The sequence below is a fragment of the Bufo gargarizans genome, chromosome 9 (assembly GCF_014858855.1).
Source record: "Bufo gargarizans isolate SCDJY-AF-19 chromosome 9, ASM1485885v1, whole genome shotgun sequence".
NCBI lineage: Eukaryota > Metazoa > Chordata > Amphibia > Anura > Bufonidae > Bufo > Bufo gargarizans.
The window spans coordinates 173,174,468-173,242,050 of record NC_058088.1 but is presented as its reverse complement, the minus strand read 5'-3'; the positions used below and the strand labels follow the sequence as shown (position 1 = coordinate 173,242,050).

Here is a 67,583-nt window from a genome sequence, read left to right as displayed (position 1 = left end):
CATGTACGTTGTGAACCTAGGAGTTCGTCCTATATAGTCAGTATCATTAATTATTTAAATAAACACCAACTGAAGTAGTTCAAGCCTTTTATTGTTTTAATATTGATGATTTTGGCATACAGCTCATGAAAACCCAAAATTCCTATCAAAAAAAATTAGCATATCATGAAAAGGTTCTCTAAACGAGCTATTAACCTAATCATCTGAATCAACTAATTAACTCTAAACACCTGCAAAAGATTCCTGAGGCTTTTAAAAACTCCCAGCCTTGTTCATTACTCAAAACCGCAATCATGGGTAAGACTGCCGACCTGACTGCTGTCCAGAAGGCCATCATTGACACCCTCAAGCAAGAGGGTAAGACACAGAAAGAAATTTCTGAACGAATAGGCTGTTCCCAGAGTGCTGTATCAAGGCACCTCAGTGGGAAGTCTGTGGGAAGGAAAAAGTGTGGCAGAAAACGCTGCACAACCAGAAGAGGTGACCGGACCCTGAGGAAGATTGTGGACAAGGACCGATTCCAGACCTTGGGGGACCTGCGGAAGCAGTGGACTGAGTCTGGAGTAGAAACATCCAGAGCCACCGTGTACAGGCGTGTGCAGGAAATGGGCTACAGGTGCCGCATTCCCCAGGTCAAGCCAATTTTGAACCAGAAACAGCGGCAGAAGCGCCTGACCTGGGCTACAGAGAAGCAGCACTGGACTGTTGCTCAGTGGTCCAAAGTACTTTTTTCGGATGAAAGCAAATTTTGCATGTCATTCGGAAATCAAGGTGCCAGAGTCTGGAGGAAGACTGGGGAGAGGGAAGTGCCAAAATGCCTAAAGTCCAGTGTCAAGTACCCACAGTCAGTGATGGTCTGGGGTGCCATGTCAGCTGCTGGTGTTGGTCCACTGTGTTTTATCAAGGGCAGGGTCAATGCAGCTAGCTATCAGGAGATTTTGGAGCACTTCATGCTTCCATCTGCTGAAAAGCTTTATGGAGATGAAGATTTCATTTTTCAGCACGACCTGGCACCTGCTCACAGTGCCAAAACCACTGGTAAATGGTTTACTGACCATGGTATTACTGTGCTCAATTGGCCTGCCAACTCTCCTGACCTGAACCCCATAGAGAATCTGTGGGATATTGGGAAGAGAAAGTTGAGAGACGTAAGACCCAACACTCTGGATGAGCTTAAGGCCGCTATCGAAGCATCCTGGGCCTCCATAACACCTCAGCAGTGCCACAGGCTGATTGCCTCCATGCCACGTCGCATTGAAGCAGTCATTTCTGCAAAAGGATTCCCGACCAAGTATTGAGTGCATAACTGAACATAATTATTTGAAGGTTGACTTTTTTAGTATTAAAAACACTTTTCTTTTATTGGTCGGATGAAATATGCTAATTTTTTTAGATAGGAAATTTGGGTTTTCATGAGCTGTATGCCAAAAGCATCAATATTAACCGCTTGCCGCCACGCTAACGCCGAAAGGCGTCATCGCGGCGGCTCTCCCAGGTCACACTAACGCCAATAGGCGTCATCTCGCGAGACGCGAGATTTCCTGTGAACGCGCGTACACAGGCGCGCGCCCTCACAGGAACGGAAGGTAAGCGAGTGGATCTCCAGCCTGCCAGCGGCGATCGCTCGCTGGCAGGCTGGAGATGTGATTTTTTTAACCCCTAACAGGTATATTAGACGCTGTTTTGATAACAGCGTCTAATATACCTGCAACCTGGTCCTCTGGTGGTCCCTTTTGTTTGGATCGACCACCAGAGGACACAGGTAGGTCAGTAAAGTAGCACCAAACACCACTACACTACACTACACCCCCCCCCCTGTCACTTATTAACCCTTTATGAACCACTGATCACCCCATATAGACTCCCTGATCACCCCCCTGTCATTGATCACCCCCCTGTCATTGATCACCCCCCTGTAAGGCTCCATTCAGAGGTCCGTATGATTTTTACGGATCCACAGATACATGGATCGGATCCGCAAAACACATGCGGACGTCTGAATGGAGCCTTACAGGGGGGTGATCAATGACAGAGGAGTGATCACCCATATAGACTCCCTGATCACCTCCGTCATTGATCACCCCCCTGAAAGGCTCCATTCAGACGTCCGTATGATTTTTACGGATCCACGGATACATGGATCGGATCCGCAAAACGCATACGGACGTCTGAATGGAGCCTTACAGGGGGGTGATCAATGACAATGGGGTGATCACGCATATAGACTTCCTGATCACTTCCCTGTCATTGATCACCCCCTTGTCATTGATCACCCCCCTGTAAGGCTCCATTCAGACGTCCGTATGATTTTTACGGATCCACTGATACATGGATCGGATCCGCAAAACACATGCGGACGTCTGAATGGAGCCTTACAGGGGGGTGATCAATGACAGAGGAGTGATCACCCATATAGACTCCCTGATCACCTCCGTCATTGATCACCCCCCTGTAAGGCTTCATTCAGACGTCCGTATGATTTTCACGGATACATGGATCGGATCCGCAAAACACATACGGACGTCTGAATAGAGCCTTACAGGGGGGTGATCAATGACTGGGGGGTGATCACCCATATAGACTTCCTGATCACCCCCTGTCATTGATCACCCCCCTGTCATTGATCACCCCCCTGTAAGGCTCCATTCAGACGTCCGTATGTGCTTTGCGGATCCGATCCATAGATGCGTGGATCCGTAAAACACATACAGACGTCTGAATGGAGCCTTACAGGGGGGTGATCAGGGAGTCTATATGGGATGATCACCCCCCTGTAAGGCTCCATTCAGACGTCTGTATGTGTTTTACGGATCCACGCATCTATGGATTGGATCCGCAAAACACATACGGACGTCTGAATGGAGCCTTACAGGGGGGGGATCACCCCATATACACTCCCTGATCACCCCCTGTCATTGATCACCCCCCTGTCATTGATCACCCCCCTGTAAGGCTCCATTCAGACGCCCATATGTGTTTTACGGATCCACGCATCCATGGATCGGATCCGCAAAACGCATACGGACGTCTGAATGGAGCCTTACAGGGGGGTGATCAATGACAGGGGGGTGATCACCCCATATACACTCCCTGATCACCCCCCTGTCATTGATCACCCCCATGTAAGGCTCCATTCAGACGCCCATATGTGTTTTACGGATCCATGCATCCATGGATCGGATCCGCAAAACGCATACGGACGTCTGAATGGAGCCTTACAGGGGGGTGATCAATGACAGGGGGGTGATCACCCCATATACACTCCCTGATCACCCCCCTGTCATTGATCACCCCCATGTAAGGCTCCATTCAGACGCCCATATGTGTTTTACGGATCCACGCATCCATGGATCGGATCCGCAAAACGCATACGGACGTCTGAATGGAGCCTTACAGGGGGGTGATCAATGACAGGGGGGGTGATCACCCCATATACACTCCCTGATCACCCCCCTGTCATTGATCACCCCCATGTAAGGCTCCATTCAGACGTCCGTATGTGTTTTGCGGTTCCGATCCATGTATCCGTGGATCCGTAAAAAACATATAGACGTCTGAATGGAGCCTTTCAGAGGGGTGGTCAATGACAGAGGGGTGGTCAATGACAGAGGGGTGATCAGTGACAGGGGGGTGATCACCCCATATACACTCCCTGATCACCCCCTGTCATTGATCGCCCCCCTGTCATTGATCACCCCCTGTAAGGCTCCATTCAGAATTTTTTTTGGCCCAAGTTAGCGGAAATATTTTTTATTTTATTTTTTCTTACAAAGTCTCATATTCCACTAACTTGTGTCAAAAAATAAAATCTCACATGAACTCGCCATACCCCTCACGGAATCCAAATGCGTAACATTTTTTAGACATTTATATTCCAGACTTCTTCTCACGCTTTAGGGCCCCTAAAAAGCCAGGGCAGTATAAATACCCCACATGTGACCCCATTTCGGAAAGAAGACACCCCAAGGTATTCCGTGAGGGGCATATTGAGTCCATGAAAGATTTACATTTTTGTCCCAAGTTAGCGGAAAGTGAGACTTTGTGAGAAAAAAAAATTAAAATAAAAAATTTCCGCTAACTTGTGCCCAAAAAAAAAAATTCTATGAACTCGCCATGCCCCTCATTGAATACCTTGGGGTGTCTTCTTTCCAAAATGGGGTCACATGTGGGGTATTTATACTGCCCTGGCATTTTAGGGGCCCGAAACCGTGAGAAGAAGTCTGGGATCCAAACGTCTAAAAATGCCCCCCTAAAAGGAATTTGGGCCCCTTTGCGCATCTAGGCTGCAAAAAAGTGTCACATATCTGGTATCGCCGTACTCAGGAGAAGTTGGGCAATGTGTTTTGGGGTGTCATTTTACATATACCCATGCTGGGTGAGATAAATATCTTGGTCAAATGCCAACTTTGTATAAAAAAATGGGAAAAGTTGTCTTTTGCAGAGATATTTCTCTCACCCAGCATGGGTATATGTAAAATGACACCCCAAAACACATTCCCCAACTTCTCCTGAGTACGGCGATACCAGATGTGTGACACTTTTTTGCAGCCTAGGTGGGCAAAGGGGCCCACATTCCAAAGAGCACCTTTAGGATTTCACCGGCCATTTTTTACAGATTTTGATTTCAAACTACTTCGCACACATTAGGGCCCCTAAATTGCCAGGGCAGTATAACTACCCCACAAGTGACCCCATTTTGGAAAGAAGACACCCCAAGGTATTCCGTGAGGGGCATGGCGAGTTCCTAGAATTTTTTATTTTTTGTCACAAGTTAGCGGAAAATTATGATTTTTCTTTTTTTCTTTTTTTTTCTTACAAAGTCTCAGATTCCACTAACTTGTGACAAAAAATAAAAAAATCCAGGAACTCGCCATGCCCCTCACGGAATACCTTGGGGTGTCTTCTTTCCAAAATGGGGTCACTTGTGGGGTAGTTATACTGCCCTGGCAATTTAGGGGCCCTAATGTGTGCGAAGTAGTTTGAAATCAAAATCTGTAAAAAATGGCCGGTGAAATCCTAAAGGTGCTCTTTGGAATGTGGGCCCCTTTGCCCACCTAGGCTGCAAAAAAGTGTCACACATCTGGTATCGCCGTACTCAGGAGAAGTTGGGCAATGTGTTTTGGGGTGTCATTTTACATATACCCATGCTGGGTGATATAAATATCTTGGTCAAATGCCAACTTTGTATAAAAAAAATGGGAATTGTTGTCTTTTGCCAAGATATTTCTCTCACCCAGCATGGGTATATGTAAAATGACACCCCAAAACACATTCCCGAACTTCTCCCGAGTACGGCGATACCAGATGTGTGTCACTTTTTTGCCGCATAGGTGGGCAAAGGGGCACACATTCCAAAGAGCACCTTTCGGATTTCACAGGCCATTTTTTACACATTTTGATTTCAAACTACTAACCACACATTAGGGCCCCTAAATTGCCAGGGCAGTATAACTACCCCACAAGTGACCCCATTTTGGAAAGAAGACACCCCAAGGTATTTCGTGATGGGCATAGTGAGTTCATGGAAGTTTTTATTTTTTGTCACAAGTTAGTGGAATATGAGACTTTGTAAGAAAAAAATAAATAAATAAATAAATCATCATTTTCCGCTAACTTGTGACAAAAAATAAAAAGTTCTATGAACTCACTATGCCCATCAGCGAATACCTTAGGGTGTCTACTTTCCGAAATGGGGTCATTTGTGGGGTGTTTGTACTGTCTGGGCATTGTAGAACCTCAGGAAACATGACAGGTGCTCAGAAAGTCAGAGCTGCTTCAAAAAGCGGAAATTCACATTTTTGTACCATAGTTTGTAAACGCTATAACTTTTACCCAAACCATTTTTTTTTTTTACCCAAACATTTTTTTTTTATCAAAGACATGTAGAACAATAAATTTAGCGAAAAATTTATATATGGATGTTGTTTTTTTTGCAATATTTTACAACTGAAAGTGAAAAATGTCATTTTTTTGCAAAAAAATCGTTAAATTTCGATTAATAACAAAAAAAGTTAAAATGTCAGCAGCAATGAAATACCACCAAATGAAAGCTCTATTAGTGAGAAGAAAAGGAGGTAAAATTAATTTGAGTGGTAAGTTGCATGACCGAGCAATAAACCGCTAAAGTTGTGGAGTGCCGATTTGTAAAAAAGGGCCTGGTCACTAGGGGGGGTATAAACCTGTGGTCCTTAAGTGGTTAAAACAATAAAAGGCTTGAACTACTTCAGTTGTGTGTAATGAATCTAAAATATATGAAAGTCTAATGTTTATCAGTACATTACAGAAAATAATGAACTTTATCACAATATGCTAATTTTTGGAGAAGGACCTGTATACTCTGTCCCTACGGGGTAAAAAGGGGTTAAATACCACAATATGGCAGAAAGGGTTAACCCAGGGTTGGTGGGTTAACACCGGGTCAGGAGTAATTAGGGCAATGCAGTGCAGGGGTGAGCTGGGGTGCAGGGATTGCAGGGGTTAATCTGCAGGGGTACAGGGATCAGGGGTACAATACAAGGGAATATGGTGGTTCAGGGGTAATAGGGTTATGCTTGGGTATTTAGGGCAGTGGGGGGTATAGGGGTACTAAAGGGGTTAATGCTGGGGTAATAATGTTGGTGGTATAGGGGTTAATGATACTTAGGCATCTAGGGGTTAATGCTGCTTGTCTCCAGGGGAAGATCCTCGCTTTGGTCGTAATCCAGAGGTTAATTCTCCCTTTGCTGAGCTGCTCAATGGGACATCTTCCTTTTGGGGCTGCTTGAGTTAACTGTCTCCTTCCATGGAAAGGGTAGGGGGGTGGTGAGGCGCTCTCTTCCGTGAGCGCAGCACTGCCTGCGCTCTTCCTCTTCTAGGGGTGCTTGGGTTCCTTCCCTTGAGTGCAGCGCTGCTGGGTTATTCCCGCGTTTCAGGCGTGGACACGTGGGCTGGTGTGGCGATATGACATCACCGCACCAGCCCGCGCGTCCCTGCCGCGCGCATCTCTGTGACTGCACATATCCAGAGGTACGTGTTTATACTTTCGGAGATGTTATCAAAAGACAGGGGATCATTATTGAACCTCTGTCTTTTGAAGTAGCCCCACCTGGACATAATTGTCCAGCTATCTAGGCAGCATCGCCCTTGTGCAGGCACACTTGTATGCGCCTGCAGGTGAATTAGGCTGGGGAGGGGGCACCCGAGACTGGGGTCATATATTGGCCAGCATTTAGATATAGGTATATACAGTATATACATACATATAGATAATTGGGGAATATATACAGTGGGATGCAAAAGTTTGGGCAACCTTGTTAATCGTCATGATTTTCCTGTATAAATCGTTGGTTGTTACGATAAAAAATGTCAGTTAAATATATCATATAGGAGACACACACAGTGATATTTGAGAAGTGAAATGAAGTTTATTGGATTTACAGAAAGTGTGCTATAATTGTTTAAACAAAATTAGGCAGGTGCATAAATTTGGGCACCACAAAAAAGAAATGAAATCAATATTTAGTAGATCCTTCTTTTGCAGAAATTACAGCCTCTAAACGCTTCCTGTAGGTTCCAATGAGAGTCTGGATTCTGGTTGAAGGTATTTTGGACCATTCCGCTTTACAAAACATCTTTAGTTCATTCAGGTTTGATGGCTTCCGAGCATGGACAGCTCTCTTTAAGTCACACCACAGATTTTCAATTATATTCAGGTCTGGGGACTGAGATGGCCATTCCAGAACGTTGTACTTGTTCCTCTGCATAAATGCCTTAGTGGATTTTGAGCAGTGTTTAGGGTCGTTGTCTTGTTGAAAGATCCAGCGCCGGCGCAGCTTCAGCTTTGTCACTGATTCCTGGACATTGGTCTCCAGAATCTGCTGATACTGAGTGGAATCCATGCGTCCCTCAACCTTGACAAGATTCCCAGTCCCTGCACTGGCCACAGCCCCACAGCATGATGGAACCACCACCATATTTTACTGTAGGTAGCAGGTGTTTTTCTTGGAATGCTGTGTTCTTTTTCCTCCATGCATAACGCCCCTTGTTATGGCCAAATAACTCAATTTTATTTTCTTCAGTCCACAGCACCTTATTCCAAAATGAAGCTGGCTTGTCCAAATGTGCTTTAGCCCACCTCAAGCGGCACTTTTTGTACTGTGGGCGGAGAAAAGGCTTCCTCTGCATCACTCTCGCATACAGCATCTCCTTGTGTAAAGTGCGCCGAATGGTTGAACGATGCACAGTGACTCCATCTGCAGCAAGATGATGTTGTAGGTCTTTGGTGCTGGTCTGTGGGTTGACTCTGACTGTTCTCACCATTCGTCGCTTCTGTCTATCCGAGATTTTTCTTGGTCTGCCACTTCGAGCCTTAACTTGAACTGAGCCTGTGGTCTTCCATTTCCTCAATATGTCCCTAACTGTGGAAACAGACGGCTGACATCTCTGAGACAGCTTTCTGTATCCTTCCCCTAAACCATGATGGTGAACAATCTTTGTCTTCAGGTCATTTGAGAGTTGTTTTGAGACCCCCATGTTGCTACTCTTCAGAGAAAATTAAAAGAGGAGGGAAACTTACAATTGACCCCCTTAAATACTCTTTCTCATAATTGGATTCACCTGTGTATGAAGGTCAGGGGTCACTGAGCTTACCAAGCCAACTTGAGTTCCAATAATTAGTTCTAAAGGTTTTGGAATCAATAAAATGACAACAACAGTGCCCAAATTTATGAACCTGCCTAATTTTGTTCAAACAATTATAGCACACTTTCTGTAAATCCAATAAACTTCATTTCACTTCTCAAATATCACTGTGTGTGTCTCCTATATGATATATTTAACTGACATTTTTTATCCCACTGTATATATATATATATATATAGTTGTTCTCTAAAAAAAGAGGCAGCACTCCAATGTAAAAAGTGAAAAGACCCGCTTTATTCCCCTCTGCAATGCAACGTTTCAACTGCTCATTGCAGTCTTTATCAAGCATGATAAAGACTGCAATGAGCAGTTGAAACGTTGCAGAGGGGAATAAAGCGGGTCTTTTCACTTTTTACATTGGAGTGCTGCCTCTTTTTTTGAGAACTACTACCATTGATGACTACTTTGCCCGTGGTCGGAGGAATTTGCACCAGGATTCACTATATAGTGCTGCAGTTTTTCTTTGTTGGATATATATATATAATACATCTGTATACAACCTGGGGGAGCATTAACCCCTTAACCTCTTACGGACACAGGGCGTACAGGTACGCCCTGATGTCCCGGTACTTAAGGACACAGGGCATACCTCTGTATTTCCGATCACCGTCGCGTGGCAGGCGGTGATCGGAACTTGGTGCCTGCTGAAATCAATCAGCAGGCACCCTGGGTCAATGCCAAGGGGGGTCCTGTGGCTACCGCGGCATAGAAGGGGTTTGTGTTTGAGGGAGCCCATCGTGTCTCCTTACATCACAAAAAGTGCAACACCAAGTGATCAAAAAGGCGTATGCACCCTAAAATAGTAGCAATCTAACCGTCCCCTCATCCCGCAAAAAATGAGCCCCTACCTAAGCCAATCTCCCAAAAAATACAAAAACTGTGGCTCAGAATATGGAGACACTAAAACATAATTTTTTTTTGTTTCAAAAATCCTGGTATTGTGTAAAACTTAAGTAAATAAAAAAAAGTATACATATTAGGTATCGCCGCGTCCGTAAGAAACTTCTCTATAAAAATATCACATGACCTAACCCCTCAGCTGAACACCGTAAAAAAATAAAAACGGTGTAAAAAAGCTATTTTTTGTCACCTTACATCACAATAAGTGATTTTCTACATGACCTAACCCCTAGGGTACATACCATAAAAAATAAAAAAAATTGTCACCTTACATCACAAAAAGTGTAATAGCAAGCGATCAAGAAGTCATATGCACCCCAAAATAGTGCCAATCAAACCGTCATCTCATCCTGCAAAAATGGTACCCTACCCAGTGGCGGATCCAGAGCCTGGTCTCGGGAGGGGCACTTCCAGATTATTTTCTGTCCGCCTCCACAAAACAATGGTGCTTATAGAACAGACTACACAGTGTAGAGCTATACTGTATATTATGTGGCACAGTGTAGAGGTTTATTGTATATTGTGGGGCACAGTGTAGAGGTATACTGTGGGGCACAGTGTATGCTATATGTGTATAACAAACATATTTCACATGAAATCTTACAATTACTTGGCTTGACCCTTGGGGATCTCGGACGCCACTTCAACACTTTGGCCGGGGGCTCAGTGGCGCTGATGTTGTGTTTTATCCTAATGAGAAAGATTTCATAATAAGGATTTGGAGAAGAGGCAGAGGGATAGCAGAGCAGAGAGAGGATGGTGCTGCTACTAGGGGGTCATACCATGGGGGAGTAATAAAGCCCACCATAATGCCCCCCCAGTAGAAATAATTCTCCTTATAATGTGACAGTGCAAAAAATACCCCCTTGTAATGCCCCCAGTTGAGCTAATGTCCCCATAGTGCCCCCATAATGTGCCAGTATAAAATACCCCTATATAGTGCCCCCAGTAAATGCCTCCATAGTGCTCCTCTTCCCCCTTCCTCCTAGTGCCCCCATAATGTACCAGTATAAAATGCCCCAGTAGATGCCCTCAGTGTCCCCCATAATTTGCAAGTATAAAATACCCCTTCTTAGTGCCCCTGTAGATGACCCCATAGTACTCCTCTCCCCCCTTCCCCATAGTACCCACCATAATGTGTCCCAGTTGAAAATTCTACTGTACAGAGCCCCCCCATATAAAACACCCCTTCTTTGTGGCCTCAGTAGATGCCCCTATAGTGCCCCCAATAATGTGCCAGTAATAACAGCCCCCCATCATGTGCCAGTAATAACAGCCCCCCATCATGTGCCAGTAATAACAGCCCCCCCATCATGTGCCAGTAATAACATCCCCCCATCATGTGCCAGTAATGACAGCCCCCCATATGTGCCAGTAATGACAGCCCCCCCATATGTGCCAGTAATGACAGCCCCCATATGTGCCAGTAATGACAGCCCCCCATTATGTGCCAGTAATGACAGCCCCCCCATTATGTGCCAGTCACTATACGTTCTATATTTGGGCTCAACTCATTGTAAGATGACACAAAAGGTAACCTTTCACTAGCCTGTTTTGGTTTAGTAACTAGCAACCCATCTCTGGACATACCTCTCACTTTATCCGCATGTCCTTTCACCAGATTTCTGGGGTATCCCCTATTCACAAAAGATTGCTCCATATTTCTTAATGCCTGATTCATATTATCATCCTTATCCACTATTCTCCTTACTCTAAGCATTAGACTAAATGGTAAAGAATTTACCATCCTTCTTGGGTGTCCACTTGCAAAATGCAGCAATGTGTTCTTATCAGTGGGTTTTATGTTCAAATCCATGTGTATTTGTTCATTCTCTATATAAACCTGAGTATCTAGATACTGCACCCGTTGCACCGATGCCGTTAATGTAAACTGGATCTCCTTATCTAAGGAGTTCAAATATACATGAAAGTCTATCAGTGCATCCATGGTGCCAGTCCAAATGAGGAAAATGTCATCTATGTATCTCCACCACGTCAAAACTTGATTGAAGTGGGGAGATACATAGACAAGACGTTCCTCAAATGACCGTACAAATATATTTGCATAGGTGGGCGCGGCATTGGACCCCATCGCCGCGCCCACCATCTGCAAATAGAACTGTCCCTGGAACACAAAATAATTGTTCCGCAGCGACAGCTCCAGTAGTCTCAAAATGAACTGGCGAGTATGTGCAGGATATTGCGAACCTCGCAACATCTCTGCAACAGCCAGCAAGCCCTTTTCATGATTAATCGAAGTGTATAATGATACAATATCAAAAGACGCTAGTATAGCCCCCTTCGGGGTCCGTATCCCTCTTATTTTGGTGATGAAGTCTCCAGTATCCCTAATGTATGATTTTGCACCCATGGCATATTCTCTCAATATTTTGTCAAGGAAGACATTAATATTCGAGAAAATAGAGTTCCTGCCAGAAATTATCGGCCGTCCCGGAGGATCTATTAGCCTCTTATGTATTTTGGGTAATACATATGTAGTTGGGGTAGCTGGAGACTTCACCACCAAAAACTCCTTGAGTTGTTTATTAATGATGCCCTTTTCCTCTGCCAAACTTAACTGTACCTCTATTTTTTTGACAATCTCAAACCTGGGGTCCTTGCCCAATGGTTTGTACACACCAGGTTCTGCTAATTGTCTGTGTATCTCCTTTACATATTGAGAGGTGTCCATGACCACGATCCCACCACCCTTATCGGCGGGTTTTATGGTGAGATCGGGGTTCATGGACAAACTCTCTAAGGCAGACATTTCTTGCGCAGTAATATTTGGTTTCACAAATGCATCCGATTTAGTTTTTCGTCTCAATAAAGCTATGTCTCTTTTCACTGCCTCGATAAAACATTCCAGGGCATGTGAATTCACAATAGGAAAAAAATCACTTTTTAAATGCAAACCAAATTGTCTCAATGTTAGCCCCATATCTGATGAAACAGCCTCATCTGCAATCAAAGTATCAGTGGAACCAAAGTCGAACCACACCTTCAGTCTAAGATTCCTGAAGAGGCGGTTCAAGTCCAGTTCCAACTGAAACCAATCAGGCTTAGCCTGTGGACAGAAGGACAGTCCTTTGTTCAATACTTTCAATTCATGTTCAGTCAATGTATGTGAAGAAATGTTTACCACTACATTCCTCTCTATTTCTTCTTGGCATTCATCTGTCTGGAGTTGTTGGTCCTCCTCAATCTTTGCACTCTGGTTTTTCCAAGCTCTTCTGTGTCTTCGACCTCCCCTTCTTGTGGGGGTCTCCCATATTGTAATGTGCTCCTAAAAAAGTCCCAGAAGTAATAGTGTTGCTGTCATCATTTGTTATATCTTTATTGCTCACCCATTTCTTCATATCCTTATTCCGTCTGGGTATCTTTCTTGGCATCGTGTTCCTATCAGCATGCCAGGGTTGTTCCCAAGTATAGACATGTCCAGATTCGTAATCACTTTGATCCCTGTGCCATTTAGACCTTTTGATCTCTTCAAGGTCTTTTCGTATCTTATCCAGAAACGCCTGTTGTTTTGCCAAAAACGTTTCAACGTCATTGGTGGTCAAGATAGATTTAAGCTGATGTTCAGCCTCCTGTAACTTGCCTTTCAATGTCGCCATTTCTTTCTGCGAAAATTCAATATTTAATAACATGACATCCATTGAATATTTATTTGCAATGGCTTCAAATCGTGCTCTAAAATCATTATCCTGTGAAAACATGTTAGGTGTTAAACGGGATCGCATTCCCCTTGGTATGCGCTTATTTTTGTAATATTGCGCTAATGTTAGCGAGTGTAGCTCAATGGATACCAACTTCTTCGTAATGCTTTCATAATCCCTCTTGATATTGATGACCGAGGAAACATTGAGGAAGGCAGCGTCCCCCTCCACATTGCCCATAATCCACTGTATATCCATATTGCTGTATGAAAAGACATGTGCGTCAATGTCTCTTTGTTGAAATGTACTACCTTGTATGATGGTAGGGTTGGGTGCAGAGCCTTCAATCGCAAGTAGATCCATAAGAAAACTGTGGCAGCACTCCCTTGAAAGCTGTATAGGATGTAGGGTGCCCACGATGGTCCCTCGATTCAGGACGGAAGACAGCAAAAAAAGGTTCGCAGCACTCCTTGAAAGATAAAATGTGCTCTTTTATTCACACATATCAAGTGACAACGTTTCGGTTCTCTCACAGAACCTTTCTCAAGTCAGGTGAAACATAAAGTGCAATAGTGCCAGTATAAATACATAATAAGGTTGTTACCAATCAGTTCATCAACCAATGCGAAAATAGTGCACTCCCCTTTTGTGGACATATTACAATTCATTCATTTATCACTCATATCAATGTAAGCAGGCTAACAAGCATCTTCTATATATACTATAGTGTTCTAACCATACTATCCTTTTACCATTTGCATGATCATAGTGCATATATAAAGTGCCAATAACAAAGTGCATGGTGCAATTAAAACTTCTTAACTTCTATACCTTGCTGGGGGTATATACAATGAACTGAATGGATGGCGTCTTAACTTGTGTGGATGCACGGTGATTCTCCACGTCTCGTCCTCGCCACTGCGCATGTGTCAGCCCCTCACCTGTTGTTAGGCGGCACATAACCGCTATGCGTCACCAACGGGCAGGTTCCAAGCGCCGTGACGTCTGGCGTACTGCGTCAGCACGTAGCGCGTGCATCACGTGCCCGCGAGTCTGCCGCCGCATTCGCCAGCGTCACTTCACTTGTCTTTTCCGCCATTTTACAACAGGGCAATCTTTCGGGCAATAACTCCTCCCTTTTTCCTATTACTTCCTACAACCCTAATTACCAACCCAGCAAGATAAGTTAACAATGATCCTATGTAATGATCAAACAACATGACCAGTCGTATTGTGATATAATTAAAAAACATAATTTCCACTGGGTTCACCCAATACAGCATTATAATATTTAATTATATCACAATACGACTGGTCATGTTGTTTGATCATTACATAGGATCATTGTTAACTTATCTTGCTGAGTTGGTAATTAGGGTTGTAGGAAGTAATAGGAAAAAGGGAGGATTTCAGATAGAGTTATTGCCCGAAAGATTGCCCTGTTGTAAAATGGCGGAAAAGACAAGTGAAGTGACGCTGGCGAATGCGGCGGCAGACTCGCGGGCACGTGATGCACGCGCTACGTGCTGACGCAGTACGCCAGACGTCACGGCGCTTGGACCCTGCCCGTTGGTGCACATAGCGGTTATGTGCCGCCTAACAACAGGTGAGGGGCTGACACATGCGCAGTGGCGAGGACGAGACGCCGAGAATCACCGTGCATCCACACGAGTTAAGACGCCATCCACTCAGTTCATTGTATATACCCCCAGCAAGGTATAGAAGTTAAGAAGTTTTAATTGCACCATGCACTTTATTATTGGCACTTTATATATGCACTATGATCATGCAAATGGTAAAAGGATAGTATGGTTAGAACACTATAGTATATATAGAAGATGCTTGTTAGCCTGCTTACATTGATCTGAGTGATAAATGAATGAATTGTAATATGTCCACAAAAGGGGAGTGCACTATTTTCGCATTGGTTGATGAACTGATTGGTAACAACCTTATTATGTATTTATACTGGCACTATTGCACTTTATGTTTCACCTGACTTGAGAAAGGTTCTGTGAGAGAACTGAAACGTTGTCACTTGATATGTGTGAATAAAAGAGCAAATTTTATCTTTCAAGGAGTGCTGCGAACCTTTTTTTGCTATATATATACATATATATATATATATATATATATATATATATTTATATATACCTACCTGACAATCCCCCTGTTGTCGAGAACACGACAATAAAGTTTTTGAGGGAAGTGTTGGGATGTATTTGCCCCTTCAACCCCACTTACTGTTGGTAACAGTTCAGGAAGGACTGAAGTATAATTTGGCCCTTAGGCACTTAGACATTGCCCATCGCGACCGACACCTCCGACCTGCACTTCACCGTAAACAAATGTCTCCATCCACAGAATACACAGTCTTCTCTCCAGGTCTTGCTCTGGAAATTTCTTGATCTGCGGTCTGTCAATGTCGATCTTCAGGTATCTGTTCAGTAGGCACTAGGCATGATGGGTGCATCACTTCATCTGCCTTTCTGCTTACCCTGATGCACCCATCAGTCTGGAACAGGGTAAATCTGGATTCATCAGAACACATGACCTTCTTCCATTGCTCCAGAGTCCAATCTTTATGCTCCCTAGCAAATTGAAGCCTTTTTTCTGGTTTGACTCATTGATTAGTGGTTTTCTTATGGCTACACAGCTGTTCGGTCCCAATCCCTTGAGTTCCCTTCACATTGTGCGTGTAGAAATGCTCTTACTTTCACTATTAAACATAGCCCTAAGTTCTACCGTTTTTTTCTTCGATTTGATTTCCCTAAACGCTTAAGTGATCGTCGATCACGATCATTTCTTCCTCGAATACGATGGGTCCCGACTATCCTTCCAGTTTTTAATAATCCGTTGGACAGTTCTTAACCCAATTTTAGTAGTTTCTACAATCTCCTTACTGAATTATTAATGTGAATGAGAATTATTAAAATTGAACGTTTACTAAGTCCTTTAAAATTACGTATGGGTGAAAAACAATGATAATTACAACAATGATTAAGAAGAACCGCCACAGACAAACAAGATTTACAAATACCTCTACGGATAATGTCTCACGTTGAGATAAAAAATTGGTTTGATCTTACCACATCTAGTGGATGCCTCGGCCTGTGGGGGGTGGTTCAGGTATTCGTTGGTTACCCGAATCTGGGTGACCTGGGTGCTGATGTCTCAGGCAGTGTGAGTACTCCTGTATTACCCTATTGTGTCTTTTCTACCTAAAAGTGGGCTGGGAGCTAGATACACACCTGCCTAGCACACATGGAGCACCCGCCCCGACAGGGGCGACCCCATACCGAACCTTGCCCTCAGTAAGGGCCTAATCCTATTAATACCCTAATTGGCTCACCCAGATGACCATTTTGGGTGAGACAGACAGCTTACATGGGACACTTCCCATGTTCTGGCGTGGATATGACCCATTGAATATCCAGAGTGGAAGTACGAGGCTAAACAATACCTTCTTCTTTCATTACCCTTGAAAACATCGTTGAAGTCCCCTGATGAGGTCTGGACATTGAGACCGAAACATGGCGTGTAGGGCTGCGCAATTAGGGTATTAATAGGATTAAAGTGGTTGTGCAGCGTCGTGATATTGATGATCTACCCTCAGTAGATTTCCGTGGGTCGAACTGCCAGAATCCCCACCAATCAGCTGTTTGAGAAGGGGCGTACATAGAAATCACTGGGCCCCTGTCATGGTCTTACCTTCTTACTGTTCTCCTTCGTTTGACATGTGCTGGCGGCCATCTTGGTTTCTGGGTTTCTTGTAGCCTCCCACCCTGCGGCTTCTCCTTCCCACTGGGAGGAGCTGGATGCCTAGCTCATATATATAGGAGGTCTGTGGCTTCAGTTCCTTGCTTGGTCCTCCTGTGTTCACATGCTTCTAAGACTGCTGCTGCTTCTGGTTCCTGATCCTGGCCTCGTATGACTACCCCGTTGGTTCCTGATCCTGGCTTCGTCTGACTACCCTGCTGGTTCCTGATCCAGGCTTCGTCTGACTACCCCGTTGGTTCCTGATCCTGGCTTCGTCTGACTACCCTGCTGGTTCCTGATCCAGGCTTCGTCTGACTACCCTTCTGGTTCCTGACCTCTGTCTACGCAAGACCCTGCTTCGGTTTAGCCATCCGTTTGGACTTTTGCTTACAGCTTGTTTTCAATAAAGCCTTCTTATTTCCACTTATCTCTTGTTGTACGTCTGGTTCATGGTTCCATGACATTAGGACTAAGCCATGAATTTTGACGGTACAGGGCCATCCTCGCTACCTACGCTGGTTGCCAGACTTGATCAGCAGGATCACCTGTTGGGTCGGTTCGCTGTGGCGTTGCAAACCCTGCTTGAACGCACGGCTCATTTCGCTTCCGTTGCCGATGGGTCGGTTGTCGCTCCTGGGCCCGCTCCTACTGCCGCTCCGGTTGTTGCGCCAGAGTCTACCCCGACACCTGTTGCTGCGCCTGCGGTGTCTCGGGGTATGACCGGTTCTGCCCCCCTTCCACAGCGCTTTGGGGGAGAGCCAACTCAGTGCCGAGGTTTCCTTAACCAGGTGGGCATTTATTTCGAGTTGCTGCCACATGCCTTTCCTACTGAGAGATCAAAGGTGGGCTTCTTGATCTCGCTGCTCTCGGACAAGGCCTTGGCCTGGGCCAGCCCTTTATGGGAGAACAACAATCCGGTGGTTGCCGAGTTTTCCGGTTTTGTTGCTTCTCTTCGGAAGGTATTCGATGTGCCGGCTCGTGCTGCCTCTGCTGCGAAGCTCCTTATGTCCATCAGACAGGGTTCACGATCCGTAGCTGAATACGCCATTGAGTTTCGTACCCTGGCAGCAGAGGTGGGCTGGAATAATGAGGCTCTGGTCGCTGCTTTCTCTCATGGTCTCTCGGATGCCTTGAAGGATGAGGTTGCAGCTAAGGACCTACCAGGTGGAGCTCGAGTCTCTTATTTCTTTCCTGATTTTGATTGACACCAGACTCAGGGAGAGACCTTCCTTTAAGGAGAGCCTGCGGAGGTCTTCTAACAGATTGGCGCCTACGTTTGCTGTCCCACCCGTGCCTCCCTCTCCTCCCACGCCTCCTGGGGATGACTTGTCTGGGGGTGAACCCATGCAGCTGGGGTTTGCTCGCCTGTCCGAGGGGGAGAGGGTACTCCGGAGACGCGAGGGCCGATGCATGTACTGTGGTCTCGGTGGGCATTTTCGGTTGGCATGTCCGAACCGTCCGGGAAACGCTCGCACCTGAGATCCTGTCGGGGGCAGATCTTGGGTGGAGTCTCCTCGTCCCCGGTTTCCCGTGTTGACAAACCACTGATCACTGTTGTCCTCTCCTGGGTCGGGGGCTCGGTGACGACCCAGGCGTTGGTGGACTCTGGTGCTGGTGGTTTGTTCATTGATAGTGTGTTCGCTGCCGCCAATTCCATTCCTCTGCAGCCTCGAGGTTCCCCACTGGCTCTTGAGGCGATAGACGGCAGACCCCTTCTGCCGCCACACGTGACTCATGAGACCCTTCCAGTGGGGATAGCCATTGGTGCCGTTCACAGAGAGTCGGTCTGTTTCCAGGTGATTTCGTCTCCACACTACTCGGTGGTCTTGGGGTACCCCTGGCTCCAGAAGCATAATCCGACTTTCGATTGGAGATCGGCCGAGATCCTCTCGTGGTCACCGCAGTGTGGGGCTAGTTGCATCCATGGGCCTGTCAAGTTGCTGTGTACTTCCTCGGACTCTCTGTTGCCTCCTGAATACGAAGAGTACCGGGATGTATTCGATAAGGTGCGCGCGGTTGCCCTACCTCCGCACCGCCCATACGATTGTGCCATAGAGTTACAATCTGGTGCCGTTCCTCCTCGTGGCAAAGTCTATCCACTGTCGGTAGCGGAGAATGAGGCCATGGAGGAGTACGTGAGGGAGGCGCTTTCACGCGGACACATTCGCAAATCCTCGTCCCCGGCAGGGGCTGGATTTTTCTTTGTGAAAAAGAAGGGCGGTGAGTTGAGGCCTTGTATCGATTACAGGGGTCTCAATCGCATCACGATCAAGAACGCTTACCCGATACCCTTGATTTCCGAGCTGTTCGATCGCCTCAAAGGGGCCACGGTCTTTACCAAACTCGACCTGAGGGCGGCATATAACCTGGTAAGGATCAAGGCGGGCGATGAGTGGAAGACCGCGTTTAACACCAGGACCGGTCATTATGAATCCTTGGTTATGCCCTTTGGGTTGTGCAATGCGCCCGCAGTCTTCCAGGAATTCATCAACGATGTTTTCCGTGACCTGTTGCAGCAGTGTGTGGTGGTCTATTTGGATGACATCTTGGTATATTCTGAATCCATGGAGGCCCACATTATGGATGTCAGACGAGTGTTGCAACGGTTACGAGAGAACAGGCTGTTCGGTAAGCTTGAGAAATGCGAATTTCACCGATCCCAGGTAACCTTCTTAGGTTACATCATTTCCGCTGAGGGGTTCTCCATGGATCCTGAGAAGGTTTCGGCTGTCTTACAGTGGCCCCAGCCCAGTGGTCTCCGTGCCCTGCAGCGCTTTTTGGGCTTCGCCAATTATTATCGGAAGTTCATCAGGGACTTTTCTATGCTAGCCAAGCCTCTCACGGATCTGACCAGGAAGGGCAGTAATTTCCAGGTCTGGCCGCTCGAGGCCATCCGAGCTTTTGAGGCTCTAAAGTCCGCCTTTGTGTCGGCTCCGATTCTGTCGCATCCCAACCCTGGGTTGCCCTTTGTCCTCGAGGTGGACGCGTCTGAGACGGGAGTAGGCGCCCTTCTGTCTCAGCGTAGAACACCCGAGGGTCCTCTGCTTCCTTGTGGGTTTTACTCCCGGAAACTGTCTTCCGCGGAGTGCAACTATCAGATTGGTGACAGGGAGTTATTGGCCATCGTGCAGGCCCTTAAAGAATGGAGGCACTTGCTCGAGGGTTCGGTGGTTCCGGTTCTCATCCTGACGGACCACAAGAATCTGACCTACCTTTCTGAGGCCAAGAGATTGACACCACATCAGGCCAGATGGGCTCTGTTCTTGTCACGTTTTAATTACGTGGTCTCCTACCTACCCGGTTCCAAGAACATCAGAGCGGATGCCTTATCACGGCAGTACTCCGAGCTGTCCGGGCAGGAGTCGATTCCGACTTCGGTCATACCTCCGAATCAGATCCTGGCCGCCATTCGCACCAGCCTGACCTCTACCCTGGGTGAGCAGATTTTGGCGGCTCAATCTGGTGCTCCCTCTGGGAGACCCAACGGCAGGTGTTTTGTGCCTGAGGAGTTGCGCACTCGGTTGTTGCGAACCTACCATAACTCCAAGGCCGCGGGGCATCCTGGAAAGAATCAGCTGTCCTGGGCTGTTTCACGTCTGTTCTGGTGGCCTTCTCTACGTTCCGACATCGCCGCATATGTAGCGGCATGCTCCGTTTGTGCCCAGAGTAAGTCCCCTCGGCACCTTCCGTTGGGCCTTTTGCAACCCATAGCCACCGGGGAGCGCCCATGGTCATACCTGGGGATGGATTTCATTGTGGACCTCCCTGCATCCCGAGGCCATACGGTCATTCTCATGATTGTGGATCGGTTTTCCAAAATGTGCCACTGTGTTCCTCTCAAGAAGTTACCCTCTGCACAAGAGTTGGCCACGATTTTCGCCAGGGAGGTCTTCCGGTTGCACGGTTTGCCCAAGGAGATTGTGTCGGATCGGGGGAGTCAGTTTGTGTCCAGGTTCTGGCGCGCCTTTTGCTCCCAGTTGGGGATTCATCTCTCTTTCTCCTCGGCCTACCACCCTCAGTCCAATGGGGCCGCAGAACGATCCAATCAGGCCTTGGAGCAATTCCTTCGTTGCTATGTCTCCGATCACCAAGACAATTGGGTTGACCTCCTGCCTTGGGCTGAGTTTGCCAGGAACACGGCGGTGAACTCTTCCTCTGGGACGTCTCCCTTCATGGCCAATTATGGGTTCCAACCTGCCGTGTTACCGGAGGTATTCTCTCCCCAGGATATTCCGGCTGTGGAGGATCACCTTTCCGTCCTACGTGCTTCTTGGGTACAGATCCAGAGGTCCCTTGAGGTCTCTGCGCAGCGCCAGAGACTCCAGGCTGATCGCAGACGAGCGCCCGCTCCTTCCTACCAGGTCGGAGACCGTGTATGGTTGTCCACCCGCAACCTCAACCTTCGAGTGCCCACTCCCAAGCTGGCGCCTCGCTTTGTTGGTCCCTTCCGAGTGCTTCGCAGGGTAAACCCGGTAGCCTATGCCCTTGCGCTTCCTCCTGGCATGCGGATCTCCAACGTGTTTCATGTCTCCCTGTTGAAGCCATTGGTGTGTAATCGTTTCACTTCCTCGGTTCCTCGGCCCCGTCCGGTCCAAGTGGGCAATCGTGAGGAATATGAGGTGAGCAATATCCTGGACTCACGCCTGGTCCGCGGTCGGTTGCAGTTTTTGGTCCATTGGCGTGGTTATGGTCCAGAGGAGCGTTCCTGGGTTCCCTCCGCAGATGTCCATGCTCCTGCTTTGCTCCGAGCCTTCCACGCACGCTTCCCTCAGAAACCGTTCCTTACTCCGCGGAGGAGGGGCCCTTGAGGGGGAGGTACTGTCATGGTCTTACCTTCTTACTGTTCTCCTTCGTTTGACATGTGCTGGCGGCCATCTTGGTTTCTGGGTTTCTTGTAGCCTCCCACCCTGCGGCTTCTCCTTCCCACTGGGAGGAGCTGGATGCCTAGCTCATATATATAGGAGGTCTGTGGCTTCAGTTCCTTGCTTGGTCCTCCTGTGTTCACATGCTTCTAAGACTGCTGCTGCTTCTGGTTCCTGATCCTGGCCTCGTCTGACTACCCCGTTGGTTCCTGATCCTGGCTTCGTCTGACTACCCTGCTGGTTCCTGATCCAGGCTTCGTCTGACTACCCCGTTGGTTCCTGATCCAGGCTTCGTCTGACTACCCTGCTGGTTCCTGATCCAGGCTTCGTCTGACTAGCCTTCTGGTTCCTGACCTCTGTCTACGCAAGACCCTGCTTCGGTTTAGCCATCCGTTTGGACTTTTGCTTACAGCTTGTTTTTCAATAAAGCCTTCTTATTTCCACTTATCTCTTGTTGTACGTCTGGTTCATGGTTCCATGACAGCCCCATAGCAAGAATCTGATTTGGGCCCCCTAACCCCGCCCACTTCCCACCCCTTTCCCATCCCACCTTCTGTCCTGGCTCCTCCCCTGCCACCCCCCCCCCCCCCCCCATTTGCCAATAAAGAAATGTATACATACGTTCGTATGTATTTGTACTGACCCAGAGAATGAAGGGCACAGGTCAGTTTTTCGGCAAAGGGAATGGCGTATGAACAAAACCCTGTGGTATCTGAATCTATGGGACTCCTGTGGATATTCCATAAAAGTTTCATCTGCAGTCCTATATAACACTATGAATAACAGTGATAACTCTGAGTAAAGATAATGTAGTAGCTGTCATGGCTCTCTGATTATCGAATATGTAGTAGTGTTACCTATAGTCCTATGTAAAACCACAGATAACACTAGTGTAGATCATGTGGTAGTGTTACCTGTGTCCTTAGTGTCCCTCCCTGTGTCTCTCCCACGGACTTCATGCTAGTGTCTCTGCCTCCTCTTTCTTCTTCTTTCTCTTGCCCCGCACAGAACGTCCTGATGCAGCTACGCCACGACATAGGAACACTGTGGGCATGGTCATTGTGACACAAACACGGACACAGGGACAGACACACACACATACATACAATAAATATGATCACATCACACATCACGGCTCCTGCCTGTCTGATTTGGTAAAGCCGGGCATAGATTGGCTATGTCAGGCTTTAGCAGAGTGGGCACAAGACAGTGGACACAGGGCACAATATATATGTGAGCACAGCTGAACGAGTGCAGGGCAGGGGCCCACATATACATCGCTCCTCCTGCCTGTCATACCCCCCCCCCCCCTCGGGCATTTTGGGGGGCATTAGGAGTTGGATAACCCCTTTAACTCGTTGCTGCTGATGCTGAGTGTGCACATAGCCACCAATCATATTCCCCCCCCCCCCCCCCCTAAAGGTGACTGATGTGCTGGGGGGGAAGGGGGGGAATATATTTGGTGGCTATGTGCACACCCAGCATCAGCAGCAAGGAGTTTAAGGGGTTATCCAACCCAAAATGCCGGGGGGGGGGGGGGGGATATAGGATATAGGAGGAAAGCACACTGTTCCCCTGAGTCCTCTATGAGCCACCCTGAGGCCTTTATGAGCCCCCCCCCCCCCCCCCCCCCGAAGTCCTCTTTGAGCCTCTATGAGCCCCCCCTCCAAACCCCACTGCTTGCTACTGCCCTCAAGAATACCCATATCCAACCAACCATATAGACCGGTCCGGAGCGGTCCTTCAGTCTGGGCTGGGGGGGGCTGCACTCGCTGCCACTGGCTGATGCCTTTAAGGCGGCAGACGTGAGCGCAGGGACCGAGAGGATGCTAGTAGGCAGGGTGTTTGTGAACTTGCGCGGCGCCGGCTCCTGCTGCCTGCCAGCTACACACTGGCCAATCAGCAGCAGGATCTTTGCACTGCGAAAAGCTGATTGGCCAGTGTGAAATGTTGCAGACACCCGCAGCCCGGATCATCAGATCAGACAGGGAGCGGGGGGGGGGGGGGGTTACCCGAGGGAGTAGATACTGCCACTGTCGCATATTAACTAATAACTGTCTGTGCAGAGTAGACGGAGGGGGCGGGGCCTTCCGTGTGCTCCGGGCCCTTCTATGCCATGGGCCCCATAGCAACGGCGTGGTCTGCCTATATTGGCGGTACGCCACTGGCCACATCGCTTCGGTGAGTGCCGCGGCTTCCTTGGAGCTTACCAAGCACAGCACCATACATTGTATAGTGGCAGTGCTTGGTATTGCAGCTCAGCCCCATTCACTTGAATGGGACTGAACTGCTCCTAGACCACGTGACCAATATACGGTGATGTCAGGCCTAGGAAGAGGGCTAAGTGCTTGCGGAGCGCTACTGCCTCTTCGAACAACTGATCTGCAGGGTTCCCGGAAGTCAGACCCCCGCCAATCTCATATTTCCTGAGGATAGGTCATCAATATCAAGTTCCCGGAGAACCCCTTAAGGCTGTTCCTACATGTTAGACATAAACATGGCCTAACCCGCTAATCGTCTAATGCAGGGATACCCAACCTGTGTCCCTCCAGCTGTTGAAAAACTACAACTCCCAGAATGCCTGGACAGCTTACAGCTACTAGGGCATGCTGGGAGTTTTAGTTTTGCAACAGCTGGAGGGCCGCAGGTTGAGCATCCCTGGTCTAATGTGTAGGTGTTCCTCCATCCAGCAAGGAGTTAATGATCGGGCAGTTGGATTTCAACATGTCAAATCCTTTTGCTCCTGGGAAGATAAGCCACCAGAGATGTTTGGCAACAGCTTTCTAGCCTCTACCATTTTGAAACACATGCATGCTCGGCCCAAACCAATGTCTATGAGAGGGTCAGGTGAATAGCTGTTGGCCTACAGGGTCATGTGTATGGCCAACCTTACACTTCTTTTTTGGACTGTGTTACCTGTAGTAAACATATTATGAGCACATCCACTGTACTGAATAAACATGTAACCAAAAAAATAAATAATTCCGCCCAGTGAGTATACAGTATACTAGATCAACAAGACGTGGATCTGGAAAATTTTTGCCCAATAATTCTGCACGGATTGTATATGAAATATGCAAGTTCCATTAACGTCTATTGAGTTATCCGGCGCTGCGATGGAGATGTGTGCTCTGACCTCTGATGTTTACCTATGGAGTTACTACATACTCTTGAGGAAGTCGTGTAAAGATTGTGCCAGATTTACCCTGGAACAATTCAGCTCTTGATTCTGATACAGAAAGAAAAAAAAAAAGTCATCTGTAAACTGAGACTGAACCGCAGTCCCGTCACATGTGCTAATTAGAAGACTGTTATCATGTGCAAGACAAGAGCTATTGTTTGTCCATGTATCCTCAGGGCACCCCTTTAAAGGGATTTTCAGGGCCACTTTTGATTGCCCAGGGTCCAAGACAGGCAGGGATGACGTTTCCTGTAAACCAAGCTCTGCACATAAAAGTCACAATGGAAATACATACACTGACAAGGCAAACACGGTAGGTGGTGACACAATGATGCCGAGCAGCTGCTGTAACTCCTGGAGAGAGAAAAAGCAATTCTGTGATATTTTTATTTATTGCTATTATACAATCTATGCTTCAGTGGTTTTATGTCTCATTAAAATTGTAACTGATGGCTTGATTATATGAGCAGGGGTGCACCTAGCCTTTCTGCTGCCTGCGGCGAAAACTGGAATGGCGCCCCAACCCTTCCCCCCCCCTCCCCCCAATGCCAATTTCTTATCCTAACCCCTTCTCTTCAGCCCTACTGTTCAAGACATACTTGATATAAGTGCCTATCGTGCTTCCCAATACTATACTGCAGAAACACATAACCCCCCTTCCGCTGCCCCCCTCTTCCCCCTACCTGGTGCTGCCTGAGGCAATCGCCTCACCTTGCCTCATTGGTGGTGCACCCGGAATATGAGCCTCTAAAGGCTCTTTTATACGGGTTGAGAGTTGGTGCAAATATTGGGAAGGAACGTTCCTAACAAACATTTATTCGTCAGGTGATCGCATCCCTAATGCTGAACCATTGCATGCCGTCAGCAGACTGTCCTGTATAAACAGGGATCTGCTGCTGGCAAACAATGAATCTGCATGGGGACGAGTAAAAGCAGTAGCAATTATCAGGGGGAGAAAACAGAACTGGATCGCACATGCACAATGCTATGTTTTGATCTAATTAAACTTGCTTCTCAGCGCTATATTAACATGTACAGCCCCCCATACTGCATGCTGTATAAGAGGCATTAGTGTACATTTTGTTCAAAAGGCATAAGCCCAGTCACCACGCCAAGGTCACCTCTTTGAGTGGGACCTACTCTGACAAAGAGGCACAGCGACAATGCGGTGACAAAGCGGCACTGCCCCAGTAGACGGCGGGACCCAGGAGTCAAACAGCACCGCTGCTGTCTGACAATGCCACCACTGGCACTGGGTCCCACCAACCCACAAGCACAGCGCCACAAAAACAAAGGCCACCACGCAGTACTGCACCATGTGAACAGTTGTCTAACACAACATGTCCATTGCTATTAGGAGCTACAGCGACACTAGGCCAGTGCCGCTTTGTCACTGCATTGTGCTGCGCCTTTTTGTCAGAGTAGGTCCCACTTAAAGAGGCAACCTTGGCATGGTGAGTGGGCTTATGCCTTTTGATCAAAATGTACACTAATGCCTCTGGTACAGCATGCAGTATGGGGGGGCTGTACACTTTAAAATGGCGCTGAGAAGCGAGTTTAGATCAAAGCATAGCACTGTGGATGTGCGATCCAGTTCTGTTTTTCTCCCCTTGATAAAAGCAGTAGCCATGGCTCATTCCCATACAGAGGGGATGATTGCTGCATGAAAAAGCAGCTCTCCTCTCTGCTTATCGATTTGCAAAACTGATTATAGTGATTTTACAAGGACACTAGGAATAGGCTGTGTCCAGGGGTGCACCTAGCCTTTCTGCTGCCTGAGGCGAAAAATGAAACAGTGCCCCCACTTCCCAATGACAATTTAACCTAACCCCTTCCCTTCAGCCAGTGGCCCTTCGGCTGCCCCCCTACCTGGCCTCATTGGTGGTGCACACCTGACTGTGACAATAAAGCCATGCAGCTGTCTCAGTAATTACACAGTATGCAGTTAACGCCCTCTAGTGGTGGCTGCAGGTAGCCCAAATGTTATCTTTTAGGATTTGGAGCTCTGTATCAGAAAAACTAAACTCCGACCATCAAGAAATGAATCGGCACAAAATGTTAGACCTGAAAATGACATGGTGTTAAAACCTGGAGACACAGGGGAGATTTATCAACCCCGTATGCCAGTTTTGTGGTGTAAAAAAAAGACCCTTTAAAACACCATTGCGACTAGATGTAGTTGCAAATGCCTTTTTTCTGCAATCCTCTCTAATTTTCAGAAAAAGGGGCTTGCCGAGGGTGGGGTAGGCCGGTTCATTTATCATCATTTGCGCCATCTTCCTTGCATAAATGATGACTGAAATCTACGTCAGCTACGAGCTGACCCAACACTGTAAGGACACAGCCATTGCCTGTCCTTATGTTAATCCTTGGTTTAGCTGTATATTAAAAATGAAATTAGTTGAGCCCATATTTTTCACATGGAAAACAAGGATCCAGCACTGCCTTTCTCTGAACTGTAGACTTTGTAAAAGTGTTGCCCGAAACGCGTCAAGAAAACTCAGTCTTTTTTAATTGCATGTGTACGCTTCAATAAAGTCTACAGTTTCGAGAAAGGCAGTGCTGGATCCTTCTTTTCCATTTTGGGAGTCTTCACTCACCGTGACACGCCGCATCCACTGACATGATTTAATCCTGGGTTGGAGCTGGTAGGCGAGTTTTTCTTCCGTATATCTATTTACATATTTTTCACATAAATGATGTGCTGGACATCATAGAAAAGTGCAAGATATTTTTTTTTTGACCATCTGCTGTTTGAGAAGGCACCAGTGCTCGCAGTAGCGCAGTGGCCTTCTCACAGCTTTCCCTAGGCCATATGACCTCACATTCATTGGTCACATGGCCTAGGCCTGTGATGGCTAACCTCCTGCACTCCAGCTGTGGTGCAACTACGACTCCCAAGATGCCCTCTTGCTTGGCTGTTCTCAGAACCCCATAGAAATGAATGGAGCATGCTGGGAGTCGTAGTTGCAACACAGCTGGAGTGCCGGAGGTTAGCCATCACTGGCCTAGGCGCAGCTCAGCCCCATTGAAGTGAATGAGGTTGAGTGCGATACCAAGCATGGCCACTATACAGTGAACGGCGCAGAGAGAAGACCGCGGTGCTACTGCCAGTGCCAGTGCCTTCTCAAACAGCTGATCGGTGGGAGGCCCAGGTGTTGGACCCCCACTGATCAGATACTGATGGACCTATCCAGAGATAAAGTCTCGGAAAACTCTTTTAACCATAGGAGTATAAACTTACTTGATGTGCCATAAGTTTTTAATGGGAGTCAAAGGCAGAAATACGCAACTACATAGATACGTAGCTGCGTACTTCTTGGGTATGCATTCCGCTGCATACAATTTCCATTGTTCCTTCTTGTTACCTTTTTCTATGTTTATTTCTCCCCAGTGTGCAATGCCTTTTGTTTTATGATCACTTGGTGTAGTATTATTGCTGTCTGCAGCTAGGAGTTTATACATCCCCCCCCCCCCCTTCGTCTACATGATTTTTGTTTTCTGGGGTTGGTTTAAACTTTCACCCTGTGCTTACTTTAGATCTGGGCTAGCAGGTTTCACTATCTCTCTACTGCCGGCCAGTTTGCCATTGGCAGTAAATGTGTTAAAAAGTTTTTGTTTGATGCACTTTAGCTTGCAGACACCTCCCCGTGTCTAGTTCTTCTCCTCCTCCTCCTCTCACACTCTCAAGACCCAGGAACTCTGTGGCCGCGAGTCCTGAATCTTCCTTCTACAGTCACTTTCCAGATCTCATAAAGTCTAGGGATCCATGAGCAAGGTATGTACTGAGAAGTACGAAGCCCTGGCACTATATGTGTGCTATTATGTTATACTTTCAGTGTTGCATTTTTAGCTTTATGCAGTCTTGCTATTTGATTGATTTCATGCAATGGATACAAACTAACCACAGATGAAAGGATCTAAGATGTATTTGTCCAAACATAGATACACATTTATAGGATGAGACTCTATAAAAGATAGTATGGATGGATGGATACTCGTGACGTGAGTAAGGCTACTTTCACACTAGCGTTTCAGTTTTCCGGTATTGAGTTCCGTCATAGGGGCTCAATACCGGGAAAAAATGCTTCAGTTTTGTCCCCATTCATTGTCAAGGGGGGCAAAATTAAACTGAACAGAATGAAGCGCTCCAAAAATGGTTGCGTTCCCATACCAGAGAGCAAACCACAACATGTTGTAGTTTGCTTTCCGTCCTGGGATGCGGAGCAAGACGAATTCGTCATGACCCCCGAAGCAAGTCAATGGGGACGGATCCGTTTTCTCTGACACAATAGAAAACGCATCCATCCCCTATTGACTTTCAATGGAGTTCATGACGGATCCGTCTTGGCTATGTTAAAGATAATACAACCGGATCTGTTCATAACGGATGCAGATGGTTGTATTATCAGTAACAGAAGCGTTTTTGCTGAACCCTGCCGGATCCAGCAAAAACGCAAGTGTGAAAGTAGCCTAATGAAGGAGGTAAGAATGTAAAATGTAAATGCCAAGGTATTGGTGGATATAAAATGTCTATATTGAAGGTCCCTGGAGAAACTGCTGATTGGAACTGCTCAGTAATTGCTCATTTTCCTTACTTTGCCATTGCACAGCCTCATTCAGATTTCCGTTTTTCACTGACATGTACTCTTCACATTTTCTACGGACAGCACACGTACCCATTGATTTTAATACGTTTGTTCACACATCAGTATTTATTCACTGTCCATGGGTCATTGAAAAAATCACTGAGACATGCACTGCGGACCAAACACGTCCATTGGAGTCTATGGGTCCGTGAAAATCACAGATACAACATGGATGGCATCCGTGTTTAATCTGTGTTAGGTCCGTTTTTCACCGACCACTGATAGGAAATGCTTTTGAAATTAATTCCAGTTCCCGTGGAATACGGCTGACACACGGACCAAACACGGATCCTACATGGATGAAAACGGGCACATTTTTTCATGGACTTCAAACGGACACGGAAATGTGAAATGAGGCCTATGCGGACAAGGACAGGCATTGTTACAATGGATCGGCAAAAAAAACTGATGCAACACGGACGTCACACTGTTTGTTTTTTGCAGATCCATGTTTTGAGGACTGCATAATACGGTCGTGTGCATGAGCCCTAAGGGTGCATTCACATGGCCCTATGTATTTTGCAGTCTGCAAACTGAGACCCTCAAGAAATACAGATCATATCCGTTTGACGACCCTGTTGCATCCGTTTTTTTTTTTTTTTTGCAGATCCATTGTAACAATGCCTATTCTTGTCTGCAAAACGGACAAGAATAGGACATGTTCTATCTTTTTTGCGGGGCTGGAGAGCAAACCTACGCATGAATGGGTCCGCATCCGATCCACAAAAAATGCGGATTGCATGCGGAGCAAAAATATGGTCGTAAGAATGGGCCTAAAGAAGATGGAGCATTTGAAGTGATCAGTGATATCAATGGTTTTCCAGAAATAGCAGTTCTTGTAAAGTCTCTTTTGATGCAACTGTAGGTAATAGATGGAGTCCAAATGGTAACCCCTGTATGAGCCTAACATGCCATAATATACACAGTTAGGGCTCATGCACACAAACGTGTGCCGCTTGTGCACTAGGGACCATAATTTGCGGTCCCCAATGCACACACGGAGCACACACGGCGCACACACGGCCGGTACCCGCTGTTTTCAGGCTACAAAACGGGCACAGCCAGCACACATTAGCCCTTAGCTAAAACTGAGTATCACATCCTGCATGAGCACTAGAAACTTAGATACATAGATTACTGAGATCAATGGATGCTATGGAAATCCTTGATAGGTGTCTTGTCATTTTTCATTCCTGCTGCAGGGAACTTGCGCATCTCCATCATATTTAGAATGTGCTCATGGGGTTCATGCCAATGGCTGTATTAATTTAGTGTTGAGCGCGAATATTCGAATCGCGAATATCGCCACTTTGAGAATTTGCAAATATTTAGAATATAGAGCTATATATTCGCGAATAGTGTTGATAGCGAATATTATAATCGCAAATTTTTTATCGCAAATATATTACATTGCCTATTTTCGCAATCAAGTAAATAATTGGAGATCACGAATTCTGGAATTTATGGCGAATTTCCCTTATGCCCATGACAGCACCCTTGAGAGATCGCCTCTATCCAGGACAGGAAACAGGAACTTTCGTGGAGAGCTCTTAAGGAGGAGCATAGCTCCTAGGCACCAGTTCCTGTTTCCTTTGTAGAGAGCTAAAGTTATTAGGCTGCAGGTCCCCGAATTACTGTGAAAGGGGGTCACCTGGCTCGGCGTAAGTCTCCTCTAAGAGGCGCTGAAGAAAGTCTGGTGCTGCCTTCTGGGTCCTGGAAAAGTGTTCGCACTGGTGTTCTGGTGCAGTCCCGGTCACACTGGGAGGTGTGGCCGGCATGCCGGTGCTTCCTGGCAGTGCTCAGAGGGTCCGGGGCCTCCCTCTCCTCTTTTTCCAGCTGGTTACAGGCATCGGGGAGGGCCGAGATGCCACAGCAGACGAGAACCAGAAGTACGTTATACGACTTCTGATGTTTGGAACGGACGCAGCGTGCGTTCCGGAAGTAGATAGTAAATCTCCTACTAATAGGCCGCATGGAGCACCAGCAGGGACCCGACCGAGGGATTTTACTATTCCCTGGAGCGCGTGGTCAGAAGCAGTCCAGCCAGCCTACAGAGGGCCCGGATTTCTCCTCTTGAAGAACGCTCTATCCTGGATGTCTACTATGGAGGATGAGAGCGGTCAGCGCGCTGAACTGCAGGAGGGTCATGAAGTCAGACCGGTACTCCTGGTGGGGTAAGGGGGATTGTTCCCCAGCCTTTTTTATTTCTCCATTATGTTAAAGGGGTTCTCTTTCTCTTGTCTCTATTTTAGACAATTAAAGAGGGGCCTAGAAAGGCTATCTCAAAGACAAGAGGGAAAGAATGCGCTATGTGTGAAAAGAAGCTTGCTCCCTCCTGGCCATAAATGTTATGTCAGCATTGTGTCGACAAAGTGGTGGAAGAGGAGTCCCCATCCCTACTTCAATGCATTAGAGATATGGTGAAATCTGAAGTATCTGATTCCATGAAAATATTTAAAAAGAGCCTCCCTTCCACAAGCTCGGGCAAACAAACCATGTCTACCAAGGCGTCAGATTCAGAATCCTCAGAAGAAAGTAAGCTAGGAGAAATCTTAGATAGTTCGGACTCGTCAGCAGATGAGGAAACCACAGGCAGGCCACTCTTCTCTCCTGATGATACAGATTCTTTACTAAAGGCGATCCGTGCTACTATGAAAGTAGATGAATCCAGAGATCCGAAATCTGTTCAAGATATTATGTTTGCGGATCTAGAAAATCCAGGGTTTTTCCGGTAAACGAAAACATAAAGTTTCTGATCCAAATGGAGTGGAAGAAACCCGGTAAAAAATTCTTTGTCCCAAAAAATTTAAAAAGGAAATATCCTTTTGACGAGGCTGACTCTGCTGGTTGGCATAGGCCTCCTAAATTGGATGTCCCCATAGCTAAAATCGCAAAAAAAGTCTGCCTTACCATTTGAGGACCTTGGGACCCTATGGATAGACGAGCTGACGTTTACCTGAAAAAAGTTTGGGAGACCTCAGCTCAGGCGTTCAAGCCAAATATTGCCACCACCTCCACCGCTAGGTCTTTAAAATTGTGGCTGCAGGAATTGGAATCTCACATCCAAAATAAAACTCAGAGGGATCAATTGCTAGCTGTCTTTCCCACCATCCTTAAGGCGGTTGACTTCATATCAGACGCCTCAGCAGATGCGTTGAAATTGAATGCTAGGTCAGCCGCACTTTCTAACTCAGCAAGAAGAGCTATCTGGCTTAAGGAATGGTCTGGAGACACGGGATCTAAAAATAAACTTTGTGTCATACCTTGTCAGGGCGATTATCTTTTTGGGTCTGTTTTAGATGACCTGTTGGATAAGGCGACTGATAATAAAATAGGATTTCCTGTCCCCAGATCCCTCAAAAAGCAGCGCTTTTTTTGGAAGAATAAAAGGGAATTTTATAAGGGGCAAAGAAAAGATTTCAGAGGAGGAAATAAAAATAGAAAAGATAAAGGTTTTCTCTTCAATCCCCAATCTTCCTCAGGTTCCAGACCCACTCAGCAATGACAGTTTCTCTCCTGTGGGACGGCAGACTCTCTCGTTTCCTTCACGCTTGGGAAAAAATTTCCTCAAGCCTTTGGATATTGGGCATTATAAGGGAAGGTTTTCGTCTGGAGTTTGTCTCTCGTCCACCGGAAAGATTCAAAGTCACAAATGTCTTAAAAGATTCAGCAAAAAACCTAGCTTTACGACAGGAGATTGTTTCTCTTTTAGAGAAAAAGTCCTGGTTCCAGTCCCAGATTCAGAAAAAGGGAAAGGTTTCTATTCATCCCTCTTTCTGGTTCCCAAACCAGACGGGACGTTCAGAACAATTATAAACTTAAAAGATCTAAATCAGTTTCTCTGTTACAAAAAAATCAGAATGGAGTCAATTCAGTCAGTTTTAAAACATCTATTCCAGGGCTGCTTCATGGCCACCATAGATATAAGAGATGCTTATTACCACATTCCAATTCACGCAGACTGTCAAAAATATCTCAGAGTGGCGGTTTCAATCGAGGATCACATTCATCACTTACAGTATACAGCTCTTCCGTTCGGAATTTCACAGGCTCCCAGACTCTTCACAAAAGTAATGGCAGAAGTCATGGCCCACATAAGAGAGAGAGACATTCTAGTAATTCCGTACTTAGTCGATCTTTTAGTAGTAGCAGATTCAAAGAACCTTCTGGATGTACATCTCAAAGAGGTAGTGCGGATCCTAGAAAATCTCGGTTGGCAAATAAACTGGGGAAAATCGCATCTAATGGCTTCCCAAAAATGTGTCTTTCTAGGAATGATCCTGGACTCTGAGAAATTATGTTGTATCCTTCCCCAGAACAAGATCGAGAAACTAACAGAAGGAGTCAAGTGGAGCAAGTTTCACTCCAGACCCCTCCAATGGCAAATCCTGAAAGAATGCCAGGGTGCCCTTTTCCCGCTGGATGCTCCACTCCTGCTCACCCCTCAGGTAATTCAATCTTTACACTGGTGGCTGAATCCTTTAAATCTGTCCCAAGGTCTCCCTTGGAATCCGCAGGATTCCATAGCCATCACCACAGATGCAAGTCCTTTCGGCTGGGGGGCCTATTGTCAGGGAATCTTACAGCAATGGGTATGGAAAAAAGCGGAGAGTCAAGACTATCAAAACATGAGAGAACTAAGAGCAGTTCTTCTTGCCATTACTTCAGGGGAAAGCTCTAAAGATTTTTTCGGACAACGCCACAGTCGTATCCTATCTGAACCGACAAGGAGGAACCAGATCACAGAGTCTGTTTTTTTCCCCTCATATTACCTTGTGTTCCATTTATCAGGGGGCGGTACATATAAAAGGAACAGAAAACAAGGTAGCAGACTTCTTAAGCAGAAACACCCTGGACCAGGGAGAATGGTGTCTGAATCAGAAGATCTTCGACCAAATAACTCTCCTCTGGGGTCGTCCACAAGTAGATCTGTTTGCAACCAGGGAGAACAGAAAATGCCAACTTTTCTTTTCCCTAAGGTCAAAAGACTCACCAACAGGGATAGATTACTTCTCCCTCCATTGGCCAGATCAGCTACTCTACTCCTTACCCCCACTAAGACTCCTCCCAAGGTTTCTACAAAAACTAAGACAAGAACAGACAAGAGTGATCCTGATTGCTCCATTTTGGCCTAGAAGAACCTGGTTCACCTGGTTGAGGAAACTCTCCCTAGCAGACCCTTGGATTCTCCCGGAGATACCAGATCTATTGTTTCAAGGCCCTGTTTTTCACCCGAATGTAAAACAATTACATCTAACAGCATGGCTCTTGAGGGGGAAATCCTAGAGCAAAGAGACCTCTCCAAGAAAGTGATATCTACCTTGCTATCCTGCAGGAAGGAGGTTACCTCCTCCATTTACCTTAGGATCTGGAAAACCTTCCTAAACTTTTCAAAGGATCCGGTAAATCCCCTAAATCCTCCTCCTATGTGTAAGATCCTAGACTTTTTACAAACCGGTCATGAAAAGTACCTAAGGCCTAGCACTCACAAGGTACAGGTATCTGCCCTGAGTGCCTTTTTTGACTTTCCGATTGCAAACCATACCTGGGTTAGAAGATTTTTTAAAGCGATCAGCAGAGTTAGACCGATAGTCAGACCCTCCGTTCCCCCCTGGGATCTCAACCTAGTCCTCACCAGCTTGATGGAGCCTCCTTTTGAACCATTACAAGACTTATCTATAAAACTCCTTTCCTTCAAAACTACCTTCTTGGTGGCGATCACCTCAGCCAGACGGGTGGGGGAAATTTTAGCTTTTTCAACATCTCCGCCTTATACTAACATCTTGGATGACAGAGTACTTATTAGACCAGATCCTTCTTTTCTTCCGAAGGTAGTATCCATGTTCCATAGAACACAGGACATAGTCCTTCCCTCTCTGTGCCAAAATCCAAACAATGAAAAAGAGAAGAAACTCCATTGCCTAGATGTGAAAATATGTCTATTCCATTACTTAAAAGTTACAAGTCAATAGAGGAAAACCTCTAAGCTTTTTATTCAATTCAGAGGAAAAAACTGTCTCTCAGCCTCTCCTAAATCACTATCCAGATGGATTGTAGGCGTCATTACTTTGGCCTATTCTTCGCCCGGTAAAACTCCTCCGGCAGGTTTTGGTGCTCATTCCACCAGATCAGTTGCTACTTTATGGGCAGAGAGGGCTGATGCTTCCCTAGAACAGATTTGTAGAGCAGCCACATGGCAGTCACCGTGTACCTTTTTTCGTCATTACAAATTAGACCTAGGCTCTAGAGATCAGCTGGTCTTTGGTAGGAAAGTACTCTTTGCATTAGTCCCCCCCTAAAATGATTTCTATTCTAGTCGTCTCTCAAGGGTGCTGTCATGGCCATAAGGGAAATTTATAGATATAACCTTAAAGATTATACTCACCGGTAATCACTTTTCCATAAGCCCATGACAGCACTCAGGGTTTATTCCCACCCTATAGATATATAAAAAATAAAAATAAAAAAAATACTTTTTGTGCAAATGTGTGTTTTAGGACAAGTTCTCACGATTAACTGGTGTCTAGGAGCCATGCGCCTCCTTAAGAGCTCTCCACGAAAGTTCCTGTTTCCTGTCCTGGATGGAGGCGGGCTCTCAAGGCTGCTGTCATGGGCTTATGGAAAAGTGATTACCGGTGAGTGTAATCCTAAATATTCGGCAAAAAATTTGCGAAATATCTCCGCTCATCACTAGTATTAATGAACCATACAGGCTTCACGTTCTATAGAGAGGTAATATAGCATAAATGTATACTGTGTCGAAGATAGATATTAAATAGATAGATATTAGATAGATAATAGATACTGTAGATAGACTCATTTTTTGTCAGTTTCATTTGCAAAATGTGTGCTTTATCGGATGCTGCATTATGGAAGTGTTCTCTTCCATAAGCACGGCAGGGCAGCAAATGGAGTTCCATAGGACAGGGATGGCCAACCTGCAGCTCTCCAGCTGTTGCAAAACTACAACTCCCAGCATGCCCAGACAGCCTACAGCTATCAGCCTACAGCAGTGCATGGTGGGAATTGTAGTTTTACAACAGCTAGAGAGCCGCAGGTTGGCCAGCCCTGCCATAGGGGCATAGCGACTCTAGGTTCTGCTGTTCATACTTTATTCCACATGCATAAGGCTTTAGAATGATCATCACAATTACACAATCTTTAAATATTAATATTGTTTAATGGTGAATTATATTTTATGTGGTTTCCGTGTCTGGAACACAATGTACATAAAGACATTCTTGTATTCCTTACCGAGGGAGACGGAGGAATGTGCAGCCTGTTATCCAAAGCTTATTACGCCGGGTCCCAACCTTTCTAGTGCTGTGTCATACCTCGGCCTGCAGAGACCTCACATGATCCTTGATGTCAGGACACCGCTACACAACAGTTTCTGTAAAGCCCCCAAATGCATGTTCACCGACCATTAAAAGATCTTCCTCGTTCACACATGTACTTACTTTTGCTGTTGAGATTATGAAATATATACAATCTCTTGTTAAATAGGAATCAATACTGAAGTACATATTGTCTTACTAATCAGACCTCCTAGTAGTTCTATTGCTACACAATTAGCCAGACATGAAAAAAGACCTATAGAAGCCCGAAAGGCCAATGTTCCCTCTCAGTCAGTGAGCAGCGGAGTTAGGGACTTGTGCATATACACTGAATGTAATGAGAGTGAGCCCCAATGACCCAACGTATACCAAAAGAGGGTCTTTATGGCACGCATTGGGAAGATATATGTTCATATACATTTTTTTTTTGTATGAAATAACATAGTAGACTACACTAATCCATACAAAGACATTCTGTAAAAAAATAAATAAATAAAAAATCAAGCTTTCTGTAAAAAAAAAAACGTTCTTTTTATTGGATCGTCTGCCAAGATCCCTTGTGGTCTAGGACAGTGAAAACAATGCCCGGTGTTCTAGGGAAGTAAAGGGGTTAATATCAGGATCCCTGGTGGGCTAGTGCAATGAAGGGGTTAATTTCAGGATGCTTGGTGTTCTAGGGCAGTGAAGTGGTAAATGTTAGGATGCCTGGTGTTCTAGGGCAGTAAATGGGCTAATGTCAGGATCCCTGGTGGGCTAGTGCAATGAAGGGATTAATGTCAGGATGCTTGGTGTTCTAGGGCAGTAAAGCAGTGAATTTTAGGATGCCTGGTGTTCTGGGGCAGTAAAAGGGTTAATGGCAAGGATCCTGGTGATCTAGTATAGTGAAGAGGTTAATGTCTGCATGCCTGGGGTTTTAGGTCAGTGAAGGGGTAAATGCCTGGATCCCTAGTGGTTTAGGGCAGTGAAGAGGTTAACATTACCTACCTGCGGTCCTGTAGGTTGCTTACATCTCCAGAGTTGTCCAGACTGTAACACAAGGCTCAACACTGATCGTCCAGCTTCTTATACTCCCCTAGCACTGACCTTAGGGATGAGTAGAGGAGACAGAGAGGACAGATCGTTTCAGGAGTCCTAAGCCTAAGGGCTCATGCACGCGACAGTCAGGGCCGCCATCAGGGGGGTACAGCCGATACTCCAGTAAGGGGCCCAGACCCTGGGGGGGGCCCGGGCAGTTCCAATGTAAAAAAAAAAAAAAAAAAAAAAAAAAAAAATTTTTTTTTTTTTTTTTTTTTTTTTTACCCCCTCTCATTTATCAGTGACTTGAGTTGAACTTTATTGCATCACTAGAGGGGGGCAATTGATCATTCCTTGCTAGTGATGTCCAGTTCATGAACGAATAAATTCATTTGAATCGATTCAGTTCACTGAACCAGAGGAGTCGATTCCCCTGACTGAGCCGATCCGTGTAAAGCCGCTCAGTCAGTGAGTCACACAGCACACAATAGCAGAGCCGCTGGCAGCAGGGAGGGGAGGGGAGGGACTCGGGAGGAGTGTAATCTGATCCTAGAGTGGAAGCTGCTTCTGCCAGCCCCTCCCCTCCCCGCCCACCAACCAATCAGAGCTGAGGCAAGGCAAGCACTAGTAGCTCTGAGTCTGAGTCACTGACACAAGTGCAGGGAGTCTAAGAAAGAATCGAATGAGTCTCAGGTTAAAAGAATCTAAAGATCCGACTTAGTTAGAGACTCATTCGATTCTTTGAGTTAAAAGAGCCGTGAGTCACTAGAGCAGTTTACACTGAGGCTGATGCTTTTGTTGCAGCAGTGATAAGATTAAGGGACAGGAGCAGAGAGATAAGAGAAGGGACAGATGACTGTTGCTCAGAAGCCATGAGATTGTAAGGCTACTTTCACACTAGCGGCAGGACGGATCCGACAGGCTGTTCACCCTGTCAGATCCGTCCTGCCGTTATTTCGCCGGACCACCGCTCCGTCCCCATTGACTATAATGGGGACGGGGGTGGAGCTCCGGCCCAGCACGGCAGTGCATGGCGAAAGGCCGCCGGACTAAAAGTACTGCATGTCCAACTTGTTGTGTGGTCTTTGCTCAGGGGTAAAATGCAAAGCTGTTTTCTGGATTATCCCACAGGGCCATGATCCTCCATCATTGTTATTAACCCCTCCCTTGCCAGCCCACCCAGCCCTATTTAGCTTTGTGTTCAGCTTTGAAAAAAATGTTTAGGCCATGAAGGGGTTAATTAAGTGTTGGAGGGGGTGGGGGGTGTTATTGTGCATATTGTGTTTGGGATCCATTTAACAAGTTTGACCAGTTAGGTTTGAGAGTGGTTGAGTGTCATCCACAGATCCCTCATAACAGTGCGTCACCCACAGACCCCCCCATAACAGTGTGTCACCCACAGATCCCCCATAACAGTGTGTCATCCACAGATCCCCCATAACAGTGTGTCACCCACAGATCCCCCATAACAGTGTGTCATCCACAGATCCCCCATAACAGTGTGTCATCCACAGATCCCCCATAACAGTGTGTCATCCACAGATCCCCCATAACAGTGCGTCATCCACAGATCCCCCATAACAGTGTGTCATCCACAGATCCCCATAACAGTGTGTCATCCACAGATCCCCCCATAACAGTGTGTCATCCACAGATTCCCCCATAACAGTGTGTCATCCACAGATCCCCCATAACAATGTCATCCACAGATCCCCCATAACAGTGTGTCATCCACAGATCCCCCATAACAGTGTGTCATCCACAGATCCCCCATAACAGTGTGTCATCCACAGATTCCCCCATAACAGTGTGTCATCCACAGATCCCCCATAACAATGTCATCCACAGATCCCCCATAACAGTGTGTCATCCACAGATTCCCCCATAACAGTGTGTCATCCACAGATCCCCCATAACAGTGTCATCCACAGATCCCCCATAACAGTGTGTCATCCACAGATTCCCCCATAACAGTGTGTCATCCACAGATCCCCCCATAACAGTGTGTCATCCACAGATTCCCCCATAACAGTGTGTCATCCACAGATCCCCCCATAACAGTGTGTCATCCACAGATTCCCCCATAACAGTGTGTCATCCACAGATTCCCCCATAACAGTGTGTCATCCACAGATCCCCATAACTGTGTCATCCACAGATTCCCCCATAACAGTGTGTCATCCACAGATTCCCCCATAACAGTGTCATCCACAGATTCCCCCATAACAGTGTGTCATCCACAGATTCCCCCATAACAGTGTCATCCACAGATTCCCCCATAACAGTGTGTCATCCACATATTCCCCCCATAACAGTGTGTCATCCACAGATCCCCCATAACAGTGTGTCATCCACAGATCCCCCATAACAGTGTGTCATCCACAGATTCCCCCATAACAGTGTCATCCACAGATTCCCCCATAACAGTGTGTCATCCACATATTCCCCCCATAAGAGTAAGTCCTCTACAGATTCCCCCCATAACAGTACGTCATCCACAGATCCCCCCATAACACTAACAGTAAACCTTGTGCTTTTTTAGTTTTTTTTTTTTTAAATGTGCCAGGGGAAGATTGCTAGGGCAGATAAGAACAGGTAGTGCAGTTAGTGTTAGTGGAGGGTCCTGCTTAAAAGAGTCTACCTCGTCGTGGTAGCAGGCTTCATATTATTTGGTCAAAAATGAATTCCTTACTGAAATCACTGATTATCACTTTTTACTGTCTTTGTAGTTGTAAAAAAATTATGAAATTGGGGGTAGGTCCTTGGGGGTGGAGGGGAGGTGGAGTCAGGATGGATTCTAAAGGGGCGGGGTAGGAGGGGGGGCCCAGGCCTTGAGCTGTGTAAGGGGCCCCAAAATTTCTGATGGCAGCCCTGGCGACAGTTGTCGGCCGGTGCCCATATTGTGGCCCGCAAACAGCGGGTCCACAATATACAGGCATCGGCCGGTTGTGCACCGCATAATGGATGCGGACCCATTCACTTGAATGGGTCTGCAATCCAGAAGGTGTGAATCGGAGGCACAGAACCCCACGGAAGCACCACAGAGTGCTTCTGGGGGTTTTCTGTCCTTGCCTCCGCACCGAAAAAAAAAGTAGTGCATGCTGAATGGGTCCTGCATCCGCATATGGTGGCCCAACGATCGGTGCCCGTCCATTACGGACCGCAATTTGAGGTCTGCAAGACGGGCCTGGTCAGCACGTGTGCACGAGTCCTAATCAAGGGGGAGCTGAGGGAGTCTGCACCGGAACAGTATATGGGCCTCACTGTGCCTTTTGATTGGCTTTTACTGTCTGCATCTAAAAAGAAATAAATACATTTTCAGCTTTAGGCCTCATGCAGACGACCTTTCCATTTTTTACAGTCCGAATTGCGTATCCGCAAAACACGGAAGCCGCCCATATGCCGTCCGCAATTTGCAGAACGGAACAGGCGGACCATTGTAGAAATGCCTATTCTTGTCCGCAAAACGGACAAGAATAGGACATGTTTTTGTTTTTTTGCGGGGCCACTCCGTGTGCTGTCCACATCTTTTGCGGCCCCATTGAGGTGAATGTGAAACGCCCCCAAGCCGCAAAAACTGCAGCTCGGATGCGGACCAGAAAAACGGTCGTGTGCATGAGGCCTTAGTGTTATGTAGTGAATGCTTCTAAATAAGACAATATATGGCGCCAAATGTTGTACCTCTGGCTCCCTTATAGACCTGTCATGTGTATAACGCCTAGGCCTTTATTAGATCTGGCTGAAAATTGCTTTGTGTTTGCCTGCACTGTATAAATGGGCAGCGCCGGCGTTGAGTATACTGAAGCTGCAAAAACGAACCGCAAGCGAAAGTATCCCAATTCAATCATTAGTACAAATGAGGAAGGTGTAAACAGCAAACCATTAAATACCCCTTTAAGGCCTAATTCACACTTCAGTGATTTCCGTCAATGATTATGAGCCAACATCAGGTGCTGGTCACAACCACAGAGCAGGTGCATTGTCCATTGTACCTTATCTCTGCGGAGGTTCCACTTCCGGTTTTGGCTCACAATCGCTGATGGGAATAACTGATCAAATCACTGAAGTGTGAACTAGGCCCAACTCATAGTGTTATACCTGCTATATAAGTGGGTTTATGTGCAGCATGAGAAGAGGTGGGACCACACCTATTGGACATGTATGCCAAAATTGTCCAAATGATAATACACATTAGAAGAGAATTGGCTGAGCCCTCGAAGTTGGAGGGATGGAGATGGTGGTGGTGGTGGTAACATGTCGGGACATAAGCTGCTGCAGGTCTAAATTTTGGTATTTCAATGTCTACTTTGTAGCTTCACAGTGGCAAAGCACTCATATGACAGGAACCAGGCGTTTACAGAGATCTAATTAACATAGTAAGGCAATGTTGGATCTTGGGATGGTACGGCACATCATCACATTGTCATCGGTGGAGGTACAACCTCTGGGACCCCATAGAACAAAGGGGCAGACGTCTCTTCGGCTTTCCTCCTGCGCCATGCCACCCACGGAGCAGTAAACTGACACACAGTACCACGTGAATAGGGTTGCGTTGCTGCTCCCTGCACAGCGGTGCCCAGGAAAAATTGGTGCAGAAGCCCTAGCTGCCTCCCCTTCATTTTAATCGTAGGGGGTCCCAGCAGTCAAACCTCCACCAATGACGATCCTACAGATGTGCTACAACATAATATAGCTGGAAAATGATTGATAAAAGCTCCTTTACATGACTGTATTTACAATCTCTAGATATTTTCTGCTAGGAAGTGGACAGAAACAAGAGCTTCCCCTAAGGAAATTAAAAGGGGTTGTCCAGCCATAAAAAAAAGGCAGAAAAAATAAAATGTATTACTGATCCCCCACCACTCATTCTCCAACACTTTCTGGGTCCCCTCCAGTCTGTACCTGGTTCCACTCAACATGGAAATGTGACCGATCTGCCAATCAATGGCCACAGTGTTTACATGACGTACATGCTAGTATCGTCACTGAAGCCAGTGACTGACTGCAGAGGTCATGTGGATGTACGGCATGTCACTACTGCGACAAATAAGTAATGCTGGCCAGGGACCAGGCTGGAGTTTGTTTTTATTGTTTTGCTAACTTTTAGGCCTCATGCGCACGACCGTTTTTCGGGTCCGCATCCGAGCCGCAGTTTTTGCGGCTCGGGTGCGGACCCATTCACTTCAATGGGGCCGCAAAAGATGTGAACAGCACTCCGTGTGCTGTCCGCATCCTTTGCTCCTTTCCGTAGCCCCACAAAAAAAATATAGCATGTCCTATTCTTGTCCGTTTTGCGGACAAGAATAGGCATTTCTACAATGGGCCGCCTGTTCCATTCTGCAAATTGCGAAAGGCACACGGGGCGGCTTCCGTTTTTCGCGGACCGCAAAAAACGGAACGGTCGTGTAAATGAGGCCTTACTGCAGAACATTGTTTAGAAACCATTTGATAACCCTTTTGAAGGGCATCTGTCAGCAGTTTTGTACTTATGAACCAGGCGGATCTGTTGCATGTGCACTTGGCAGCTGAAGCATGTTTTAATATATGCAAATGAGCCTCTAGGAGCAACGGGGGCGTTGTCATTACTCCTAGAGGCTCTGCTCTCTCTGCAACTGCTGCTCCCTCTTCACTTTCATTGACAAGACCAGACATGTAAACGTCATCATGCCTGGTCCTATCAGAGTGGAGAGGACACAGCAGTTACACAGAGAGCAGAGTTTCTAGGTGTAATGGTAACGCCCCCGTTGCTCATAGAGGCTCGTTTGCATATATTAAAACATCATTTTTCTCAGCAATGCGGGCACATATGTACATGAGACCAACACAGATGCCTCCAGCTGCCAAGCGCACGTGTAACAGGTCAGCCAGTGTCATAGCTACAGAACTGCTGACAGATGCCCTTTAAGAGACAAATGATGCAGTGCAGTCATCCGAATTAAAGAAAGGAATCGCGTGTCAGTGATCTATATAATTTGTATCTACCCCATCATTTGACCCGGTTTACAAAGCATCAACATGCAAAAAGCCGAAAACCTGCATTCAGTAGACTTTTGCTAAGGGCTGAGAAAGGGTTTTTAAAGCCGTGTAAGAAACGTCTGGTGACAGGGACAAAGTAAGATAAGCACAAGCGTCTGGCCGACAGCTATCTTACTACATATGCACGTACATCCAGGGACATGTGGGCAGTGTGCACAGTCAGAGGCCTTAGACCCTGAGATCACTTGGAACCAAAACTGAATCAGAAGAAGTAGCACAAAATTAGAAGCACAACTGAATGACGGTAAGGTCTCATGCACACAAACGTATTTTTTTTCTGTTCCGTTTTTTTTTAAATCTATATGCCGCACCATTCACTTCAATGGGTCCTCAAAAAAACTAAAATGACTTAATGAGCATTTTCTGTCTGTATGTCCGCATGTCCATTCCACAAGTTCTAAGAACATGTTCTATTCTTGTCCGTTTTGCAATGGATGCAATACGGATTTTGCTCGTTTTGCGGCCCGCAAAATACATACGGTCGTGTGCATGGGCCCTAAGGGTATGTTTGTAGTCTGTTACCATGGAGGTACAGTAGTTTTACAAAATAGTTGCAAATGTGGACATTTTACTACATTTATTTGTCTATTTAATAAGAGCTCATGTTTTTTCTGCATAACGCCAGGTGTAACCAGACAACCTGCTTTCAGCCTCTTTAGAAGATGTTTTCAAAGCAACATGTAAAGCTGCTGTTAATCGGGAATGCAGGGTAAGTTATATAGCGTATTACTGTAGCTGCCACGTGCCTAATTTAAGAAGGGATTTAGACCCTTTTTGCACCTCACTATATACTTTTGCAAAAAATGTAAAAAGGGGGGGGGCAAGGCTAGGTGGATTTTATTTATTAAAGTGGTTTTCTAGTCTGTTGAGGCCTCTTTCACACAACCGTTTTTTTTTCCCCTTTACAGGCCGTTTTTTGCGTTCCGTATATGGTCCCTATACGGAACCATTCATTTCAATGGTTCCGCAAAAAAAACCTGAATGTACTCCGTATGCATTCCGTATTTCCGTCTGTTCCGTTGAAAGATGGAACATGTCCTATTATTGCCCGCAAATCATGTTCCGTGGCTCCATTCAAGTCAATGGGTCTGCAAAAAAGACTGAACACATACGGAAATGCACACGTATGTCTTCAGGTATCCGTTCAGTTTTTTGCGGAACCATCTATTGAAAATGTTATGCCCAGCCCAATTTTTTTCTATGTAATTACTGTATACTGTATATGCCGTACGGAAAAACGGAACCGAAATGGAAACACAACGGAAACAAAAAAACGGCCCGCAAAACACTGAAAAAGCCATATGGTCGTGTGAAAGAGGCCTAATAATGATGACTTGTCCTATCAATATCAGATTGGTGGGGGGTCCAACATCCATCACCCCCACCAATCAGATGTTTGCGGCAGCCCTGGAATCAAAAAACTTAAATGGGAGCACAGATTGCAGCAGCTTCTTCTTCCAGTTCCATCCATTGTTTTGGTGCTTGTGCTGACGGCTACTGTAAAGCAGCTGATTGGCGGGGTGTCTAGTGTTGGACCAAGGGTTGAATTGGCCCATTAGAGTACCAAAGGATTCTTAAAGTCCTATATAAACAGAAGGTGGGCCCTCCAAATTATATCCTCTGGTGGGCCCAAGAGACTTCAGTCTGACGATGGTCGGACCCCCACCAATCTTATATTGGACTAGCCCACTAGAGTATCAGAGGATCTTGTGGTAGGCTCTTAAGGTCCTTTATACAAAGAATGTGGGCCCTCAGAATTATTTCCTCTGGTGAGCCCAAGAGACTTCAGTCTGACGCTGGTTGGACCCTCACCATTCTTATATTGGACTGGCGCACTAGAATATCAGAGGATCCTCCGGTGGGTTATTAAGGTTCTATATTACACAGAAGGTAGGCCCTCAGAATTATTTCCTCTGGTGGGCCCAAGGGACTTCAGTCTGATGCTGGTTGGACCCCGACCAATTTTATATTAATGACTAGTGATGAGCAATCTTCATGTTTTGAAGTTCAGGTTCGGCTTTCGGGTTTAGCCTGAATTCCGTTATGGATTCCGTTACCACGGAACCTAGCGTTATTCTATGACGGAATGTACCATGGAAGCCTTTAAGAGGCATTCCGTCATAATAGAAGTCTATGGGCAGCATAACAGATCCGGACGATTTCTGTTATGCAGGAGTCCTGTCCTGCATAACAGAGAAACCAACCAGATCTGTTATGCTGCACATAGACTTCTATTATGACGGAATGAAAAACGGAATCCATAACGGAATTTAGGCTAAACCCTGGAAAATCCCACTAATGGTGTGTGGGTTTTTTTTGGCACAAAATATGGTATAAATTTAGACCCTATAGAAAGTGTTTTTAACGGCTCTGTTAGGCAGGGTAAGCGGACGCAGTACAGAGGCAAAAACCAGTTTGTAAAGCAAAACTTCAGTGTTTATTCACAAATAAGGTATAGCACAAAACACAAGTCACTTTGCAGTCTTGGTGTTTGTTCACACACACGAAAAGTTCCCTGCTGGCAGTTCTGTCTCGTCAAGTCCATAAGCAGGCTTTAGGAGGCCTGTTTCCCCTACACCCGGGTCTCAGCCCTCCAACTTGGCACAAGCCTCAGATCCCAGCACATAGAGATCCCAACTGTCTTTTAAAGGCAGCTAGGTGTTGCCAAAACCCCGGACCGGCACCTGAGATCCAGTCCGGTGTTTGACCCCACCTGTCCGCCAATCAGTCCAGCAGCACACATTGGGAGGAAAATACTTGTTTTCCCAATACTATTTACTGTGTCACACCTTGTAGAAAAAGGGTGATAGAAATGGGTCCCAGACCAGTTGCAATAGCAAATCCAAAGACTCTGCACTCCGAGAAGTGATTTGCAAGTCACACGTCATTTATTCGACAATGTTCTAATGGCACATTAACGTTTTCGGCCACAGGCCTTCATCTGGATGCTGCACAGTAGGTGGGGGATTGTGCTTCTGGTAATCCTAAGGCCCCTTGCAGATGAGCGTGTCCGGATTAGGTCCGGATGCGTCCCGGTGCATTGCGGCAAACCCGCGCGAGTAGGTACGCAATTTCAGTCAGTTTTGACTGCGATTGCGTTCCGATGTTCAGTTTTTATTGCGTGGGTGCAATGTGTTTTGCACGCGCGTGATAAAAAACTGACTGTGGTACCCAGATCTGAACTTCTTCACAGAAGTTCAGGTTTGGGTTAGTTGTAGTGTAGATTGTATAATTTCACCTTATAACATGGTTATAATGAGAAATAATAGCATTCTGAATACAGAATGCATAGTACTGGAGGGGTTAAAAAAAATTAAAATAAATTTAACTCACCTTAATCCACTTGTTTGCGCAGCTGGCATCTCTTCTGTCGTCTTTTGTGAGGAATAGGACCTTTGATGACGTCACTACGCTCATCACATGGTCCATCACATGATCCATCACCAAAATTTGGCATATCTATCCCACTTTGATAAATTTGGCATATCTTGTGACTGCCTGGTCTATGTTCTAACTTAGACTGCTGCCACACATAGGGTGGAAATCTTTCATTTACCTATACCAAAGATATGGCGTTAAAAAGTCGCAAAAACAGGTTTTGTGTCCCTTTAAATGTCATTGCGACTACATTGTCGTAACTGATATTTTTACAATGCCCTCTCCAGTTTCTGAAATGGGGGCGCAGCAAGAGTGGGGCCATCGGCAAATTTATCTCTAGCTACCTATCTACGAGCTGGCTTGATCCATCACCATGGAGGCGTTTAATATATGACGAGGTACAAGCCTAATCAGAAGTTAAATGCATGCTATGGCAGCACAGGACCATTAAGACCAACAAAGAATATGCTGGTCTTGATAAATCAGGGTCTTAGTTTTTCTGTGAAACATTTTTAGCTTGCCATGATATTCATGTATTTTTTACAAACTTTTTTTGTCACACTTCCTTTTTTGTTCCCTATGGATAAATAAATGGGAAAATGTCTGGAAAAAAAAAAAAAAAAACATACCCAGAGCATGCTACGATTTAAAATGCCATTGCAGTGATTTTATGGCATTTTAATTATTTACTATTGGCAAACATGTAGAATCCGGCCACGCTCCAGTAACTACAAATGATTAGAGATTGTCAAGTGAAATGCAAAGAATCCCAGAGGCTGGAGCAATGGGATGTTGTACAGTCTCATAAACTAAAGGGGGATAGAGGGTAGGTGACCAAAGACCACTGATAAAGTAGTCAGTCATTGCTGTCCCTTGACTTTCTAGATTAAAGCTAGGTCTACACGACGACATTTGCCGCGCGTCATTTTGTTGCACCAATGTCGCGCGACAATTTTTGTAATGGCAGTCTATGGTGTCGCACTGCGTGACAGTCGCAGAAAATCCATTCGAGATGTTGCATGTTGCAGTGCGACACCATAGACTGCCATTATAAAAATTGTTGCACGACATTGGTGCAACAAAATGTCGCGCGACAAATGTTGTAGTGTAGTTGTGGCCTATCTGTCGTGCGACAAATGTCGTCGTGTAGACCTAGCCTAACAGGGGCTCCATTTCTCAGATACTCAACGATCCTAGTTGTATTGTAAGAGTATTTTTAAGTGACTGATTGGTTCTCCCCTTTAATTCGGTTTAATACTCTGTGCAATAGTTTAGAAGTTTCCCTTGTAATGAAGTGGGTTAGAGATAGTACCCATCCCCCATTGTGCTGATAAGACCACATTCCTAAGTGATCCCAAAGACATGCGTGATGCGCACTGGAGGAGGGGCTAACGGGTTAAAACTCTGCTAGCCACCTTCACTTACGAGACTCCACCAGGCCCTCCATTCTAGGTAGGATGTGAGTATGACTTAGGGCTCATGCACACGACCGTATGTATTTTGCGGTCCCCAAAAAAATATGGATGACATCCGTGTGCATTCTGTATTTTGCGGAATGTAACAGCTGGCCCTTCATAGAAAAGTACTATCCCTGTCCATAATGCGGACAATAAAAGGACATGTTCTATTTTTTTGCGGAACGGAAATGCAGACATTCGGAAATGAAATGCACAGAGTAACTTCAGTTTTTTTGCGGACCCATTGAAGAGAATGGCTCAGCATACGGTCCGCAAAAAAAAACGGAACGGGCACGGAAAGAAAATATGTTTGTGTGCATGAGCCCTTACCCTATTTCTCTTGTACACCCTGGGGTGTCGGTCATGTCTTATAACAGGGTGGACAGCCATGGGTTATAGCATGATCGACGGAGTCTCCACCCCATTTAGGCTAGTGATGTTTATTTACTTTTTCTTATTCTGTATGTGATTTCTTTGTGTTATCATATATTCATTCACGTAGCCTGCGTAAGCTTATTCATTCTCAAATCTTTCTAATTCACTTTACGTTACACTAGTGATATGTCCTTACAATAAATGGGGGGGAATAGAATTGTGCATATGACTGTATTGATATTAATTCTGTGTCTGCAGTGTGGGGAAATCGGCATTAATGAACCAGTATGTCAATAACCGCTTCACAAACTTCTACAGAGCAACGATAGGAGCCGACTTCTTCACTAAAGAACTGCGAGTAGATGAGCAGCAGGTCATAGTACAGGTACAGTACATCAAGGTGTAGAAGTTCACACGCTGCTGCTGTCTGTGCTGCAGGACATCTGCACAAGATGGTTCAGGTGCTGATTTCCCGTTCAACTGAAATCTACCTACTGTCTGTCCCAAAATATCCATAACATTTTTCCCAAAAATTTGATTTGGATTTGCACCTATGTGAAAATCTGCTTTAGGGCACAAGCACACGGAGCGGTCATGTTTCGGTTGCAAAGCAGCTGTACAGGCCGCAACGGACGGCCTGTACAGCAGATGTTGGACCCCCACCGATCTGATATTGATGACCTATCCTGATAATAGGCCACCAATGTATACGGGAGGACAACCCCTTTAAGGGTACAGACACACCGAGAGTCATTCACTAACGCCAGTTTCACAACTTTTTAAATGCTTGTGCAACAATATTTTGTTGTAGAAATGTTGGAGAGTGGTGGTGGCCGTGGGCCAAATTTACTAACATTTAAGCCTCGTCGACACTTCCGTTTCCATGGACAGCATGCATACTCATTCATAGTCCATAGGTCTGTGAAAATCACGGACACGACACAGATGGCATCCATGGGGCGTCCATTTTTCACAGAAGACAGATAGAAAATGCTCTTGAAATTAATTTCCAGCTGAGCAACGTCAGTGAATTACGGATGACAAACGGAGAGAAAAACGAACACACGGATCTTTCACGGATGATACACAGGCGCTTTTTTTTTTTTACGGACGTGACACTGACACGGAAGTGGGGACGAGGCGTTTTGCTAGTTTCCAGGAGTAAATGTCATGTACTGGAGTAGATTTCATGCCAAGCGCATGGACCAGCAGAGGATGTGCCTAATTTATGATGTGCAAAAGTGTACATGAGATTTGTTGACTCTCATACGCTTTGCTGGTACTGTATTCCTGCTTCTTCTTTTTTTTATCTCAAGAGTTTCCGAGCTGCAAAACCATCCGCAACATGTGTCCAGGTAGCTTTAGGGTGCTTTTACTTGTAGTTTTTTTTTGCAACTTTTGATGTATTTTTGCAGTACAAATGCCAGCTCCAGATGTTACTTGAAGGTTTATGAGAAGTATAAATTGCAGGACACACATACACATTTTTTTTGCTACTGGCGTTTTACTTGATTTGGTGGCGTTTTTTCTCTTTTTGGCTTCTTTTAAAAAATGTTGCATGCTGAAGCTCTTGGTGTTTTTTTTTCCAGCTCTTATGCCTCATTCACACATCAGTGTTCGGTCAGTGATTTTCATCAGTGATTTATGAGCCAAAACCAGGTGCGGCTCTAAACACAGAGCAGGAGCAGATCTTTCCCTTCTACCTCATGTCTGTGGAGGCTCCACTTCTGGTTTTGGCTCACAAATCACTGATGGAAATCACTGACCAAACACTGAAGTGTGAACGAGGCCTTATAGCATCACCTTCTCTATAGGGGGCAAACACTATGAAGAAGCAGCTAGTGGTAAGATAGACATTCGTGTGAATGGGGACTCTAATAGCTATGGAATGCAGCTGCTTACTTTGTCTAAGAGCTTATTCACACTCCGGTGAATGACTGACATATACTGTTCATGCTCTCCATGGACATCATACATATCCATTGATTTTAGTGTGTTTATTCACACAGTCTTGTTTTTACAATGAAAGCATGCCCTACTTTGGTCTATGGGTCAGTGGAAATCGCAGACAGAACACTGATGCTATCTGTTTTTCACTGATCCATTCTATAGAAAAAATTTCAAAAAGTTATTCAAGGATCAACCATGGTGAAAAACCATGAAGCCATGGAATGAACTTGAACCTTTGCGGATGCGGAGCAGAGCCGCAACACCGTCTAACTATTTGCATCTGCAAAGAAAGTCCCAGCAATGCTACAAAATGCCCACTGAAGTCATTAGCTTTGCGCCAGGGCCAGAGCGGCTTTAGTCTTGTCTCTAATGCTCATGACCGTTGTTTGGGTCCGGGTCCAATTCACATTTTTTGAGGATCACACACGGACCCATTTATTTTTAGGGGTCCATAAAAATATGCGGACATCTGTATTCTGCAGTTTGTGGATCACAAAATACATACGGTCATGTGTATGAGGCCTTAGTAATGGAGGGTACAGCGAGTAGAGCGTTCCCTTTCTGATATCTGCTCTTAGGGGTGGACGGCCCACCGAAATTCTTGGAAATTCTTCCAAGTCCTCATATATAATATGATGCACTCAGCGTTAATTTACATTGGGAGTATCTGGTGTTCATGTACTTGGCATGGAGCAACAGATGCCCTCCTGATTATCACTGTCCTTTAGGGCTCATTCACACAAACGTTTTTTGCGTTCCGTATACGGGCCATTTATTGCGTTCCTGTATACGGTCCGTATACGAAACCATTCATTTCAATGGGTCCGCAAAAAAATATGGAATGTACTCCGTGAGCATTCCGTTTCCGTATGTCCGCAATTCCATTCTGCTAGATTTCGAGTCTTGTCCTATTCTTGTCCGCAAATCACGGTCTGTGGCTCCATTCAAGTCAATGGGTCCGCAAAAAAAAACGGAACACATACGGAAATGCATCCGTATGTCTTCCGTATCCATTCAGTTTTTTTGCGGAACCATCTATTGAAAATGTTATGCCCAGCCCAATTTTTTCTATGTAATTACTGTATACTGTATATGCCATACGGAGAAACGGAAACAAAAAACGGAACAACGGATCGGTGAAAAACGGTCCGCAAAACACTGAAAAAGCCATACGGTCGTGTGAACAAGATCTTAGGCTTCATGCACACGACCGTTGTTTTATTCCGTGTTCGTTGTTCCGTTTTTCGGTGATTTTCTGCGGACCCATTGACTTTAAATGGGTCTTTTGAAAACTCGGCTAATGCACTGTTTGTCATCCGCGTCCGTGATCCGTGGTTCCAGTCCAGTCAAAAAAATATAACCTGTCCTATTATTTTCGCGGAAAACGATTTGCTGACCCATTCAAGTCAATGGGACCGCTAAAAAACACGGAGGCACACAAGATTGTCATCCGCGTCCGTTTTTTTCCTTTCATTTGCATGGCAAACCTGTCTTAGATTTTTTTTAACTTTCCTTCATGTCTGGTGATCCTCCAAAAATAAAGGAAGACCCACGGAAACAAAAACGGATCACGGAACAACAAAACCCCATTTTGTGGAAACGGAACACAACAACGGTCGTGTGCATAAGGCCCCAGGATGATGAATACTATGATGGGGCACAGGAGCCCACAGCTCCCTGCCATGCTGTTCACCCTCAGAGGCCACCAGCCACTATATGAGGCACTGTACAAATGGCACAGGTAAAAAAGCATCTCAGGCCGCAGGCTGGAAAGGGCCCGTGACCTGCACCAGAGGCGGCAACCTGGAACGGAACTTTTTTCCTTCTTTCCTTGGCAACTAGAGGAGTCATTACTTAGGGAAGTCCAGGCAGCATGCTTAAGAGAGAACTGGCTTGGTGCTGTGGCCTGCATCTAACCTCCAAAGGAGGACAGAACACCACAAAGGGACAGATTCTGGGGAAGTATTTTGTGTTGCACTGTAGTATTTGGTGCTACTGGGAAAGTATTTTGTGCTGCACCGTGGTATTGCTGACTTGTGTTGACCCTGCCTTCTGTCAATTTGCACCCAACTACAACACAGGGGCCACTTTAAAAAAAAATTAAGATCACTTTACGTTTTCTGAGACTTTAATACAGATAACCTATCCTCTGGTGCTGGTGCCTCAAATTGCTGATCGGCGGGGGGTCCCGGGCATCCCACTGATCCAGAGGATAGCTCATCAGTATTAACATCTTGGAAAACCCTTTGAAGTTCTTAGTCCGTCCCTGTCAACCCAAGTAGGACATGTGGAAAGGGGTTATGCAAAATGGGTAACAAGTCAAACATATCAAATGTTAGTAAGGGAATAATAAACTTTCTCATTTTTGTAGATCTGGGATACAGCAGGCACAGAGCGCTTCCAGTCTTTGGGTGCTGCACTTTACCGGGGTACAGACTGCTGCCTGCTGGTTTTTGATGTTACATCTCCAAACTCTTTCAATGCCCTTGATACCTGGCATAAGGAATTCCTGGTACAAGCTGACCCTGAGTCTCCCGAAAAATTCCCTTTTGTGGTCATTGCAAACAAGGCAGACCTAGAGGAACGTCAGGTCAGTACAAGTTCTACACAACTGCAGCCACTTTGTGATTTTGCCAACAGCTGGGAATGAGCCGCCCGTTGTATTCTGTAGGTAAAAGAAAGTTCCTTTTAGGCCTCGTCCACATTTCCGTTTTTCACTGACATGTGCTGTCCGCATCTTCCACGAACAGCACAGGTACACATTGATTTAAATGCATCTGTTCACATTTCAGTATTTTTTTTTACTGACCCTGGGTCAGTAAGAAAATCAAGGAGACATGCACTAATTTGATCTGTGATGCGGACCAAGCAAGCCCATTGAATTCTATAGGTCTGTAAAAATCACTGACATGCATCCGTGCGGTGTCTGTGTTGCGTCCGTTTTTCGCTAAAAACAAAGGGCTTGTTCACGCAAACGTATGGGTTCCGTTCCGTGCATTGGGGCCGCAATTTGCTGTCCGCAATGCACGGAGAACGTTCGTGAGGCCTCTGGGAGGGATCCAGACCCATTCAACTTGAATGGGTCCGCATCCCTCCGTTCAGCAAAAAAAAATAGGACATGTTCTATCTTTGTGCGGAACGGAAGTACGGAACGGAACCTCACAGAAGCACTCCGTAGTGCTTCCGTGGGGTTTCCGTTCCACATCTCCGGATTTGCGGAATGCACACGAAACTGTCTCCGTTTATTGCGGATCTGCCTATGCGGTCCGAAATACGGCAACGGAATCCATACGTTCGTGTGAACAAGCCCTAATAGGAGATTCTTTAGAAATACATTTTTAGCAGAGCAACGTCAGTGTATTATGGATGAAAACAGACACACGGACCAACCACGGATCCTTTTACGGACAGCTTCACAAATTAAACTTGTACGCTTTTTTACGGACAAGACACTGACACGGAAATGTGAACGAGGCCTTAGAACAGGTCCACACAAGAAGGATATGCTGCAGATTTTCTGCTGCTAAATTGCAAACAGAAAATGCGTAGCATTTTATAATAGGAAGAAAGTAAGGCCCCCTGCGCACGAACGTGTGCACCCCGTGGTCGTGCTGCGGCCCGCAATGCACGAACACAGTCCGTGGGGCAGCCACAGCGGATCGCGGACCCATTCACTTGAATGGGTCCGCGATCCGGCCGTTCCGCAAAAAGATAGGACATGTTCTATCTTTTTGCGGAACGGAAGTACGGGACAAAACCCCACGGAAGCACTCCATAGTGTTCCGTGGTTCTGTTCCGCACCATTCCGCATCTCCGGATTTGCGGACCCATTCAAGTGAATGGGTCCGCATCCGTGATGCGGAATGACCACGGAACAGCACCCGTATATTGCGGATCCGCAATACGGCAACAGGGTGCACACGTTCGTGTGAAGGGGGCCTAAATGAGATTTAGGTTGGGGCTATATGGTGAATTTTACATAAGCCCCCTGAGCTGCAGCAGAAAGGACGCTCCCCTTGAGCTGTCAGCTTGATATAAATCTAGCAGAGCAATGAATGGGGAGATCTCTGGATCCATGGGAGGTACAGGGCTGGTTCTAGATGTGTTAAAGATTATCATGTACTATATGAAGTCAGATTTTTTAGATTTTTTTTTTAATCATGGGAGAACCCCTTTAAGGTCTGGCTTATAGCTAAGCAAGTCACACAGTTTCTTTCATTTCACTTTTCCAATGGTGAAGAACTGCAAGTGTTTGTGCACCTGTATCCTAGTCGCGCTCCACTGGCAGCTTTCCATACCAGTAGTCACTGTTTGCATGAAAGCTCCAAAATAGTTACGTGGCACATACACACTGGGTGCATGAACTTCTGCTTGCGCAAATGCTGGGAGGCATACACGTGTCTAACAGGTGGATCTGTTGCTATTGGGTACTGAACACAAGGCCATGCATACTAGTGCACTGGGTGTCATGAGACAGCTAGGCTGCTCCTTCATACCCAGCAGAAATGTATCGAAACTATTGGAAAGCAAAAGTAGTTGTCCGTGACAATCAAGAGTCTGCTTTCCCTTAGGAAGCCTTTTTGCTACTCGCTATTTAAAAAAAAAATCTGTTTTCATACATTTCCATAATTGGTTTTAATGATTTGTTTCCTCATTTATTCTAATCAGGCAAAAAAAAAAAGGGGGTTAATTAACACGACTGTATGAATGGGTCCGCATCCGTTCCTCGGGTGTGGAACCATTAATTTCAATGGGGCCGCAAAAGATGCGTACAGCACACTGTGTGCTATCTGCATCCGTAGTTCCGTTCCGCGGCCCTGCAAAAAGCATAGAGCACGTCCTATTCTTGTCCGCAATTGCGTTCATTGCAGGGGTATTGGGCCCCCGTTTTTGTGAACGGTGGGGGTTCCAGCAGTAGGACCCCCACGATCTAATAGTTATCACCTAGCCTACAGATAGAGGTAAACTTAAAGGGGTTATCCCATCTTAGACAATAGGGGCATATCGCTAGGATATGCCCCCATTGTCTGATAGGTGCGGGTCCCAAAGGTGATCGGTACAAGGAGAACTGAGCCGGGGAGAGTTGCGAGTTTCCCGGGGTCCGACCACCACCAGGCGCAGCTCCCCGCCTCTCCCATTGAAGTGAATGGGAGCGCACCGCGCATGCGCAGCCACCGCTCCCATTCATTTCTATAGGGCCGACGGAAAACAACGAGCCAGCGCTCGGCTATTTTCAGCAGCTTCATAGAAATGAATGGAGGGCGGCTGCACATGCGCCCTCCTCCACTTTCTCCGCTCCATTCTCCTTGTAGGTGCGGGTCCCATTGTTCATTGTCCCCTTTAATATAACCGGAATACCCCTTTAAGGCCAGTTTCACACAAGTCTGTGAAATACACTCCATGTGACAGCAGTATTGCCCAGACTGGACTCTGCTCCTGTGACATGAACTCACAGCAATATAATGCTGCATGTTCAAGCCCGACCCCAGCTCTACTGAATTGTACTGACTGCATTATGTGAGTACTATTCAGGAGGTCTGGCAGGAACGCTATAATGCCGTGAGTTCATGTCACAGAAGCAGCGTTCAGTCTGGGAATTACTGCTGCCAAACCACCTGCAACAAAGAATAGATTGATAGATATATCCCATGCTGCCGGTCAGGATCTGTTTACCTGGCTGCAGCGGTGACGTCACATCCACAACACACTGTAAAGCAATACAGATACCTTCCATTCAATAGAAAGGACCATTCTTGTCTGCTATATGGACCAGAATAGGCCACGTTCTATAATTCGCAGAATTGCACAAAAAATACAGATGTGTGCATGGCCCCATAGAAGTCATTGTGCGATCCACAAAAACGTGGCTGGCACACAGATGAAAAATACGGTTGTGTGCATTAGGGCTTAATATTATACTTACAATACTTATTTTGTTATAGGTCACCCCACGCCAGGCACAGGAATGGTGTAAAGCATGTACAGCAGAGTACTATGAAACGAGTGCCAAAGAAGCAGTGAATGTAAATGAGGCGTTCCTAGGAGCAATCAGACTTGCCTTAAAACATGTACGTAACAAAATAATGTAAAACACTGTGCTAAATACCTATCTACACCTGGTAGAAGCAAGTAACAGCATAACTGCCCCTTTAGGCTGGTTTCGCATGAGCGTATTCAGTCTGGGAAATATGCTCTATGTGGGAGCTTTATTTCCCGAGTGAACACTGCACCACTATAGTGAACTCGTAGCCAGGGGTGTAACCACCATAGCAGCAGACCGTGCGACCGCTATGGGGCCCAGGGCAAGAGGGGGCCCTGTTGGGATTATCCCCTCTTCTACTGGGCGTGAAAACTTGGTCAGGACTCTACCCTCTAAAGCAGGGGTACTCAAGTACTTTTTGTAAAGGTCTGCTGTAGGATGAAGGTACGAGCTGCAAAACAAAAAAATATATATATAAGGAGGGACAACACCTTTGGCGTGTAGCGCTGCATTATTATTATTTTTTTTTATTTATTACAATAATCCACACCTCCAAGCCCACCTAATCTCATTTCTGCTGATCACAGCAAGAATGTCCTTTCAGTGCCCCCTAACAATATTGATGCCCCTCAGACAGTATGATATCCCTTTAGTGCTCCACAGAGTATGATACCCCTAAGTGCACCCTCACAGCAGGATGATCCCTTAGTGCCCCCACACATTATGATGCTCCTTAGTGCCCCTGACACATTGCGATGCCTCCTTAGTTCCTCCCCACAGAGTATGAATACCCTAAGTGCCCCCTCACAGTAGTAATGCCCCCTCTGTGCCCCTTTCACAGTAGTAATGTCCACTTTGTGCCCCCTTCACAGTAATAATTCCCATTGTGCCCCCTTCATAGTAATAATCCCCATTGTGCCTCCTTCACAGTAATAATGCCCCTTAATAGTAGTAATGCCCATTGTACCCCCTTAATAGTAATAATGCCCATTGTACCCCCTTAATAGTAATAATGCCCATTGTACCCCCTTAATAGTAATAATGCCCATTGTGCCCCCTTAATAGTAATAATGCCCATTGTGCCCCCTTCACAGTAATAATGCCCATTGTGCCCCCTTCACAGTAATAATGCCCATTGTGCCCCCTTCACAGTAATAATGCCCTCTGTGCCCCCTTCAGAGTAGAAATTTCCATTGTGCCCCCTCCAGAGTAAGAATGCTTATTGTGCCCCCTCCATAATAGAAATGCCCATTGTGCCCCCTTTACATTAGCATTGCCCATTGTGCCCCCGGATTCGGACCGCGGTCTGCCAGTTGAGTACCCCGCTCTAAGGCCTCTTTCACACTACAGTATGTCTATTTCAGTGTTTTGCGGTCCGTTTTTCACGGATCCGTTGTTCCGTTTTTTTGCTTCCGTTGTGGTTCAGTTTCCGTTCCGTTGTTCCGTTCCGTTTTTCCGTATGGCATATACAGTATACAGTAATTACATTGAAAAAATTGGGCTGGGCATAACATTTTCAATAGATGGTTCCGCAAAAAACGGAACGGATACGGAAGACATACGGATGCATTTCCGTATGTGTTCTGTTTTTTTTGCGGACCCATTGACTTGAATGGAGCCACGGACCGTGATTTGCGGCCAAATATAGGACATGTTCTATCTTTCAACGGAACGGAAAAACGGAAATACGGAAACGGAATGCATACGGAACACATTCCGTTTTTTTTGCGGAACCATTGAAATGAATGGTTCCGTATACGAACCGTATACGGAACGCAAAAAACGGACCGCAAAACGGAAAAAAAAAACGGTAGTGTGAAAGAGGCCTAAAGGAACAACTTTTAGCAAATGAGGCAGTGAAAAAAAATGGCCCAAGGGTCATTGAAAGAGGTTAAGACAGAAACCCTTCTGTCCTGTGTGGGGGGCCTGGTTTGATCTTTGCTATGGGGCCCTCGTTTCTACATGTGCGCCACTGCTTGCAGCATCATAATGATTTAAGATGCTGTGATTTGCCATCTCACTGCCGGTCTACTGTACTGCAGTCACCGCATTATGTGAATAGCAGACCTGTAATAACTAGTGTTGAACGAACTTGTGATTTGCAAGTTTGGAGTTCGGGTTATCTAAGAATTCCGTAATGAATTACGTTACCACGGACCATAACGGAATTCTATGACGGCATGCATCACGGAAGCCTATAAGAGGCATTGCGTCATAATAGAAGTCTATGACCAGCATAGATTTCTATTATGACGGAAAGCAATACGGAATGCCTCTTATAGGCTTCCGTGATGCATGCCGTCATAGAATTCCATTAGGCCTCTTTCACACGGGCGTCATGTTTTTTGCCCGGATAAGAGGCGGGTGCGTTGCGGGAAAATGCACAATTTTTCCGTGCGAGTGCAAAACATTGTCATGCGTTTTGCACTCGCGTGAGAAAAATCGCGCATGTTTGGTACCCAAACCCAAACTTCTTCACAGAAGTTCGGGCTTGGGATTGATGTTCTGAAGATTGTATTATTTTCCCTTATAACATGGTTATAAGGGAAAATAATAGCATTCTGACTACAGAATGCATAGTATAATAGTGCTGGAAGGGTTAAAAAAATAAAAAAGTTAACTCACCTCATCCTCTTGTTCGCGTAGTTCGTTCCCGGTCTGTTCTTTGCTAGCTGTGGGCTTGGGCTGAATGACCTGTGGTGACGTCAGATCACATGCTCCATCACCACGGTGATAGACCATGTGATTGGAGCATGTGATCTGACGTCACCACAGGTCATTCAGCCCAAGCCCACAGCTAGCAAAGAACAGACCGGGAACGAACTACGCGAACAAGAGGATGAGGTGAGTTAACTTTTTTATTTTTTTTAACCCTTCCAGCACTATTATACTATGCATTCTGTAGTCAGAATGCTATTATTTTCCCTTATAACCATGTTATAAGGGAAAATAATACAGTGAATAGACTGTCACCTAGAACCCATGCGTGAAAATCGCACCGCATCCGCACTTGCTTGCGGATGCTTGCGATTTTCACGCAACCCCATTCACTTCTATGGGGCCTGCGTTGCGTGGATTATCGCACCGCAACGCACAAAGAGGAGCATGCTGCGATTTTCACGCAACGCATAAGTGATGCGTGAAAATCACCGCTCATGTGAACAGCCCCATAGAAATGAATGGGTCAGGATTCAGTGCGGGTGCAATGCGTTCAACTCACGCATCGCACCCGCGCGGAATACTCGCTCGTGTGAAAGGGGCCTTAGGTCCCTTTCACACGAGCGTGATTTCCGCGCGGGTGCCATGCATGACGTGAACGCATAGCACCCGCACTGAATCCGGCACCATTCATTTCAATGGGGCTGTGTACATGAGCGTTTTTTTTCACGCATCACTTCTGCAATGCTTTGAAATCGCAGCATGTTCTATATTCTGCGTTTGTAACGCAGGACAGGCCCCATAGATGTGAATGGGGCTGCGTGAAAAACGCATTGCATCCGCAAGCAAGTGCGGGTGCGATGCGTTTTTTACTGATGGTTGCTAAGAGACGTTGTTTGTAAACATTCAGTTTTTTATAACGCGCGTGAAAAACGCATCAAAACGCATTGCACCCGCGCGGAAAAAACTGAACAACTAAACGCAATCGCAGACAAAACTGACTTGTTTTAGTGCCAAAATCGCAACATTTTCACTGAACGCACCCTGAACGCATCCGGCCCCAATCCGCAACGCCCATGTGAAACCAGCCTTATGGTCCGTGGTAACGTATTTCATTATGGAATTCTTAGATAACCCGAACGTCGAAGTTGCAAATCACAAGTTCGCTCAACACTAGTAATAACCAATTCTAATAGTAAAGGGCACATACAAAAATGGCCACACCTTAAAGTCACGTGATTACATCCCAAAGTTTATTGATATCCAAAACATGATCACATAGTTAAAAACTATTACACAGGAAGTGTACCATAAAAGAATAATCGTAATCCCGCATCTTCCACATGTTAAACCCCTGATAAGGTAATGACCCAGGTACCTGAATCAGGCAGAAACTATAAGGCCTCTTTTCCCACGGGCATTTGCGGATCCGCAATACACGGGTGCCGTTTCGTGGGCATTCCGCATCACGGATGCGGACCCATTCACTTCAATGGGTCCGCAAATCCAGAGATGCGGAATGGTGCGGAACGGAAGCACGGAACGGAACCCTACGGAAGCACTACGGAGTGCTTCTGTGGGGTTTCGTCCCGTACTTCCGTTCCGCAAAAAGATAGAACATGTCCTATCTTTTTGCGAAACGGCCGGTTTGCGGACCCATTTAAGTGAATTGGTCCGTGATCCGCAGCGGCTGCCCCAAGGACTGTGCTCGTGCATTGCGGCCCGTATTTTGCAGCCTGCAGCACAACCACGGGGCGCCCACGCCTGTGGGAAAGAGGCCTTAATGAATGAAAAAATACTGACCAGTGCATATAAAGTGCAAGCGTGTATCACCGCTGTCTGTGGCTTCATCAGGGGTCACCCCTTATGAAGCTGCAGGCAGTGGCGATATGCACGGGGCTTTGTTCCTTCTACCTTAACTGTTTGGTTTACATTTGACATTATAAATGTTGCATTTTTAGGAGTCACTTGAACTTTATATGCACCGGTCACTTTAGTAACTTTTCATTAATAGTTTCTGCCTAATTCAGGTACCTGGATCTCACCACAATACAATACCTTAGGGCTCATGCACACAACTGTATGTATTTTGCGGTCCGCAAAAAATACAGGTGGCGTCCGTGCGCATTCCGTATTTTGCGGAACGGAACAGCTGGCCCCTAATAGAACAGTCCTATCCTTAATAATAGGACATGTTAAATTTTTTTGCAGAATGGACATACGGAAACGAAATGCACACGATGTGTTTTTTTTTGTGGTCCCATTGAAATTAATGGTTCCGCATACGGTCCGCCCAAAAAACAGAACGGACACGGAAAGAAAATACATTTGTGTGCAAGAGCCCTTATCAGGGGTTTATTTTATGGAAGGTACAGGTTTACTGATTATTCTTGCTGCACACTTGCTAAGGGCTCATGCACACAAACGCATTTTCTTTCTGAGTCCATTCCGTTTTTTTTTCCGTAAGCGGAAACAATCCTTTCAATGGGTCAGCCCCAAAAAATGTGCATTCCCTTTCCGTATGTCCATTCTGCAAAAAGATAAAACATGTCCTATTATTGTCCGCATTACGGACAAGGATAGGACTGTTCTATTAGGGGCCAGCTGTTCCGTCCCGCAAAATACGGAATGCACACCGACAGCATCCGTATTTTTTTGAGGACCGCAAAATACATACGGTTGTGTGCATGAGCCCCAAGGTAGTGTATTAGGCTACATGCACATGACCGTATGTGTTTTGCGGTCCGCAAATTGCGGATCCGCAAAAAAAAAAAAAAAACAGATGACATACACTTGCACAGTTTTTGAAGGAAGTTGGCAGTAAAGTTGTTCCAAACATCTTTTAGAGCTAACCACAGATCTGCTGTAGATGTAGGCTTGCTCAAATCCTTCTGTCTCTTCATATAATCCGGGACAGACTAGATAATATTGAGGCCAGGGCTCTGTGGAGGCCAAATCATCACTTTCAAGACTCCTTGTTCTTCTTTATGCTAAATATAGTTCTTAATCACATTCGCTGGATATTTGGGGTTGTTGTTCTGCTGCAGAATAAATTTGGAGCCAATCAGACACCTCCCTAATGGTGTTGCATGATGGAGAAGTTCCTATTTTTTCATGCATAGTTGATTGAAAACAAGGCTGTCCATTTTAGCAAATGGAGTTGGGGCATCTGTTTTAATGGTGTCCTCAATGCTGAAAAATACAAGCAGATCAATCATACAATACCAGGAAGGTCTGATTAGCTCCAACTGTCTTCTGCAGCAAGAAAACAACCCCAAACATACAGCCAATGTCATTAAGAACTATCTTCAGCATAAAGATCTGGGAATACTGATGATATGGGCGCCATAATCCTTGATATCGTCATCAAGTCTGTCTGGGATTAAACGAAGAGACAGAAGGATGCGAGCAAGCCGAAGATCTGTGGTTAGCTCTCCAAGATGTCTGGAATAATCTCCCTGCCGAGTTCATTAAATTGTGCACAAGTGTACCTAGAAGGATTGATGCTATTTTGAAGTCAAAGGGCGGTCAGACCAAGTATTGATTTGATTTAGGCTAGTTTTACACTAGTGTTAGAATCATCCATCAGAAGAACAGCCTGTTGGAGTTCATCATATCTGACATAGCTGGATACTGCCTTTCCACACTGGAGTCCATGGGTTATAATGGGATCCAGTGGCAATCCAGCAGCAATCCAGCCTGCTTCCAGCATTAGTACTGGGATTCGGCCGGAAAGAAGGCAGATCCCCCACCAGGTCCTATTAGTCTAATGGGGCCTGGCTGTGGTCTGGCCCTTACCAGCTAAGGCTACTTTCGCACTTGCGCAGAGGATCTCAATACTGGAATTAAACGGATCCGTTTTGATTTTGTACATGAGGATGCATCCGTTCCGATGAGGTTGTGTGAAATCAAAACGGGAAAAAAAAATGGATCTGTCACTAAATACATTAAAAGTCAATGGGTGACGGATCAGTTTTTTTTAGGCTCCGTAAAAAACTGATCCGTCACTAGCGACTTACATTGTTTTCAGTGCTGGATCCGTTTTTATGGCCGGACACAAAACCACAGCTTGCAGCGGTTTTGAGTCCGGTCACAAAACGGAATAAAAGACATCCTGAACGGATCTCTTTCCATTCAGAATGCATGAGGACTAAACAGAAATGTTTTTTTTTTGGTATCGAGATCCTCTGCCAGATCTCAATACCGGAAAACGCAAGTGTGGAAGTAACCTTAACATTTTGCACATATGTAAAATACTGACCTCTGAGTAGCATAAAAGACCTGAGAGGTCTACTATAGACACATGTAGCGACTCCATTGTGGATTTTCCGTTTTGGATATGTCCAAAAACTGCTGCTGCTGCATTTCAGTGGGTCCTCTGCTCCTTTCAGTCGTTGCAAAGATTAAAAGCTGCGGGTAAAACCCGCAACAACTACTGACATGCTGCGGACCAAAATTCCACTGTGCAAGAGACTTTACGCTGCAGGTTCTTTCTAGTCTTTAAATTGTCACCTACTGTATTGAAAGGGTATTTTTAAGTGACTGATTGATTCTCCCCTTTAATACTTTGTGTAATAGTTTATAAGTTTCCCTTGTAATGATGTGGGTTAGAAATAGTATCCATCCCCCATTGTGCTGATAAGACCACATTCCTGAGTGATCTCACAGACATGCCTGCTGCACATTGAAGGAGGGGCTAACAGGTTAAAACATTATGACCCACATTTTCTTGGCAGACTCCACCAGGCCCTCCATCTAGGTAGGATGTGAGTATGATTGCCCTATCTATCTTGTACACCCTGGGGTGTCGGTCATGTGTTATAACAGGGTAGACAGCGATGGGTTATAGCATGATCGACTGAGTCTCCACCCCATTTAGGCTAGTGATATTTACTTTTTATTATTCTTTATGTGTAATATTCTTTATTTATTTGTGTTATTGTATATTTAATCACTTAGTAAATATATTTATTCACGTAGCCTGCGCATGCTTATTCATTCTCAAATCTTTTCGATTTCACTTTATGTTACACCTACTTTACTTTTAATGTGAATTTAGCAATTTTTCCACATGATGCTCTAATGCAGAGAATCCAAAGCATGTGGCTGTACCCTGTGTATACTGCCAGCTACTGTACGTTCATGCCGATTCACTATACAGGCCGTAATGGGATATTATTACACCTTTCTCCACAGCATAAATTATCAGGACAGCCTGCAGCAAACGAATCGGTGAATCTATTAGAAAAAAAGGCCAAACACAAAAAGAAGTGTGACTGTTAATTTCCTATGTACCCCCGCTGGATACCAGGACTGGATTTGGTCTTCTGCATAAAGTGCTTGGGCATCCCAGAGCACACAAGTGGACAGACGACAACTCTTGATGACACAATAGAAAAACTTTTCGATGTAGGCACATTTGCAAGCGATGAGGTACAGAATGCTCTGCCTTCTAGTGGACAAAGACTTATTTCTTGATGTCTGAATTCACACATCATATTAATTTAATATTTTACAAATTGTTTTATTAAACTTTCCCACCACCATTGGGAACAAAATTTCATATTGCTCTCTGATGACCCTTCAGGGGAAAAAAAACACAAAAATGTAAGTGAATTAAAATTTTACAAAAACTTGTTCACATGCTGAGAATTTTTATTTCTTTTAGCCATTTTAGACCCCATTCACACGTGTGTACCCTTTAATTTCAATAGGGGTGCAAAAAATGCAGACACCACACTGTGTGGTCCCTGCATCTATATGTCCATTCTGCAATCCCATAAAAAAAATATAGAACATGTCCTATTCTTGGTAGTTTTGTGAACAATAGACATTGTTACAATTAGAGTTGAGCAAACCGAGCTTTGGATGCTACATCCGAAGTAGCTTCGTTTAAAACTTTGGAATAATACTGTACTGATATTTGTCTCCATACAGAATTAGAATGTATGGGTTCCAATGAGCCAAAGTTAGTTTTTAAAGTGGAAAACCACTTCGAAACCGGACTCTGCTTTGGTTCCGACTAGTACCTTGGAACCGAAGCAGAGTTTGGCTTTAAGTTTTAAAGTGCTTTTCCACTTTAAAAATCAACCACCGAAGTCAACAAAGTGACTGAGCCACTTTGTAAATAACTACAGTCAGGTCCATAAATATTGGGACAGACACAATTCTAACATTTTTGGCTCTATACACCACCACAATGGATTTGAAATGAAAAACAAGATGTGCTTTAACTGCAGACTGTCAGCTTTAATTTGAGGTATTTACATCCAAATCAGGTGAACGGTGTAGGAATTACAACAGTTTGCATATGAGCCTCCCACATGTTAAGGGACCAAAAGTAATGGGACAATTGGCTTCTCAGCTGTTCCATCACCAGGTGTGTGTTATTCCCTCATTATCCCAATTACAATGAGCAGATAAAAGGTCCAGAGTTAATTTCAAGTGTGCTATTTGCATTTGGAATCTGTTGATGTCAACTCTCAAGATGAGATCCAAAGAGCTGTCACTATCGGTGGAGCCATCATTAGGCTGAAAAAACACAACAAACCCATCAGAGAGATAGCAAAAACATTAGGCATGGCCAAATGAGCTCAGCAACACCAAAAGACCCAGAAGACCACAGAAAACAACTGTGGTGGATGACCGAATAATTATTTCCCTGGTGAAGAAAACACCCTTCACAACAGTTGGCCAGATCAAGAACACTCTCCAGGAGGTAGGTGTATGTGTGGTCAAAGTAAACAATCAAAAGAAGACTTCACCAGTGTGAATATAGAGGGTTCACCACAAGATGTAAACCATTGGTGAGCCTCATAAACAGGAAGGCCAGATTAGAGTTTGCCCAACATCTAAAAAAGCCTTTACAGTTCTGGAACATCCTATGGACAGATGAGACCAAGATCAACTTGTACCAGAGTGATGGGAAGAGAAGAGTATGGAGAAGGAAAGGAGCTGCTCATGATCCTAAGCATACCACCTCATCAGTGAAGCATGGTGGTGGTAGTGTCATGGCGTGGGCATGTATGGCTGCCAATGGAACTGGTTCTCTTGTATTTATTGATGATGTGACTGCTGACAAAAGCAGCAGGATGAATTCTGAGGTGTTTCGGGCAATATTATCTGCTCATATTCAGCTAAATGCTTCAGATATCAATGGACAGCGCTTCACATTGCAGTTGGACAATGACCCAAAGCATACTGCAAAAGCAACCAAAGAGTTTTTTAAGGGAAAGAAGTGGAATGTTATGCAATGGCCTAGTCAATCACCGGACCTGAATACGATTGAGCATGTATTTCACTTGCTGAAGAAGAAACTGAAGGGAAAATGCCCCAAGAACAAGCAGGAACTAAAGACAGTTGCAGTAGAGGCCTGGCAGAGCATCACCAGGGATGACAGCCTGATGTCTATGCGTTCTAGACTTCAGGCTGTAATTGACTGCAAAGGATTTGCAACCAAGTATTAAAAAGTAAAAGTTTGATTTATGATTATTATTCTGTCCCATTACTTTTCATCCCTTAACAAGTGGGACGCACCTATGCAAACTGCTGTAATTCCTGCACCGTTCACCTGATTTGGATGTAAATACCCTCAAATTAAAGCTGACAGTCTGCAGTTAAAGCACATCTTGTTTGTTTCATTTTAAATCCATTGTGGTGGTGTATAGAGCCAAAAATGTTAGAATTGTGTCGATGTCCCAATATTTGTG

General features: G+C 45.6%; 1 protein-coding gene across 3 annotated transcripts; it reads left to right on the top strand.

Annotated features, from left to right (window-relative positions):
- The first annotated feature begins 28,687 nt into the window (after window positions 1-28,687).
- Window positions 28,688-65,510, top strand: LOC122946651 (ras-related protein rab7-like). Of its 3 annotated transcripts, none has more exons than XM_044306408.1 (6): window positions 28,688-28,818; window positions 44,702-44,785; window positions 49,605-49,671; window positions 53,608-53,826; window positions 57,179-57,304; window positions 65,071-65,510. In XM_044306408.1, exons 2-6 carry the CDS (start codon window positions 44,739-44,741, stop codon window positions 65,155-65,157), a joined length of 546 nt encoding a protein of 181 aa, XP_044162343.1. In that variant the 5' UTR covers window positions 28,688-28,818; window positions 44,702-44,738; the 3' UTR covers window positions 65,158-65,510. The 3 variants fall into 3 exon arrangements, with proteins under 3 accessions (XP_044162343.1, XP_044162341.1, XP_044162342.1); XM_044306406.1 differs by having other exon boundaries at window positions 49,545-49,671; XM_044306407.1 differs by lacking the exon at window positions 28,688-28,818 and adding an exon at window positions 36,282-36,324 and having other exon boundaries at window positions 49,545-49,671.
- Window positions 65,511-67,583: the final 2,073 nt, after the last annotated feature.

Bases quoted from the DNA above. Each gene is read 5' to 3' on its own strand.
- LOC122946651 (XM_044306406.1), top strand. From the start codon at position 44,739: ATGTTTTCAAAGCAACATGTAAAGCTGCTGTTAATCGGGAATGCAGG. The intron at 49,672-53,607 runs GTACAGTACATC...TCATTTTTGTAG, and splicing joins AGCAGCAGGTCATAGTACAG to ATCTGGGATACAGCAGGCAC. The intron at 57,305-65,070 runs GTACGTAACAAA...CTTTCTCCACAG, and splicing joins TCAGACTTGCCTTAAAACAT to CATAAATTATCAGGACAGCC.